The sequence below is a fragment of the Melospiza melodia genome, chromosome 10 (genome assembly GCF_035770615.1).
Source record: "Melospiza melodia melodia isolate bMelMel2 chromosome 10, bMelMel2.pri, whole genome shotgun sequence".
Classification (NCBI taxonomy): Eukaryota; Metazoa; Chordata; class Aves; order Passeriformes; family Passerellidae; genus Melospiza; species Melospiza melodia.
This window is the reverse complement of record NC_086203.1, coordinates 21102726-21163673: the sequence shown is the minus strand read 5'-3', so window position 1 is coordinate 21163673 and position 60948 is coordinate 21102726. Positions and strand designations below refer to the sequence as shown.

Genomic DNA, 60948 nt, shown 5'->3' with positions numbered 1-60948 from the left:
AGGAAGGAAGGAAGGAAGGAAGGAAGGAAGGAAGGAAGGAAGGAAGGAAGGAAGGAAGGAAGGAAGGAAGGAAGGAAGGAAGGAAGGAAGGAAGGAAGGAAGGAAGGAAGGAAGGAAGGAAGGAAGGAAGGAAGGAAGGAAGGAAGGAAGGAAGGAAGGAAGGAAGGAAGGAAGGAAGGAAGGAAGGAACAAAAAATCCCTCCAGGGATAAAAATGTGGCCAGAGTATCACACCTCTGTGTGTTATACCCTCCCTCAGTGGGGATGGCACAAAGGACAAGAAGAGAACAAGACAAAAAGAAAAGGTGGGAGCAATTTTAAATAAAAGGAAAAAGTTACATTAAATTATTGCTTTATTTCTGGTTCTATGCAAGTCTCTGATACACTCCCCTCTGACCCCTGAGACTCCATGTCTGCCCCCAAACAGCCCAGTAAGGAGGAGAAAGACCTGAAGGGATCCTGCCCAAAAAAGGAGCCTTCCCAAGATTTGGATCTACAGAGGAGTCTCTTAGTCACAAGAAAGTCCCCACCAAGGCAAGAAGTGTCCAGTCCCACCACCATTCCCTGTAGATACTGAAGGCTGGGAGGGAAAGGGAAGGAAAAGCTCCAGCCCCAGTGTATTGAGAAGTGTTCTTCCTCCAGAGCATGCACGAACAAGGCATCAGGAGGTGGAGCAGACCCTAACAAAAGGGCACAGGGAGGAAGTCAACCAAGAGACAAGCTCAAGGGAGGAGGAGAGGACTTGTGGCAAGGTGAGAGTTATCCAGCTCTCCCTCACTGTTCCCCCACAGCCCCCGCCTCATCGGAGGCGGAGGTACGAGGGGATGGAGTAATTGAACAGCAAGTAGTCCATTTTGTATAAATTAAAGAGTCTCCTTTGGTAGAAGGGGCTAATGTCCTGGAAGAACTGGGCCGTCATGTCGTCCGTAGTCCTGGTGGTCTTGGACGAAGCCGGGAACTTGACGCTGGCGTCGGCCCCCACCAGCTGCAGGATGTACTTGGCGTCTTCGGCCAAGGTCTCGTACTTGCCCACCACGTCGTAGTGGATGATGCAGGGGTGGCAGAGCGAGTGCACGCGCTCCCAGTGCTCGTTGAAGGGCTCCTCCTGCTGCGTGCGCGGGTCCAGCAGGTAGTAGACAAACTCCTCGAAGCGCACGTCGTCGCCGCGCTCCAGGGCGCGCTGGCTGGGCTGCGGCCGGTGCCGCCGCACGATCTTGGTGCCGTAGCGCTTGTGGAAGGCCGTGTTGTAGCTGAGCGTGAACTTGTTGCGGTAGGCCGAGACCAGGCGCTCCAAGGGCTCCCGCACGAAGACGAACTTGAGGTAGGTGCGCAGGCGGGCGTTGATCTCGGCGACGCTGTACTCGGACAGCGTGCGCAGGTTGGAGGGCACGTGGGCCTCGTGCGCGGGGATCTCCAGAGGGTCCCGGTACTTGCCTTGCCCCGTCAGGACCATCATCACCCGCTTCCAGTTGGTGCAGGCCACTTTGGGCACGTAGCAGTAGAGCAGGCCGTGGGTGTCGTCCACCACCAAGTGCCGCAAGTCGTCCGGCCGCAGGAGACGCCGCTTGCGGGTGTAACGGCTGCAGATGTTGCTCAACATCTCCCGTCTCTGCTGGTGAACTGCCTGCAGGGACGACTGCTCAAACTGGGGAGGAAAAACCCAACAGAAATGGTCACCGGCTTGCCCAAGCTGATTGTGGCCTACACGCAACACTCGGCCCACAATTGTCACCACTGCCTCCCCTGTGGCCTACACACAACACTCGGCCCAAAATTGTCCCCACTGCCTCCACTTTGCTGGGGTTACACATGTGGGATTTTGGAGACAGCACTCACTTTGAACACATCTTGGTTTGGTGCACTTAATCCTTGGACAGGTTGGCATCAAAAGAAAGGACAAAATATGATGAGGAGCAGGATGAGGACAAAAACACAAGGCAGTGAGGGAAGAAGGGGTGGTGCAGAGAGGCATTTTTTTAAAAGCAGACACACACTGGGCTAACGTGCTCTCCCTCACACCAGTCTGGGGGGATGCACAGCCCCAGGGGCAGAAAGCACAGCCTGTTTGCTGGCACAGGGCCCAGCACACCACCTGCTGCAATGGGGCATTGCTGCCTCACACTGACACCCATACACTTGTGCTTGCTGTGAACACTCAGCCAAGGGCAGAAACGTGGCAGAACATTTGGGCATGCTGGATGGAAATGGACTGGGTGCTCTGCCAAGGAAAGGCAAATGGAAATGGTCTCTAACGCTGATGATCAAAGCCTGGTGAGCAGGAGGGCAGCTGGAGATGAGGTATGATGGAGAGGAGCAAGGCACTGAGTAGGTGGTGCTGGGGCCCTCCCTGAGGGCTCTGGGTTCCTTCTCCCGAGGGACTTCTTCCACACAGGCCAGTCCAACGCCTCAGCCCTGGTCACAGTTTCCTTTGGCCGCAGGGACAAGGAACCAACATATGGTCCTTTAACCCCTCTGACCCTCACATCAAGAGCTGGCAGCTGCTGCACTGGCTTACCAGAAGCCCAGAGTCCCTTAACTCCTGACCCAGCTGAAACCCCCTTATAGATCTGGGGACGTGACCTCTCCTGTCATGGTTTTCGTCAAAAATCCCAAAATGTCATTAGAACATCTGGGGAAGGAAACCATTTCCAGAAAGTCAGAAGGGGAAGGTCCCCTCCTCCTCTTGCCCACTCTGTCCCTGCTTTGCTCACAAGGGTTGGGAAATTTCGTGTTCCTCATTGCTGGGAACATCCAACAGCCTCGTCTGGGAACAGCAGCACCAAGCACCCACTAACCTGGCGTGGCCCTGACCCTGCAGGGCTGTGGCTTTCATGCCATGCAGTGACCACCACCTCCCAACATCAGAGTGGCTCCCACTTTGGGGGTGTAAACAGCCCTGCCAGTGCCAGAGGGTGCCACAGCAAACAGCTCTGCAGTGACACAGGTGTGGTGACTCCAGATGAAGGGTGAGGGCAGGCATGCTGCCTGCATGGCTGCTGAGAGCTACCACTGCCAGGTATGCTAAAGAACACCACTGGCTGTCAGGACCCAGGACATCCCTCTGGCTGTCCTGAGCAGGCAAGACCCCTGCCAGGGGGCTCAGAGACCCTGGCACAGAGCCCAAAATGCCCCTGTGGTTTTGATTATGACCCACGGAGCAAGTTACCGACCTTAGATGAAAATCTGCAAGCCATGACAAATTAAGTAGAACGATAGTGAATTTATCACAAGGTGAAAAAGTAGATTTTGGGGTTTCTAGAATGGGGACTCAGGGGGGCAAGATGGAGGGATCTGGGTGTGTCCAGCCTTTATCCTTCTTCTTTTTCTTGGCCTCCATCTTCTGCTGTGATGTTGGCACTTTTGGATTGGTTTATAATAGAAGCTGACCGTCTAACATAGGTGATAGGTATTGGAAAGTAATTGTCAACATTGTACACGTAGCTTTTAGTATAAAGACATAACACCACACAGGGGGCAGGCAGAGTGCCTGGAACTGTCCTGCTGGATGGACCTCAGCAGGGCAGGAGAAAGAATTTTACAGATAAGATACAATAAACAACCTTGATACCGAGAAATGAGGAGCTCTGACTCCTTCTTCAAGCACTTGGGCTGGGAAAAGAGACTTTCTAACTCTTCTCGGGGTCACTCTGACAAGTTAAAGATCCTGACACTTGGCCAGGCTTCAGGTGCTCCCTCACTGCTCCTTGGGGGCTTACAAGGTGTTTGGAGGGACAGCTGCAAGGGCTTGTAAAGCTCCTGCCAGGAGCTGGGATTTGCTAAAGCAAACTGTGGGTGATCCAGCAGATCTGTCATCCTCAGAGAGATACTAACACCTGGGCAAACAGCTCCTTCTGCAAGGGATGAACCACACTCAGACTCTTTTGGATCTTATTTCCACAAAGGAAATAACCTCATCTAGGTCACCTTAGTGACCACTTTCTCCAGGAACCTGTATGGGCAGTAATGTGAAACAGAGACAGGAGAAAGCATCCCATCCTTACTCCTTCCAACAGGGACATGACGGGGGAAAATGCCAAAATGAAGGAAATTCAGGTGAACAGATGCTAAGTGCCAGCAAGGTATGACTCTGACATTGTTGGCTACGAGGTTACAAAAAAAATACAGCACCTAGGGAGATTATAGCCACAGCTGAAGAAGCATTCTCATGCTGCCTTGCAACACAGCCAAACCTTTCAGCAGAAATTCCTTTTGTTTGGAGCTTCCCCGTCAGCTTTTAGAACTGGAAAACCTTTTTTGCAAGGGCTTAGGAAAAGAGGCATTTTAATAATGTGATTTTTTCAGGCGTTTTTCCCTGCACTTGCATAATTCAAAATTATTGGACCAGAGAGACAGACAGACAGACACTGTCTGCAGGCATGGCAACAAATAAATGTGACTACTTTTCAGCAGCCGCCCACTGGAATAAATGCATGTCTTGCAGTTATTTCAGAGCAAAATTGCTCCCTTCATTTCCTTCTCTTTAAAAGCCAGGGAAATTAAGTAACACTTTTAAGGAAATAGCACCACGACATTCCAGCAGCGCCAGGCTTTGCTGGCACCACGGCCAAGGGAGTCCATATTTGTAATTTTTCAGAGAGCAAATGTACTTTGGCTGCTTACAGACAGAACAGCATCAACCTTAACACAGAGCAGCACCTATGAGAAGAGCTGACTCTGGCTGCATGGGGAGGCAGCAGGGATGGCAGCCCACTGAGGGGCCACCAGCACTGCCCTCTGCTCCTGGGGCTGCAGCAGAGGACAGACAGCCCCATGGACACAGGGGGATGCAGGGCACGTTTGGTGGCTGGGCACATGGCATGGCACCTGTTGGAGGGTGGTTTCCCACAGGGCTTCCTGCAGGGAAGTTGTGGTTGAAGATCCCTCTGCAAAGGGAAGTGGGGCTGAATTAGGGGAAAACTGCCTGCCCAAGGGGAAATGCAGCAGAAAGAAACACAGACTTTTAACAGCTCCAACCACAAGCCCCACTGTGAGGAACAAGCAGGACAAATTCCCTGATTCCTGCACAGGGAGGGACCCACTAAGCCCACCTGGAGGGGAGTGATCCTTTGCCCAGGCTGTGCCTTGCTGCTCATTTCTCAGCAGGTGTAGCTGGCACACCTCAGAGTGATGGAGACACCTGAGATGTTCCAGGATTATAAATCCCCCATGGCTGAGTCCAGCTATAACTATGTAAACATATATATGTGCAGATTCCTATGTGTGTGCATGTACATATAGCAGTTAACACAGAAACATCTGCCAATTATTAGCTCAGGAAGGGCAGCAATGAAGCTCTAGCCCAGCTATGATGACACAGAGTTGGCTTTGAAATGTTCAGCTGGCAAAGTCTCCCAGGTTTGCCCAGCTATGGCTCATCCCACTGGTAATTAAAACATTTACCCTAGCACCATCAAGGGCCATAAGCATTGTTTATCAAGCTACACCCCCAAGCAGTGTGGTCTTGTCTTTTAGACTCAGCCAGAGGTTCAGCTGCAAGGACACTGGGGGTGGCTGGAGCTGGCACAGTGCCCCACACACCAGAGGGTGGAAGAAAGGGTCAGCACTCAGTGCCCCACTCGATGTTCACCCCAGCACTTCTCTGTCCCTGTGCCCTTACCTGGTCACTCTCATACAGGGCCTGGAGTGGGCTGCGACCAGCCTTGCCTTGCCAGGTGGATCTCAGATCTTCAGAGGCTGAAAAAGGATAAGGAAGATAAGAGGGGTTGGAAGGGTCTGCTTCCTTTGCCTTCTCTTGAGATGCCCAAGTTGGGCAACCTCTCCCAAGAAGAGACAAACCCATTTTGCTCTGGAAGTGATGGTCAAGCAATGCTCCTCCCTCCCACTTTGTAACAAAATCTGCAGTTAGGATTCAAAAGGTCCAGAGCTATTTTTTATCAAATAAAACACTATAAACAAAGGTAACAATTACAATTTCAAGAACAACTAGGTAAAGTTTGATCCACATGCTTTTGGGAAATCCCACTTTGTCCAGGCTGTTTGTTTGAGGGAATGACCCAGAGGAGACAGGACCCTGCCAGCATTGCCACAGCCCTGTGAGGGGTGAGACAGCCTCTGTGCTTGGCAGAGATGAAGGGCAGATCCAACACTGGCAGCTCTGTGCTGAGCCCCCATAGGCTCAGGGCTTGCACTTCCAGGCTCAGAGACACAAATTGGTCAGGTGATTTGTCTGACCAGTAAATCTACTGAAGTTCTTATTTGCTATTTATATTTTTTCCTTCTCTTCTAAACCAGCAGCATCTCCTCTGGTGTTTGAAGCTGCAGACAGCCACCCAGGCAGTCCTTGCCCTCCCTGCCCTGCAGACCAGCTGTTTCATTTTGGAGGTCCATTTGCAGCAGCACCAAACCCAAGGCTGGATGTGGCCAGCCATAAATGAGGCATCAGAAACCCAAGCAGTGACAGCTGCTCAAGTTCTTGTGCTCATAAATTATTTAGGGTGCAACCACCTTCCAGGCTAGGAAGCATCTGCCTCAGCTCAGCCTCTGAGAGTGGGGGCAGAAGAACCATGAGGCCTGGATAGCCCAAACCCAACACATGGAGCCAGCCACGGCAGGGGCACAGGCTCTCCCTTGCAGCAACACTTCCAAGCAGCTCTCCCATCACTCACCCACCCTCTGCTGCTTGGCTCTGACTCTCTCCATTGGCAGAGGATGCCACGACAATTTCCACATGACAAGGTTTGTAACCATGGGGGTTGCGCAGCCCTGGAGTTGGCTTCAACAGAAGGAATCACACCATGAGTTTTAAAATGGAGAATTATGTTTTTTTCTGAAGGGGAAGATAGGACACATTGTTCAGAAGACTGTGGCCTGGGAGGATCTTCCAGTCCTCCAAGTTCCTGGAAAAAGCATCTGCCACAAGACACTTCTGGCAATGTGAAGGTTTCTAACAGAAGCTTTTTGCATGGCAGTTTGGGGCTCCGGATCTTTTCATTCACTGACCGTCACCAAACAACCCCACATTTGTTACACAAGTCCCAGATGGCATCTGTACAACCAAAATAACCAGAAGGAAAAATCCAGACCCTGTGTTCATTTCGACATGCTTGCATTTTGCTTAAATGAAAACTGCACCAAAGCACAGAGTCACCAGAGCCTCAGCTAAACATTATTCATTCCTGGAGCTGTAATTAGGGAGGAAATGACGGCCTGACCTCACAAAATTTCATCAGCAGTGCCTGTACGCTTGCGCGTCGGGGGAAATGACACTTCCTGCAGCGCTGCATTGATCAAGATGTGACTCAAGAGAAGAAGGTACAGTTTCTTCCTCAATGCTCTGTATCAGTTACACCACAGGAGGGTGAAACAGCATCTGTGCCAGTGGCAGATAAGCAGAAAGTCCAACGTACAGTGCTGGGCTGAGATGCCCATCCCAGAGGAGCCCCGGTTCACATTTCCAGGCTCAGCCCTCTGCAAATGACAGGGAATGAGATCGACCTTGAAAACTGCACTCACTGCAGCTCACATCTGCAAACAGAGAGCTCTGAACTTGAGCCCCTTTCCCCTTGGGCTGGGCTGATAAACTCCTGTTGGATGTGACCCTGCAGAGGGCTGCTGGCAGTGCCTTGCAGCAGACACTGCTCCTATATTTAGTACAAACAATGTGGAGGCGTTTGTTTTTGAGATTAACACGTGCATCAGCCAGAACCTTTCTCATGGGGACAGAAGCAAACCCTGGGTGGTTCAGGTTGACTTAAGGCTGTTAGAAATGCAAATAGCTTGTGCTGGTGCTGCACAGGGCAGCGTGGAAACATCCCAGGGAACGGCTTCAGTGCCTGTTGCAGGGTCAGGTCACAGCCCCGGAGGAGCGCTGGCTTGGCAGGAGGCTCTCTGGGCTCAACAAAAGGCAAATCTGCAGCAAAGAGGGGAGGGAGCAGAGGTCAGGCAGGTCACAGCCATGCTCTGACCTATTCAGCCCTCCTTTTTTCAGAGGGACCAGCCTGGCCAGTGTCTGCTGCACTTTGCAGGGCTCTTGCCAACAGCCCCAGCAGAAACGTTGCAGAATGGATTTCCTCCAGCCCTTCCCCAGAGCAAGATCTGGCAGAGAACAAGGCATCTTCTCTGGATAGCAGCAAACCCCCTGGGATCCCTGCTATGCTCTTGCTGTACAGAGTTCCAGGAAAACAGAGGAAGAGATTAAAAAAAAATGGAAAAAAAAATTCCCTGCCAGGCTGCTCCCGTGCAGCTGGAGGAGGCTGGGAGTGCTGAGCTGGCAGGGGAAGGCACCAGCACTCAGCACTGGCTGCATCCTGAGCTCTGGGCTCCAAAGTGGTGACACCATCCCTGCTCAGGCACTGCCAAACCCTCCAGAGCAAGGCCTGGCCTGGCAGCAGGTTTTGGGTTTCTACAGGGCTCCACTGCAGGAAGTCTCCCTGCTCAGAAACTGTCTGCTCACACTACACACAGCATCCAGAGGAGAAAAGCAGCTGGGATCCTGGCTGGGCCAGGATGGTGGCTTTGGAGCCAGAGTTAAGCCCTGGGACAGATGCAGCATGAGAAGGGCAGCATCTGCAGTGTCCCATGGGATGGAGTGTCCTTTCTCCATAAGGCTGGGTCAGAGCAGCTGCAGGTGTGTGAACAGAGACAAGTCCAGGTGCCCAAAGCACCCCCAAAACATCTGGGATCACAGTGGTAGGCAGGCCAGGGCTGCTGCAACCCACTTGAGCCAGGAGCAGGTTGAAGACAGTGATTTAACAGAGTCCACCCCACTAAGATCAGCCTTTGACACCCAACACAGCCCTGCACCATGTCCCCAAGCTGGGGGCACCCCCTGCTCACCAGCCCCAGCACCTGCAGCATCACTGCTCACACACTCCTGTCCCAGCCCTCCCTGTTGCCAGATGCTGGCTGGAATTTACACATCCCTCCTATTCCACTCATTCATGCTGAGAGCAAGCCAGGCATCCCATTCCCTGTCCCATTTTTGGTTTACCAATCTCTGGAATGCCCCTGGGACTCCCAAAAAGTTTGGGAAGGCCAAGGAATACTGAAATAAATGAGACTGTTGAGGAGGGAGTATCATGTGAGTGAGTCAATGGTTTGTGTTGCATTTTGGCACCATGGCCCTGAGTACAGCAGGATATTCCATCGTGGAGGAGCTGCCAAGCTCTTCGCATCTTGGATTTTCTCCTGACTTTATAGCTTGTTACTGAGGCTCCCAGATTCCACCACATGCAGTGGTAATCCTTGGAAATTTAGCATTGCCACAATTGCATCTGAAAGCAGGGACACCACTCAGCCAAGGCATATCAACTTTCTAAAGGGGGAAAAACACCAACCTTGGCAACTGCAGGATCTCTGTTTGAGTGAGAAGTATCAACACTGTGCATGCCTGTGATCCAAATCTGAAGTGCTTTTCACTGACACAGGCAGAAGGAAGTATCACATTTGTCCTTTAAATCTTCAAAGTATGAGGCAAGGGAATAGGAGTGATGTGGAGCAGGAGACCAAAACCTCTATGCTAAGGCAGAGACACTGAGCAGAAATCGCTGAGTAAGATGGGCCTGAAAGGAAGCTCAGGCATATTTTTGAGTCTCCTGTGCTACAAGGGCTTTCAGACTTTCTTTGGGAGCTTAAAAAGATATCATACTTTTTCCTTTCTTTCCTCCTGTACCCCAGATTTCAGTGCTATCCCACCACAGCTGAAGACACTCTCTTGCCATGTGACTTCAACACCACAGCAGGATCTGGGGCTTCAATGTCTTGCCAGCTGTCCTTGGAAAAGGGAATAGATTTTAAAGCTGTGAATATTTAGGTGTACTAGCTGATTGCAAAGACAGCCAGACATGTGTGAGGTGAGGGAAAGACTGGATCATGCCTGTTCCAGACTTCTGGAAGAAGAAGTGAAAGAATATGCTGCTTTGGCTGCACAGACTCTTAAAAAAGGAGGGAGGTTCTCTGCAACCACAACAGCAAATCCAGTGTGTGAACTGAAGAGTTTGGCTTGGAGACAAGATTCAGGCAGCAACAAGCCTGCTAGGCTGACATCAGCATTACCCAGGCTTTAGAAAACAGTCTGAAGAAAAGAAAGCAATTAAAACATGTGGGTTCAAAAAACTTAGAATGAAAATCAACATGACACTAACCAGACACAGCTCATACCCATGCAAACTTGTCTGTAAATAAAATAAGCTGTTTCTGTAGATCAAGCCTATGTGGTAGATCCTCACCCAGATACACTCAGTGCATGAGAGACAACACAGCACAGGAAACAAGGATTTCAATCTCTTCAGTCAGAGAGGATGAAATTCAGAAGGTGAACTGTAAAGGTTACAAGCAACAAGAAAGCAGGTGGCACTTAAATGAGAAATACTGGGCAGAAGGCAGATTTCTAGAAAAATATCTCCCAGATTATCTTTGGGATTAATACATTGAGAAGGAGTTGACATAAAAACAGAAAGATACAGATGATGGACAAAGAGAAAGGCTGCTGTGGCAGGGAAAGACAAACACCAACAGGGAAACTGAAGTTCATCCTGGATGAGGGGAGTGGAAACTTAATAGGATTTAATTTCACAATGTTGGAATTCAGCAGTTTCTGCTACTTTGTTGCTGGAAGTGGCAGGAGGTCCCAGATGCATTAGTTCTGGGCCATCAGCTGCTAGTGTGACAGTCATAAAAAAAGGCAAGTGAAGCCCTGAAACAAATCAGGTGAGATTTTTGCCATCTCAGCAAAAAAAAAGCATTATCCATATGCTGTTATCCATAGCATTGGTGACCCGCACCTGCAGCACTGACAGCTGTGCTCTCCTGGACCAAGGCAGGTCCAGAGGTGCTGAGAAGGGCTGCCAGGTGACCCCAGGACTCCTGAGCTGCATGGGCTGGATGTGTGCACGAGCAGAGCTGGGATCACCCCTGGGAACAGGCCAGCAGAGAGGATGGCAGGGGGTCCACATGCAGGACAGCATCACTCCCACCTGCACAGGTGCCAGACTGGAAGAGGTTTGGAAGCCCCAGATCAGTGGGAATGGGTGGCTGGGATGCAGCAGGAGAAATCCCAACTCATTTTGGGCTTGAGGATGAAGCTCTCAGATATTTTCCAGGCTGAACCCTGAGGCCACAAGAAGCCAAACACTCCACATGTGGTCTCCAATATGAAACACTGGAGAGGGTGAACACCTGGAGATGATCAGTGGTCTCCAGACCAGGAAAGTGAAGAGACACCACATGTACTTGCACATGAGCAGGCACCCCAGGGACCCTGAGGAACTAATCCTGACCCCACCACTGCCTCCCCACTGCTGTCTCACAGCCCCAGCCTTGCTTCCTGTTGTGTCTGTGCAAAACCTAAAAAAAGAGAAAAAAATACCTGCGGTGCCTGAAATGATCAGTGTAAATTACAGCCTGCAAATGCCAGCAGGGCAGTGGGAGAGGTGCTGCTTTGTTCTGTAGGAAGAGTAATTTCTCAGGGGAGAACTGAATTCCCCCTTGGAAGGGAATGCTCTCTCCCACACCAAAGAAAAAGTTCTGAAATTGAAGGTGATTTTCAATGGATTCTGACTTGAACAAAGGAAAAAGGACTGGTGACAGGAGCTGTCTGCTTGGCATGTGGCATGTGAGCAGCTGAACTGCATTCATGGGAGAAAGAAGAGTGTACAGAGGGAAACAAATAACTGTATTACCAGAGGGGTTAACAATGCCCAGAGCTCTGCAGTGTACAGAGATTAGCACTTGGTTTAAGTCATCACGGGAAGAGCCAGAAATTAGGACCTGGATCTCTTTGTGGGCACAGCAATGAGCTTCTCCAGACCTTGCTGACTCCTCTCCAGGACCTGCCAGGGGCAATGAGTGAGTGCTTCAGCCTCAGCAGTGATGGCTCACTCACCCTTGACCACAAAGACAGGCTCCTCACTGCTAAAATAATGCACCCAGAAGGATCCTGCCATAGAATTTCTGAGAGGATACTATGACTGTGTTAGTCAAAGCCAAACCCTAGCTAAATCTGTCCAATTTTCGATTTTAGCATCCAAGCAGGACAAAAAAAAAAAAGCAAAAAGTAAAAAGATAAAGAAAAAGAAAATAGAGCTTGGCAGCAGCAGTGATGGACCCAGACAGTTATTGCAGTCAGAGCTCAGTTTTCCCTCCTGGTTTGATAGCAAAGACTGAAAAATGCAGCAGGACACACAGACTGCATGAGGATGGTCCAGGACATGGAGGCCAAGAAATCCCACATGGAAGCACCAGCTGGACCCCTGGGCAGTGTTCAGTGGTCCATGTGAGAGCTCTGCCTGGAAGGATCAGAGCTATAGGGCCAGTGTGGTCTCCAGAAAGAAGTTTAATTCTAGGAAGCTCTGGTTTTTATGTTTGGGCTCCTATTGGTAGAGAATGCATTTCCTTAATTTCTGCCTAAACACAAAGGCTGATTGTTGTTTGTTGTTTTGGATTTTTTTAAAAAGACAGATATTTTTCAAAACTATGGTGATGTGAGAATCCAACACCAGAATCCCACAGAGAACTCCAGACTCAGTTACTGCCTTAATGTTGTGGAAGGCAGTGACCTCTCTCTGATGGACAAGATGACCAAATAAGTGACTGTTTGCTTTCTCACATCATACTCCTGGCTGTGAAGAACTGTGTGGCAATTCTGGTGTTCACACAGCTAAGGCAGGGCCTTTGGGAATTATCCCTATCTTAATTCTTTCTGAAAGGTTTTGATTTGGGAATGGGAATTTTTTGGCTCCAAAAGTGAATCAAATTTTTGGCTTCAAAGAGGCAATCAAACCTCCTTAGACTCTTGTGACTGCTCATTTTTACTGCATCTAGAAAGTCGAGGATGTAGACAACAGAGGCTTAATTAAAAAGCTTAGGCAAAGAAATCCAATAGAGCCACATGATTGATTTGCTTAAATGCACCCTTCATGTTTGTGAATTCAGACACAACCACCTCTCCTGGGGAGCTGCAAGTGTAAGGAGGTCTCAGTGGCTGAGCTCATTCTGCACCCAGAACACTCAGAGGGAGTGGGCAGCATCCATGCCCCATTCTGGCAGGTAACTGGCAGCAGAGCACATGCACAGGAAAGAATTTTGGGGAGAGAGAATATGTCACAGCAATATTCAGACAAGCACAAGCAATGGCAAAAAGCAACCAGCCCTTTGGAGAGCACCCAGAAGAGAGGATTTCTGCTCTTTTCCCTGGGTTTCTCCCAGGCACAGCACAGCTCCCCAAGAGAGGAGAGCTCAGATATCAACCCAGGAGAGCCCACACCTTGCACAGCTTCCAGGAGGCAGTGAACAGATCCCTGTGGAGCAAACGCTGTACTTGACCTCTTTTGTCCCTCCTGGAGCTGTGCCAGTGGGTGGTGAGCAGGAGTGATGGAGGGGAGCTGGCAGCAACTTGCAAACTCTGCAACTCTGATATTTACAATACAAACATCCATTTCTTCTTCCAGACCAACATCCTCTGTAGCTCAGGAAATGCCTCTGTGGCCTTTCCCACCATTGCTTCTCTTTCCATGGTGCTTTTCTCCCCAGTTATGTTTGTTCAGCCTGCTCTGCCTCATGACAGGGGCTCCGCACTGACACAGGTAAGACGCTGCCACCTAACACAGCCCACGCAGTGTGGGCACAGGCAGACCACCACGGGCCTCCTGCAGTGTTTTCCTTGCTGATGAACAAGCCAGCAATGTACAACCCAAGCTATTCCTGCCCTTGGCTGTGTGGCCAAGCCCTGGGAAGGGCTGGCTGCCCTGCATGTCTCTCTGCTGAGGTACAGGCACCAGGGAGTCTGCTGGGGATGTCTGTCTGAGCTCACTTGCTAGGGAACAGGAATAATTCTCCATCAGCCCTTCCCCTGCCAGCTCCCCTCCTGTTCCCTACAGACAACTCACAATCTGGAGCATCCTGGGGAGCAGCAGAGCCTTCCCCATGGCTTGCTCCAGAGCATTTTCACACATGAGAGCAGAGCCAAGGGCCAGGATGGTTGCACCCTGCAGGGCTCCTGGAGCAGATCCTTCCCAGATAAGCCAGCCAGGCTAATGTAGTGTATCAGAAGGGCAGGACCTCTGTGATTGTGCCTCCCTGAGCAGATCAGCAGAGAGGCACATCCCTGTGCCCTGCTAAGCCATCTCGTGATTCACTCCTCCATGTCACCAGCTGAGCCACAGCCCCCAGGCACTGGCATGGCAGTGGGAAGCTCAGGTGTCCCTCTGAAACTACTGGGTAAGTGTCCTTCACCAGCACTGCACCCTAACTCTCAGGCTCAGAAATTGCCTCATTAGCTTGGTTTTGGGCCACACAATTCTATTCTGAAGCACAATCAGTGCCTGGGTGTTGTTAGCCTGGTTATCCCCATGGCAAAGGGGCTCCATTTGGTGACTCCTGACTTAAGTGATATCTAATTTAGCAGAAATTAAACCAAGCGACTTGAACTTGGCTGGATCAGACAGAACGGAGTCCCAGCTACACAGGGGTGCCTGAAAGCTTAGCTCAGGCTTTTTTTCTCCCAGAGCTGCACATTTTCTCCCATCCCCTCTAGTCCTCTTGAAACAGCCAAACCAAGTAATTAAACCCCCCCACCTCCCCTCACACCCAGCACTTGGAAACAGAGATACACTGGGAGGAGGTTACCCACAACACTGAGGGAAAAACCACAAGGAAAGCAGCTCAGGGCCAACCTGAGCAAGGCAAGACAGGACCTGTGCATGAGAGGTTTGCACAGAGAACAGCCCACGTACACTGAACTGCAGCAGGGGATGACAAATCTGCTCTCCCATCAGCCCAGATGAGTGAACCCACTTGTGTTTGCATATGGAGAGGGTGGGTTTGCATCTCCACAGGCACTGGGGTCACACAGAAGTGATGTTTTAGCCACAGTTATAAAGTACCATTGCAGGGCAAGATCAGGGGTAGGGTGCACCATGATCCATCATCTTTCTCTTCTCCAGTACCTATAATACATCACATTCCTGTGGAGCCAGTGGAGGGATCCTACCAGTCTCTATCACACACACCTTCCTCCCCAGAAATCTCCCCTTTTTGCACAAATGACTCTCTTGTTATCCTGGGAAGCTATTTAAGGCAAACTCCAAGCAGTCACAGAGGCTCCTGAAGGGTGATGGGGAACTCCATCCCCAGGACTCATTTCCATCCCATGTCTCTGCTGCTGAAGCACCCCAGCACCCCCTTCCCAGCCACAGCCTCAGAGGAGGCTCCACAGGCACTGAACTGAGGTGACACAGGCACTTCTGAGGAGGCACAGCAGTATAAATCTCCTAGCCAAGAGAGGAGCATTTTCCAAACTCCTTCCACCAACTGCACATGCCCCACAGCCACCATCCTCTTCTGCAGCATTTTACACCCCAAACCACACAGTTCCTACACACACACACAGATGTGAAGGTATTGGGGATCCCTGGGCCTCACCATAACCAGGTGTACACAGGCAAGATGCCCAAGATTGCTTCCTTTGGACAGGAGGTGTCACCCCATGAAAAGAACACCCTTGTTTTCAGCAATCCCCTCCTTGCAGCCTCTCCAGAGTGCCAGAGCTGTGTGGCACAGCTGGGTGGTAATGGCAGCCAGGCTCCCTGGCACTGACAGCAGCCTTCCTCCAGCCAAGAAACACTCTCCAAAGAAAGAGGGGACAATGAGTCACTGTTTTACATGGATAACTCAATGGACTGCACTGCCTTCAGCAGGAAAAGTCATTCACTCCTCCAGGGATGTGGCTGCAGGCTGGAAGGCAGCAGCCCATGGGCAAGAGAGGGACAAGGGGTGTGCTGCCTTCAGAAGTGTTAATGAGGGCGTGGAAGAAGGTTCAGAGCTGTGATGGATGGGAAGAGCCATGCAGAGGGGTGAGCACATGTCCCGCTCTCATTCCAGCCAGACAGAGCAGCCAGGCCTGCCAGAAGCAGCAGTGCTTTGTGGTGAATGTCTGAGCATGGAAACACACAGCCTCAGGGAACTGAGGTGGGACCAAAAATCCAAGCACACCTGCCTGCACTTGTGCCCAAGATCCCTGATATCTGTGCACAGTCATCTATCTGCAGGCAGCATCCCTGTGAATGGGGCTCATGGGACTGGAATGCCTCTGGCACGCTGCAGTGGGGGATGGAGAGGCAGCAGAGCTGCATCACCTCTGTCTGGTATTGGGGCACTTGTCCCAGCCACACAGTGCAGATTACTCACAGCACACACTCTCACACAGAAATCTGAGGGCTGACAGGCATAGGGACAGCACAGAAGTCCCAGACACACTAAATTAAAAAACCCACATGGTTTCCAGCCTGCAAGAGGCAGATGGATGCTCCCTGCTTCCTCAGTCTGGGGCTGCAGTGACCCATGCTCATGACTGTCACTTACCCACAGCCATCTCCACACTCAGTGGCTATTGCCAGATGCAATAAATCCACAGACAGCAAACACGGGGCACGGGCCAGCGGCATGAGGTGCCACTGGCACCAAGTGCCACCAGACCTCAGGCTTCTCCATCTGGATCCAGTCCAAGACAGACACATCGACTTTCATCAGAAAATGCCTCAGCCCAGCCTCTCAAGTGCTGTGGCAACCTTTGTGGGGCAGGCAGTGCCCCTGTGCCAACAAGGGCACAGACACCTCCTAAGCGGGTGCTGCAGCTGACCTGATCCTCCCAGCCATGGGCTCCTCACGGCTGTCCCCCTGGCCACCAAAGGTCAGGATCTTCTCTTTTAGCTTGAACACATCCCAGCCATGCTCCTTGCCAGGAGTCACACCTGCAGAGAGCCTTCTGACAGGTCACACATGGGGCTGGCACTGCCATCACTGCAGAAACGTGATAACCAAACCTTATTGCACATCACCACTCCTTCCTCCACTGAGAGGATCCAGAAACTGCCTCTCCAAGGGGCAATTTCTCCATTGCCACTGCCCAGGATCTGCTGTGCCTTTGGCACAGTTCATGGCTGGAAACAGGACTCTGGGTTGCTGGGTGAGATCAGCCCCTGCCACACCACAGCCTGCGTGTCCCACTCAGCACCACGTGGGATGTGGGATGGGAAGGAGGAAGGCAGTGCTCCAATGTTCAGAGCTACTTGGGTTTTGCTCCAAACCACTAAAAAAATAGACATCTCTGCTGAAAGTGCTCCAAAGAAACACAGCAAGCACTGCTGACAGTATAATCTCCACTGTCCATTTCTATTAATGCTCTTGCAGGTTTAGCAGAAACTGGAAAGCTTGGAGCTCATGGCATCCAAGAACCCCCAGATGAGCAAAGCCAGTGTGACCCTGCGTGTAGCCCCCATCAGTGCCCTTTGGAGGGGCATTTGCCTGGCAAAGAGACAATGGATTTGTGTGTGTTTTGTTCCTCGTGCCTGGCTGACAAACCCAGCCCAGAGAGCTCCACATTTGCCATGCACACTCAGCACTGTGCAGCTCAGCAGGCTGAGGGACAATCCAGCACTGAGGGTTTGCAGCCAGCTCTGTGTCTCTGCCTCCCATCTGCTGCTCACAGAGCCCAAGCAGCAGCCACAGAGGTGGCTCTGGGGTTTGAGGGGGTGTCATCTGATGGATGTTTTTTTAAGCTGCCACAAAAAGAACATTAAACTCCTGACGTGAGACGGGGTCAGAACATCCTGCACCAGTTTAGATTTCGACTGCGTGTCACACACATCGGGCAGGAAAATAATTATCTTTCTAACTTTACTTTTTTGCCTTTCCTTTTTTATTTTTTTTTCCTTAACAGGATGCTTCTCAGCTTTTAACTGTCTGGAAGAGACCTCTTAAATCTGAAATCCCTGGTGTGTCCAGGCTTCAGCCAGATGCCTACTGTTAAGGGAGTGCTGGCTGTACCCAAGCCAGTGCAGGGACTGGCTGCCATTCATTCCAGAAGTGACTGTGATTCAGAGATCTGGCTTCTGGACATGCTTTAAAACCACTTGTGCATTACTCTTGATGCTCAAGATCCTGGAAAGTTTACTTAGGAAGAAGTTATTGCCATTGCCATTAGGAAGATATTAAAATTACATGAAGAGCCTCCTTGTTTTCTATAAAGCTTCATGAAAGCTCTTTCCTCTTTTGGCTCCCACTTTCTTGCACAGCTTACTTTGCCTTTATGTTTCTAAAGGTAATTTTTCTTCATTTCTCACTCACAGCTCTTGGACTATCACAGTGCCACCAGCCATACCCAGGCTCAGGGGCTGGCACAGCTGGGCCTTGGTTTTGTGGCTCCCTCCTCCCCAGAGGTGGGGATGGCTCAGGCTCTGTTTTACAAGAAAGGCTCTCTTATTCCCATTTAGTCAAGTTGAGTCAAGGATCAGCCAGGGAAACTCTAATCAAGTGATGGAAAATGGTGACAGTTATAGGGTTAGCTCACAATAAATCATGCAGAAAGGGAAAGAAGGAATCCAGCTGCTTCAAGGAGCTTGCCAAATGCCCCAGCAAGGTCTGTGGGGATCATATTAGGAACAGAGCCAATGGCAGCTGGTCTGGACACTCTGCCCCATTCTGTGCAGGGGCTCTTCCTAAACCTTCATGTCTCCTCAGCAGCAGGAGGCTCTGCTCACCTGGTACCAGCCTGAGGCAGATGCCAGGAAGGCTTTATAGAAAGTTCACAAGCATTGTAGCTGCAGGGATGTGTTTTGCTGGGGCAGGGTCCCCAGGTCTCTACTGTCACAAGAACTGCAATTAAGATCTTTATAGGAAACAGAAAATTAACCATATCCAGCAGGAACACAGCCTCTGTGAGCAAATAAAGTATTTGTGTGTAAGTACCATGCAATCTTCTGTTTCCAAATGGTTAATTCCTCCCATAAGCCAAGCTAGAAGCTTTCCAAGAGCAATTTCTCTTCCCCATTATGCCTGTCATTCTCCTGGCCCCAGTTGGCTGCCTGCATTTATAATTCAAGCCTGAACTGCCAGCATTTCCATTCCTTGTCAATAAACTCCTCCTCTGCAGCCTGCTGCCCGAAGGAACTGCACAAGAAGGGCTTGCACCAGCAAACAGCCCTTTGTCAGGATGGGCAGGGGCTGATTTTCCCTGGGCAAGGTGGAGAGATGCACCTCTCCCTAAAACCCTGCTGGTGTGGTGTCCCTAGCCCTGCAGGCCCTTCTCAGGGCAGGCTGGGGCAGCCACAGCTGCTCACACAGCACCACGAGCTGCCAGCCAAGCCAAGGGAACATCTGCAGCAGCCTCTGCCTCCTGCTCAGCTGCTGGGGCCACGGCAGGCCAGCGTGCAGCGGACCGGGCTGGGTTTGCTCAGAACCTGCCCACACTCAGCTCTGCTCTGGGCAGATGCTGTCTGTGCCCTCTGCACACAGGCCACCTGCACAGGTACAGCACTGTCAGACAGCTCAGCCTGCCAGATGAACGTGTCTCAAGCCATCTCCTCAGCTCTGTGCATCTGGAACTGATGAAAGCCTCAACCAGCTGATCTGAGGAAAAATGCACACTCAGCAAACTCTTCCCAGGGCAGCACCTGCACGCAGCCATCCCTCCCTGGCCTGGCTTCATGGCTCTCATCCCTCTGCTCCCTGCAGAGCCAGCTGGGGGGCTGTGTCCTGCCTTTCCCAATGACACAGCTCATTAACTGGTGAGATTCTCTGTCACAAGATACACAAGAGGCTTTACAAAGAGTTAAAGAGGTGCATGAGCTCACAGAGGAGGAGAGGAGTGGATTATAGCCTGCTGGAGACTTGGGAGAACCATCTCTGAGAACCACCTTCAGCACATACAGTCCCACCACACGGCCCCTTGTGCCTGCTTCTGCTGCATTTAGTAATGACCAAAGAGCCCTGTCTGTTCAGCAGAGGACACAAACACCACTGCCATTGCAGTTCTGGGGGACAACAGATCACTGCTAGCTGCTTGTCTGAGTGGCTGTTGGATTTAAGCCTTCCTGAGGGTGGCTGCTGGCTCCGGGGACATCCCTTTCCTTTTAACAGGGAGTGAGCAAGCTCTGATGGGGACCTCAGGAAGAAGGGAACTTGGAGGCTTGTGTCTACACCACCCAGCAGCAGCTGTGGGCTACTGATGCAGAACTCCACCAGCATCAGTTCAACCTCGTTTGGGTCTCACAGTGCCTGTGACTGCTGATCCTATTAAGCTAAAGGGAAATCAATCTCCCTGATACCGCCAGGAGAAAACTTGGAAGAGACCCAGCTATGAATATGCTACCCCTGCACCCTTGCCAAAAGGAAGGGCCTGGCTCTGTAGATATGTGCAGGACTGAACTCGCTGCCTTCCCCTGCCTGTGCAGAGGCTCCCGTGGCAGGCAGAGCCCCAGTCTGCAGGGAAACACACAACAAACGGGGTGGGGAGCTGCTGAGGAGCTGCTGACCTCCAGCTAGTTTGTGCTGGTTTCTTAAGTCCCTGCTTTGAAGAAAGCCCTCTAGAACAGGCAAGGCAGCCCCAGGGACACCCACACCCGGCAGCTCTGAGCAAACATCACCTTTGAACCTCACGTCGATATTACCCATCTTCCTGCCAGGTCAGTGAGGCAACATCTGGCCAGAGAGCAGGCTTGTGTTGGGTTCCACATGAGCAGTGAGGCTGCAAGCTCAAAGGGAGAGAGAGCTCTGCAAGGGATGGCTCCAACCTGCTGCTGCTCCCTCCCTGGAGGAGCTGGGGAAGCAGCCAGGAGATGGAGGGCTATAAACCAAGTGGCATTTACATGGTGAAGGAAAAGCTGTGAGCACGTCGTGACTGGAGGCCAGGACTCATGGCCTCAGCATCGCCCTGGACCACAGGTGACAGGCTGATGGGAAGGGACCTACAGGGCCTGTGTACTGCCATGAAGATCCAAAATTTTGATGGCACTTCTCCTTGCACGAGTACTGTCACAGACATCTTTTATGAAAAATCCTTTCCTTAGGATTTTTCCTCCTGAGAAGCTGAGAGGCCTCAGGAACAAAATGCAAACATTGATTATCTGCTGCTGTGGAATGCAACAGGTGGATCTGTGATTAGTCTCATAGAGTTGTTTCTAATTAATGGCCAATCACAGTGACCTGGCTCGGACAGAAAGCCGAGCCACAAGCCTTTGTTATCGTTCTTTCCTATTCTATTCTTAGCTAGCCTTCTGATGAAATCCTTTCTTCTATTCTTTTAGCATATTTTTAATATAATATATATCATAAAATAATAAATCAAGCCTTCTGAAACATGGAGTCAGATCCTCGTCTCTTCCCTCATCCTGAAACCCCTGTGAGCACGGATACAGAGTACCATGGGTAGAGCCAGCTGCACCTGCCCATCTGCCATGGCCAGGCCAGAGAATTCCTCATCTGTCACTCGAGCCACTGCAGAGGCAGCAACACCTTCAGAGACATTCTCTGGGGAGAAAACAGCTTCAAGTCCAGTTGGATGCTGCTCTGAGGGAGTCTATGAATATTAAGTCCAATGGTAAAAAAGCTGGGTCTCACCAGAATCAGGCGCTTCCTCAGCACAGCAGGTCTCACTCCTGTGCTCAGCACAGTCTGTGTACACAGCCCTGTAACAGACTCACAGCACCACACACAAGCCTGGGGCATTGTGGCTACAGCATCTCACAGCTGCCAAAAGAGCCCCACAGTGTGACACCAGCCCAGGGTCAGTGACCAGGGCTGCAGCACAGCCAGCAGCACTGAACACCATTCTCTGCCACTCCTTGCTCCAATGGATCACTGGGAAAGGTGAAGGGGAGGTGGGACACGCCAACAGACAGGGAGGCAAGCAGGACCCCAGCGAGCCAGGCCAGGGCTGCTGACAGGGCTGGTGCTTGGGGAGCCCTGCTGCAGGTCAGGGAAGGACCTGAGGAGGCACGGGACAGCACGTTCAACTGGGACAGAAAAATCAGCAGGCACGGAATCTACACACACTCACACCCTCAAAACCAGGTTCTCAACCATTTTCAACACCCAAGGTGATTCTCATCTCAGCAGAGCTGCCAGAGGATGTGGCTTGTGTGGCCAGGCTTTCCTGCACTGGCTGACAGTGAGCAGCCGCCCCAGCTGAGGATGTAGCTGCAGAACCCAGGGGTGGTGGAGCTGCTACAGCCTTATCCAGAGAGGAGAAACCCTGCTTCCTTCTCCCAGGAAAGGCCAACTCCAAGCCCTTCCCAGCCAGATTCCCATCAGCCTGCCTGCCCATAAATTTACAACTATTTATTTAGTCAAAGCTCATCCAAATATTGAGAGCTCAGGGGCATTGTGGGAAAACAGGAGCAGGCAGAGCAGGCAGGCTGCTCCTCCAGCAGGCTGCAGGAATTCCCCACTGCCTGGTTCAAGGCTGGACAACTCCATGCCCTGAAGCTAAATGTGCTCGGTGCCAGCAAGCTGAAGGGAGTGGACTTGTGCAAGGATCTATGAGGCAAGGATCACCAAGCCTAGAAACAAACCTGAGGCAGATCTTCGCCTCTGAGACTTGAAAAGGTGGGAGGTGGAAAAGGTTACAAGGCAGGGACCTTCAAAAAGCCTACAGATTCCAGACATCCCAGTAAAAGCTGCTGTAAAGGGTCTGGGAAAAATGAAACTGGCTCAATAGCATTCAGAAGAAATGCTGTAGGAGAGCTCAGTTTCCCTCCCAGCTGCCTTCTCCCTGTCCACCAGAAGCCAGCATAGAGGTGTCCCCACATCAACAAGTGGCAGGTCAGAAGGACAGCACCAAGATGGAGCTCAGTGTCATGGCTGTGGCCCTGATCCCATGAGGTGCCCTCACACAGCCTTTCATCAGCTTTTCAGACTGAAAACCCTTACTTTAGGCTGCCCAGGGTGAGTCACAGCAAGTGTGGGGATGATTCAGAGACCAATTTGCCAATGGCAGGGAGTGTGTGTGCACAGAGCAGTGTGTGTGTGTTTGCTTTTTGCAATCACTGTCCTGTCTGAGGGGTTCACACTGAAAACTCCCCCAGGGCACTGCTGAGCTCTGGCAGATTCAGCCCACCAAGAGGGGAGCAGAGATTTGTGGCTGTGAACTGGTGGGGTGACAGCTCAGGCTGTCAGCCACTGCAGGTTCCTCTGGCTCCTGGGTGTCCTGGGCTGGCTCAGCTCCCTGCAGAGGGAACTGGCACTGCTGGCTGATGCCTTTGTAGCTCCTTGGCTTCTGATAGAGAGTCCTGGGAGAGACAGCTGTGTTTGCACTGCAATTAAGATGGAGGGTTTGTCACGCTCTCCATTCAGATGCTTGCAGGAACCAAGGACCAAGAAATAAACCCAGCACATAAAAAAATCCCAACACCCTCAGGAGAGCCCTGACCACTGCACCAGCACACATCTCCCATCCTTGGACCTCACAGCCCTGCTCCAACACAGGCAAAGCCCTCCCGGTGCTGTTTTTGTGCAGCTCTTACAGCAGGGCATTGGAGTTTTGTGTGTGGGGACAAAATGCAGGTGCATGGTGCTGCCAGACAGACACAGCCAGAGATGCCAGAGGAATGTGGGGCCAGGAGAGGCTGGATGCAGCCAGCAGAGCCACCAGGACACGAATCTCTCCTGCAGGGACAGAGTTAACTCCGGGTGTCCTGAGCCCACTCCTTTCCCCTCCAAAACCTCTTGCACGGATCAGAGATTCTCAGGAAACTGTATAAAGCCAAGAAGGACTAGAGAAAGCATTCCTCGTGGAAAGCCTGGCCCTCAGGAGCAGATGGGCTTCATTACTGCCCTGCTCTCAGCACTGGACTGCGCGGATTCTGCTACCCCGACAGGTCACGGGTGGAGTGCTTCATGTCTTCTCCAAAAACAGCAGATCTGAGGGCATCCAGCCTGTGCTTGCCAAAATCTTGGCTGACAAATGTCACTGCACTTCGAGTACTGGCTCCTCAAAAGGAAGGGGCTGCATCCTGGGCATCACAATACTACAACTGGGAAAATGACCTGGGAAAAACTGCCCCATGAAGAAATGAAATGAAATGAAATGAAATGAAATGAAATGAAATGAAATGAAATTAAAAAGAGAAAGAAGAGAAGAGAAGAGAAGAGAAGAGAAGAGAAGAGAAGAGAAGAGAAGAGAAGAGAAGAGAAGAGAAGAGAAGAGAAGAGAAGAGAAGAGAAGAGAAGAGAAGAGAAGAGAAAAAAGAAGAAAAGAACAATCAACACTATCTGAGGGTGGCTAGATTTGTCAGCCTTAGCCAGGGTAAAAGCAGCGTGTCCCTGGTTATCTGGAAGGCTGAGGACATGTGTCAGCCAGCTACAGGCACGACCCAGGCCCGGAGCATTCGCTGGCCAAACCCCGTGCACGTCCCAAGGCAGCGGCTGAATTTCAGCCTCCAAATACCTTCAAACAATGGGGAGGAACTGAGGATTAAAATAGGCTCTTTCCTGTTCTGAAAAAGAAAAAAAATCCCTAGTTTTCAAAGGTCTGCTAATATTTAGGTGTGTATTTATCTCCATTCACGCCAGGTCTAGGTGCAGTTGTAGGTTCAGGGATCAGAGCTCTGCGGGTCAAATCACTTATCAACTCTACAATCTCTGTAATAATTTGTATCCCTCTGAAGGGGCCAATCTTTAGGCACAGAGATGGAGCTGACTGAGATCAATAAATTTGGAACAATGAGAAGCAAGAGTTTCTCCAAGATCTGCTGGTCCTGAGGGGTGTTGGGCGGGGCAATTGAAACCACCTGAGAACTTGGCAGAGAGTGGTGGCAGTGGTGTCTTCCCTACCCACCTTGGCACATCAGAGAGCTAACAAACACAGAGATGTTTTTGTGAGGTGAGGCAGATTCCTACCTGTGGTATCTGCTACAGGTGTTGAGGTGGCTTCTGGCATTGCTGCTCATCCTCCTGCAGCACCCCAACCCTTCTGTCTCAGGCTGGTGAAGGGGTTGGAAGAGGCTTTGCTCTATCAGAGCTCAGAGGAGATCCAGCTGATTGATACAGGAGCAGATAAGGATGGAGAGAGGGCTCTCACTGCTTGCTCACTTGGAAAGCCTTCTGGAATAGGATCACAGCCCTGGCACTTCTGGTATCTCTCATTGTGAAAGAGTCAGACCAAAGGCTGAGTACATCTCACCTGCAAGGCCCCCTGAGGTCCAACAGCTCGTGCTGACAGCAGGCTGTGAAACAACAGAAGCCAGCATAGAGCAAGTGCTGCTAAAAAGACCTAAGAAACAACAGCTGGATGCTGGAAATGGGCAGAACCAGAGCAGAAATAAAGGAGCACTTTGAGATTGAGAGCTTTTCCTTCTTTCCTATTGCAGAAAATCTGCCAGCTCTCCAGATGTCAGTACAGTTTGCCTACTCACAGTTGCCCCAAAGACATACCATTGGGGTGGCCCCAGAGTACTGCCCTGCAGAAACCAGACCAGATGAACACAAGGCCTTAGGACCTCCCTCCACCTCCCTCACATGTTCCCCCTTCCCTCTATCCCTCATCTGTACAACCAGAGTAATCCCACCTCCCCCACTGTTGCTAAAATCAGTGTGGTCCCCCTGAGAACAGCAGTGACCAAAGCTCTGATGCAGACAAGGAATGGCAGGCTCCAGTATCTCCTGCTGTGCCAGCCTAGATGTGCTGCCAGCAGAGTGAGATGAAACACCAGCCTGGGAGCCCTGCTGTGTATCCTCACCTCTGTGCAGAAATTGTACAGCGTGCACAAGTCAGCACAGCTCACAGTGGGAACAGCAGAGGAACATCAGCTCAGATGGTGGATGATAATCATGACGAGGCCAGACAGGATCTCCTGGATGGCTGTGGGGTGACACCAGTACAGCCAAGGACTCCTCGTGGCTCTCATCACCCCCTGAGCTCAGCTGAGATGGCCCGAGGCTTGCCTGGGAGCTGAGCACACCTGCCCACGCCACCAGCCCAGGTGCAGCAGGTGCTGAGAGGTGACTGCTCCAGGTACACCCCAGAACTACCCACTGTGGCATGGTGTGGAAGGTCCAGGGCCAGTGTGCTCAGCACGACCTCAACACCTTCCTGCAATGCAGATGTCCTCCCCTTGGCCATGCACCTGTGAGCCTGGAGCCACAGCTGATGGCCAGCAGGACAGCCAGCTCACAGGGGACAGCCCATGGCACAGCTCCACCCCAGGGCCAGGGCAGTGAGGGGCTGCAGACCCCGTGTCTGCCCACCAGCACAGCCAGCAGGAGGGAAAGGCAGCAAAACCCACCTGGGCCACGAGGTCAGGGCACACTCAGGCACACAAGGCCACCTCCCTGGGGAGCACCAGGACCTGTCCCACCCCTCTGGCAAACACACTGAGCCCATTCCTGCCTCCAGGAGGGACAACAGGGAATTCTGCACTGCCTGCAGTACAGACTGACTCAGCCCACCACCAAAATCACCAACTCAGCGGCATTCAGGAGCAGAGTTATTTCAGCACGGGCTGGTGTGTGGGTGTTCCTGAGGCAGAACAAGAAAGCCTTATTCCATCCAGCCACGGAGCTCAGCACAAACCACTGCATGCACAACTGTCCGGGTGGAGCTGTGAGTGGGCAAGGCAACCAGAGTGGATAATTCCTGCTCCCTGAGCTGAGGGAGCCCTGAGCACTCTCAAGTTTTAAAGGTTTGTATCATCATTGTCCCCATTCCTTGTCCTGCTCACAGGAAGGTTTGGTCTCTATGTGCCATTAGCAAGGATTAATTCAGCATGTTCCGTGTAATGGACTGTGGGTGGCCCAGGGAAGGCAACCTGCTCAATCCTGCTAATGACGGAGAAAGGATCTGACTGCTCCTGGGGGAAACTCATAGCACTGTTCCTTTTTGTCTAGTATTTTTCTTCATTATTATATAAAAACCAAATGACACCAGACGACCAGAACTCCAAATAACCCCCAGGCAGACATCACTTTAAAGATGACATTTTCATTTGCAAATTGTTTACCTATTATTGTAACTTATAACTTCTAAAATTCTAGCAACTGGTCTCAGTTTGTTTTCATTTGGGATAAAAAATGAAGTAATCTGTAGCTTGCTTCTTTTCTGTATATGGTAATGACCTTTCCTCTGCTAGTGTTTCTCACTGATCTAAAGAGGAAAGGAAAAACTGTAAACTGAAAAATAATAAGGGAAAGAAATGGCACAAAAATGAAGGCTGGACCCAGGGAGACAACAATGTGGCTAGAAAATAAGCTGGTGCTAGAGAACATGAATATTGCTTTAACTCACTTCTTTATTGAACCTAAAGGGGCAAATCTGCAGAGGGCATCCACATCCTCACAAACGAGTTCCCACAGAGTGACAAACATTACTTGCTTCCAGCAGCTGGAGATCCCTACCTCAGACCTATCAGCATCTATGGGAACTTTCAAAAACCACACTTGTCCCACGTGAAAGAACAGATTTGCAGGGCATTGCATTAGCATTCCAGACCCAAATTCCCTCCAGTGCCTCGTGAGATACCACCACCATCACCATCACCTGGTTTGCTCTGACCTGACGGGAACTCTGCGGGAAACTGGGTTGAGATCAGGTGAGGAATTAAAGTCAACTAATCGCAGAAAGTTCTGCTGACTCAGACCAGCAGAATCTCTTTTTTGAAAACCAGAGTCCTGAAAAGAGATTTGTTTTCCAGACAGATGCTAGAAAGCATATCCAGTGTAAAACACAATCATCTCTTCATTAGCACCCCTGGAGATTAAAGCTGATTCAGTGCTGCACTTTTTACTGAGCAGCCCCAATACTAAAATATGATGCATAAATAATTTCCTTAAGAAAAGAAAAAGTTACTAAGGAATACAATACTGATTATGGCCTTCTGGGATTTCTGAATTCATCTGACAAGCTTCACATGCTCGTCTAGAAATAACAAATGCTTGCTCGAAACCCAACTCCTTTTCAATCTTACTCAGCCAACAAGTTATGCCTTTTTTATTTTTAGGGAAAAAACACATTAAAGTGATGGAGCAGCCCCTCTAAAAAGAAAATCACATTTCATTTAGTCTACACTGATAAAATTCCATTAACGTTTCAGTCAAGTCAGTCTTCTGAATTTTAAGATGTAACTCTAAAGGCCCCATTGATGGATTGCTGCTGTACTCAGAAAACATTACTACATTGTTAAAACGGCAGCAATTACCCAAAAAACATCTCGTAGGAAAGAGGAACTAATTTCCCCAAAGGAGCAGAAAAGGCAGGGAAATAAATTATCCCCCCAGTACAAAACGGTTCAGATTTTAGTTCAGAATTCTTTCCCAACTTGCGAGAAATTTCTAAGAGCACACACACGAGAAGTCCCTTGAGCCATTCAAAGTCTCCCGGGAACTTTGGTGACCGCGGCTGTGAACGGGCACAGGCGGGACGGGGCAGCTCCGCTCTCCCGCACCGACCCCGCTCAGCCTCGGCGGGGCTGCGAACTGCGCTCAGCTCCGCGACGGCACCGAGCTCACCAGGGCTCCGTGCCCCGCAGGGACAGCGAGCGGGACAGCGACCCGAGGGCCGGTGCCTTGGGCAGGAGGCACGGCTGTCTGTCACTGCTCGCACCGCGCCGAACTTGGACGGGCTCAGCCGAGCGATGGGCAACGCCGGCCACTTCCCCGGCGGACGCAACTTCAGACCGGCCGGCACCCGAGGGGCTCCGGGAGCAGGGAAGGGCTGCCCGCCGTGCCCCGCCGCGTCCCGCTCCCCTCTCCGCCCGCCACCGCCGGGGGACCCTCCCGGAGCGCGGCGCCCGCGGACCCACCTGGGCTGAGGCTGCTCTGGAAGTAGAAGAGGACGAGCAGGAGCGAGCCGAGGCCGGCGGCCAGCGCCAGGCGCGGAGCCCGGCTCCGCCGCATCCTCGGCCGCGGCTGGCGGCGCAGCGCAGCGCCCGCGGCCCCGGCCCCGGCCCCGGCCCGCCGAGCCCCGCCGGGCGCCGCCGCCGCCCCGCCCCGCGCCCGCGGCCCCGCGCCCGCCCGCAGGAAGTGACACGGGGCGGCTCAGCCGCCGCCACGGGAACTTGGCCCCCCGAGAGCCCCGCGGCGCCGGCAGCGGCTCGGCCCGGCCGCGGGGGCGGGGGCGGCCGGCGGGGTTTCCGCGGCCGGGGCCGTGTCCGTGCCCTGCCGGCGCTCCGCGGTGCGCGCTGCCCTGCCCGGCTCTGTCACGGCTCCGGGGCTCCCCGAGGGGAAACGGGAGTCGCTGCTGTGCTGGCAGGGTCGGGAGTTTCCTGGTGACTTTCCTGTGCACGGTCAGTGCTTCGGAAGCATCACAAAGTTTCGTGGCCTTAAAATACACGTGGCCTTAAAATACACGTGGCCTTAAAATACACCTCTTTTTTTTTTTTTTTTTTTTTTAATATTCTTTCGGCTACCCCCGCCCCTGCAGTCTTTTACTGAAAGCAATAATGCTTCTGACTAATTCCACCTCAAGCAATAAATTTCTGTAGAAGGAGGACACAATTTTCTATGATTCTCGGCGTGCTTTTGGAAAGTGAGAGCACAAAGTTCTCTTACTGCATCCTCTATCCCCCAGGCTCCGCAGTCACAGGCAGAACCAGCCCAGAGCTTTCGTTGCCCCAGTTTTGAAATAGCAGCAATGCTTTTCACGCAGCTCTGTAAAACACTCGAGATCTACTCAAAGGCCACCTGCCAAATTAGCCAGATCGAGAGCTGGATTCTACTGACAGCACCCATTCACCGCTTCTCCTCAGCCCCAGCACACTTAGTTTTAAGAAAAAGAGGACAGCTCAAGGAGGAGCCACAGGGAATGACAAAGAAAGCCTGGGTATGTGCACATGCAGCGCTTCATTCTACCCTCATTTAGGGCAGAGGAAACCAGGAGGAGAAGCTCATTGTAGTGAAGGAAACTGGAATTAAATAAGAACACTCACAGCACCTTGCAGGCTGTGGAATTATGCCCATAGAATTAAACAGCTCTTTAATGTCCCTGTTGGATGGTTAGAGAAGGGCAAGAGAAATGAGACCACAACTGGGACCCTAACACCTCTCTTGCAAGGGCACCCCAGTGTGGAAGGAACCTCGGCAGCAGAGCCCTGGGGCTGTTTGATCCCTGCAGGGAGGGATCTGTGATCTGTTTCTGTGACCTGCAGGGAGGGATCTGTGATCTATTTCTGTGATCTACAAGGAGGGATCTGTGATCTGTTTCTGTGACCTGCAGGGAGGGATCTGTGATCTATTTCTGTGATCTACAGGGAGGGATCTATGATCTATTTCTGTGACCTGCAGGGAGGGATCCGTGATCTATTTCTGTGACCCCAAGCGCCAGGGAGCAAGAGACAGAGCTCGGGGAGCGCTGCTGTGCCAATGGCTGTGCACATGCAGCCTGCTCTCTGTTGCAAATGGTGCAATAATTCTGGCCCCTTGATGAGTGTGGAAACACTTGAGGTTTGCCTCACATGTAAAGATGGGCTGGTAGACCTCAGGGGCAGCAAAAGGGAAGTCTGGTACTGCTGTCCTTGGGGCCAGAGAGAGTTCAATGACTGAAGACATATCCAGCCTGTGCAGTGGGAACCCTATTGGAGTAGCTTTTCAGGAGTTGGAATGTGTACTCAAGACTGTTGGTGAATTTTTCATTATTTGCATCTTCCAGTACTGAAACACCAGAAAATCTAGCCCAAGGCTCCCAGAGGAGCTAGGAAAAATAATCATTCCTTTAGCCCAGCTTCCCTGGGTTCAGCAGGAGGAATCAAACCGGTAGAAATAAGCAAACTTCACCCATAGTTGGAAATTCCCATTAAAGAAAATACAGTAAATCATCCCAGTAGAAACTCAAGCACTGAGCAGGACCTGTTGAGTCCTGCTGTCTGTATTTCATCCCCGGGGGCAGGGCCAGGGCCATCTGTGAGCACATCACATATGCGAGGCTGGTCCTCAGCAGCCCGAGGTGAACGTGCTGTTCAGATCCACGGGGCTAAACATGGAAGCACACTGTGAGCATTTCATAGGATTTCTATGAGGACTCAGCAGCAAATGCTTCATTTTTTAAAGGACAAACCCCTTTCAGAAGGAGAAAATCCCCTTTAGAAGGACAAACCCATTTTCCAGGGGGAAGATATATATTTTGATTAGAGCTGGCTGCTGCCAGTGGCACCAGCTGCTGGGAGGTCAGGCCTTTGCTGTTGCCTGTTCCTGAGTGAGTGACAGACCTCCCTGGTCACACAAACTGCTCTCTTGTACCATCCCCCTTCCCCTGCAGCCCCACCATTCTGAAAAGAGCAACCCCAGCCCATTAAGGCAAACAGTGACCAGTGCTTGCTTGAGAAGATCACTGCAGATATATAGAAGGGCACAAGATGAAGCCGTCAGTGTCTCAGATTGCCTATTTCTAATGGAATCATCAGATTCAGTCTGCTTTGGAGAAGCCCTTCTCTCCCTCCCCAGGCCCCACTGGTGGCTGGAGAACAGCAGGTGCACAAAGCACACATGAAAATACAACTGCTCAGCAGCACACATAAAATAAATGTGGCAAGCACTGATGCCTGGTGTCTTAATCTGTTGCTTTGCCAGGTCAGTTGGAAGAACTGAGAAATGAGTATTTGCTGTAGAATGGCAATGGCTCCTTCCCTGACAGGCTGTGAACTCCTTGTGGAAGGGCCCCCCTGTTCCCTGTCCTCACAATTCCTCCCACTGTGGGGTTCAGAGCATGGCTGGAGATATTTATGACTATTAAACAATACTGGTAACCAAAAATAATGATCAAAAGGTGCTAAAAACATGCTGTGGAGGGAAATTATTTATTGCTGCCAAGGTCTGAGCTGCATCTGGCTTGTAGGTGAAGAGGAAGTGCTGTTTGCCTGCAGAATGATGCTGTGCCTTTGATGCAGTGCATGCTTGATTCCCTCCCTGCTCATTAGCAGTGCTCGTTACTGTCTTCTCAGCAGGTTTCTGTCTCATGCTTTGCTTTTTCCCAGGACCTTGGTGCCATGAGTGAGATTAACCCTGAGCTTTGGTCTGATGACCATGCTGAATAGAAATTAAACAGCGTCTAGTTGCTGCTGGAAACTGAGGAATCTGTTGTACTCCTCCCTAAGGCCCGGCTGTCCAGCCACTGTGAAAAAGCCTTTCTGGAGGATATTCTGACTTTGCACCCAGTTGTTTCATTCTGGAGCTGCAGAAGCAGTTTTCCCTGGCCTCCTGCCGGTGAGAGTCCCATCTGCTGGTGGCCCTGGAGCACTGATATTGCTGCTGGTGGCCCTGGTGCATTGACAGTGCTGCTGGTGGCCCTGGTGCATTGACAGTGCTGCTGGTGGCCCTGGTGCAGTGGCAGTGCTGCTGGTGGCCCTGGTGCAGTGGCAGTGCTGCTGGTGGCCCTAGAGCACTGTGATATTGCTGCTGGTGGTCCTGGAGCACTGGCAGTGCTGCCACTGTCAGTGTCACCAAGTGAAGGCTTGGGCAGAGATGTGGGAATGACACTGATGCAACACAGGCTTTCCTCAGCAGCTGGGAGATGCTCCAGGGGTGACCATGGGTCATCTCCTCTCTGTCTCCTAAGAACTGCATTAGACATCTCCCTGCCTCTGGGGTGTCCATGTGTATCCTGATATTCAGTGCTGTGGTTTGAGTTTTATGGCATCACTGTAACATGCTGGCTGAGAGGGACTTTGCACAGCCTCCCTGCTTGAGCTTGTTCTGCAAGTTTCCCCAGGATGGACACCAAAGATCTTGCCAAGCAATCCTTTCCAGATTTACAAACCCTCTAAAATTTTTCCTAGGACCTTATCTGAACCATCCTTATCAGGGACTCTGGACATTTTACCCTGAAAGATAAGCAGAGAGCCTTGTTCTGTCACTTTTATGTATTAAAAGGAAAAATCCCTGCTGATGAGAGCATCGAGCTGGAATACTTGCTTTCTCAAGCAGTGCATTGATTTTCCATAATTTTCTGTAGCCCTTTGTGCCTGCAGAATGTGACTTTTCAAACATTATTTCATAAATGCACTAGTGTTTATGCTCACTTTGCACTGATATACAAGAGCCTTACTTCACAGGAGCAGAGAACCATGCTGGGGTGGACTATTCACCACTGAGTGCTGGACTAAATATTGGCAAGGTCAGTATACAAAAGACACAGGTTGGATAAAAGGTTCTTAAGCCTCATCAGAAAAACATTTCTGAGTTTTAGAATAGTGCTTATAGCACCTGATTCTGAGTAGCCAATATTGTAGCCTGGCTAAATTCCACAGCTTCTCAACCTTTCTGTTACCCCCTCACCACATAAAAAAGAAAAAGCTGATGACTTCTCCTGATCTCCTCAGAAATCTTCCTAAGGACCAAGGAACTAAAAACGGGGCTGTCTCTTCTCATTTTGGCATGCTGGCCTCTGTCAAAATATATTTCAAGGAAACATTCCTTTAACTTTATTTCTGCCACAATTTAAAAATAAAGGAAAAAAAGCAGCTTTGTTCATTTAAAAGCACCAGTGGTGATGGAAGCAAACCAAATTACAGGCTCTAAGGACAACCCTCTGCCTGCATCTACTGGAAATGCTGTTGGTAGGATGGAAACTTTGCACAGAGCAGGAACTCTCACATTCAGTGCTTGTTCTTACAGCCTGATGATTATGGTGGCTGGGAATGAGGAATTGGAGCCTTTCAAGCACAAACAAAAATCCATGCATTTCAAGTGTCCTCTGAGGTGGGAATTTTTCCCTCTTTTTCCTTAAGCTGTTGCTCCCTCCAAGGAAGAGCTGTATCTGCCTGATCACAAGGGCTCTGAAGTGAAGGGTAAAAACTGCTGAAACAAGACCGATAGAGTTTTGCCTGGCTCACAAACGCCCAGTTCAGACCAGGTACATTGTCAGACTTTTTATAGGACTCAAATTACCTTCTCTTGAAGGTTTCTCAGTATTTGTGGTCACTGATTATTCACTATTTCATAAAAATGTCTTCTGTCTCATTCGTACCTTGTACTGCAAATCTCAACAAATAACAACAAATCCTGTCTTGGGGAAAAAAAAATACAAATATCCCTATAGTTTATATACCCAAATTCCTCAGGGCAGGATGGTCTCTCAAGGGCCCAAGCCCATAATTTTTGGATTAATGGAAAATCCTGACTGTATCCTATGCCTTGCTGTTTCACCTCACAGTGTGACACTGCAGTATTTAAATCCCTGGGGGGATTATGAGAGCTACACTACTGCCCAGTTTTGGGGTTAAAACCGGGTCATGGCCAATCTTCTGCAAAGAAATGTTTTATTTGACTGCTCTCTACTTTTGGGGGGAACACACTGCAGGGTCTGCATTACTAGGTAGCCCTAAACCTCACAGAAATTCACCATGACCTGGTATGGGTCTTTGGGAATCCAGTGTTGGCAGCTCTGTTAAGCCTCTGTCTGCATTCAGGCACTGTTGGACCTTCCCAGCAGAGCCAGGTGAGATGGGCACAGCACCTGCACCACCACATGCTGACCCTGCTACCACAGTTCCAGCATGTCAGAACAAGAAATTCTTTCCTTGGAGGCACAGTTTTCATTCAAAGTATTCCCAAAATGGGGAAAGAGAGGCTTGGAGATGCCATCAAGAAACCTCTCCATATTTCAGGGCAATTTGAGCACTGTGCTTTCTGCCATTTGGCTGAAGCTGGTGATGGGGAAGCAAAAGGCAGAGCTTGCCCACGCAGACACAGTGCCTTGTGATGGATTTGGAGCCCAGGATTGTTAGATTGAAGCCTGTAATGGAGAGGCCAGATCTTTGGCTGCTTTAAGCATTTGCCAGAGACTGCATTTTTATCCCAGCTGAGGGACCATGTCCAGGACACATGCATTTGATAGAAAGAAATTGATTAACAGCATGCTTTTATACTTTCACAAAAGGTATAAACCAGATATTCTAAACTGGACTTTATTTGCTTGAAAGCACATAACTCAGCAGCACAGACAAGCCTGGTATCTCAGGAGCAGAGCAGGTAGCAAAGACTGCTCAGAAATCTCTCTGGAAAGTTCTGTTTCCTGGATTTCTGTTGATTTACATTGACTGTTCATGACAGAATCCTGGGACCAAAGAATTTGGGATCTGCTGCATCCAACCAACCACAGCCAAGAAACAGCATGAGAGAGACTTTAGTTTTAGTACCTCATTTGGAGAGCCCCTTTCTGACCACAGCAGCATTGAGTACAAGACTGTGGCCTGGAGTGTTGCATTCTGTAGCTCCCCAGGTGTGAGCAAAGGCAGAGTGAGAGTGGAGTGAGGGGTGTTTTGTGGGGATAAATGCTTGTGGCCAAGGGAAGCATCTTCCCAGCCTGGTGGGCGCTGCTAGCACTCACATTGCTGCTACAATGCACACATCCATCTGAACTGGCTCCAAAGGGAAGGGGAAAACACCCACACTGTAAATAGCAAGTGTAAATTGCCATCAGTGCTCAGAACAGCACTATAGAAATCTCCCCAACCACAGAATGAACATGCTGAGAAACTTCTCTTTCTCCTTAAAACCCTGTGTTGTAGGCAGGGACAGAGGTCCCATTTATTTTTGTCCCTCTCGCATCAGGGAAGCTTGAGCAGGTCTGTCCTTTCTCCCCTCAGCACACCATGTCCTGACAGCATAACCACACCATCCTGAAATACTGACATTGCTGACTCTTTCTACAATGAAGCAGGCTGGCCCTGGGGAAAGATTAAAATGAACAAAGAAAACAGTATGGAATGACATTTTCAAAGAAACCCGTGTGACTTAGGTAGTGTCCTCACTGACCATATCTGGCTGAGGTTTCAAGTTCCTAAATCCCTTTAGTACAGCTGATACATCTCCTCATGACTAAAAACAGATCTTCTTGTTTACTGAAGGAGGTGTAGTTAAAATAATCATCATCATCAACTAAATACATTACTGAGTACATACTGCCACAAAGTCCAACTCAGGTTTGTTACTGCGATTTTAAGCATAGAGAAGTAATTGCATATGTCTGAACATGACAGGGCTGAGCAAATCCAATTCAAACAGCTTCTATTTCATGGAAACCCTGGCTGAAAAGGCATATAAATATTCTTAGTCCAGCTCTTGTTCATGATACTCTGTGTTTTCACTATTCTAGGAAGCCTGAGATGCTATTTTTATTTAGACTAAAAATAATAAGGGCTTTTCTCCAATGCTCTGGGTGCTCTATTTGAATTACGTCTGCATTAGAAAATTCCAGCACAGCTAAAATCAGACAGCCACTGACCCATAATGTCTAGGAGGTCTATCAAGGAACCATGGTGTCTGCCTCCACCAGAAACTATATCCAGAGGTGTCTTTTGCAAGAAGTTTAGTCCTGGAGAGCTACCAAATCAGCTCCGTGTGGTGTGGAGAAAGCCCATTCCAAGCCTCTGAGCCACTGCAGAGAAAGCCAAGCCAGCTGGCTTCTCTCTTTGCTAAAGAAATCTTCCAAACAAGCTCCTCATCCCAGTGTCCACAGACAGAAGGGAACAGGGATTTGCAGCTGGAGCTTTTATTACTACCACAATCAATTCAGGAGGAGCAGCCCATGGAGCCCTGCAGATTGCAGGCCAAACCCCTCAGATCAAAGGTTTTCAGGGAGTGCCTTGGGCTCGTCTTGCAGAGATTGGCCATGAGAGGATGATTCATGAGCTTGTGTGTTACGGGCATCCAGAAACTCAAGCTGTGATTCCCAGCTCCCAGGTGCAGCCTGTCCCCAGCTTTGAGGCACCCTGGAGGAGGCTCCAGCACCCTTGGAAGCAGAGAGAGTGGCTGCCTGAGTTCCCGCTGCTCTGCACTGCCCAGGGCATGGCCAGACCTCCTCTCAGAGCACCTGGCAGTGTTGGACAGTCTGGCTGCCACCAGATCTATACATTGATGGCAGCTAAATCATGTACTTTTACAAGAGGTTGCTGTATTTCCAGCTGGTTGCAGTGAGACAGGCTCTACCCTTTTCAGTGTCATGAAAATAATCCACACAGACACCCATGAGCCTGACCTGCTCTGAAGTTTGCCATCAGTGAGAGGAGAAGAGAAAAAGCTACTTCATTTCTACAGATGTTCCCAGCAACAGAGTGATTTCAGCAAAGGCAGAGAGAATTCCAATTCCTCTCTCAGCTGAGGAAGACAGCACAGTCATATGCCTTGACCAAACCCTCTTTTCAAAGAACAGTACAGCCAGTGTCATCAGGGAAAAAAAAATTAAAAAAGAAGGAAAAAAGTGAGTAGAGTGTTGGTGTTTTTTGGTTTTTTTTTTTTTTTTTGGCTGCTATTTTGTGGTTACAGCTACAGCCAGAAGCAGGTTACAGTAGAAACTGAATATGCTACTGTGCAGAGGTTCAGTTCAGTGAACTGTGCAGATATAAATGGGCTTTTAAACTTCAGAAATTAATTTAAACAAAACACAATTGTCTCTTTCAATGAGGGCATGTCCAGAAAGCACCAGCTGGACACAGTACAAGGTAGCTCAGGCATATGTTGTAGTCTTTAAACCGTGAAGCAATGAGAACTGCACTGAAGCTCGCTCTATTTGCATTTGGCATCCTGGAGCTAATGGAGTGAAGGAGCTCGAACAAAGTGCCTCAGTCAGCCTCTCTGTGGCTCATGCCCTGAGATGCCCCTGGCCAACAATTCTGTGCTGCAGTCCTCTCGTTCATGAGGGCTCTCCCAAACGCAGGATGGGGGACTACAGCCACCCCCAACCTCCTGGTTTGATCAAAGCAAGACAAAGAATACCTAATAATTAGTGAGGGATTAAAAACTCTCTGCTCAAAGTGCAGGGGTGGCAGAGAGGGACATGCTCTGAATGAGCTATGAATCCATACTGTGCTGCACCATGGATCTCATCCAAGCTTGCATGGAGTGTGCAGGCTGAGGCTCCTGTGCAGAGCTCCTCAGTGCACCATGGGGCTGGGGAGAGCCAGGGGCTGCTGCTGTGCTCAGCCTGCTGCCGGAGGGGGGTCAAATCCCTCTGGGCTGAAAGCACCAGGCTCGTGTCACGTTTTAATGATGTCCACAGACCATGTGGAAAAGTTTACTGCTGCCCAGCAAAGCAGCTGAAACTGAGCTGTAAGATAATCAGTGACAGGGAATCATGGTTAAACATTATCTAGCAATAGGGCTGGCCCAGACTATAAACTCTGGCTGCATGCTAGGAAAAGATTAGGAATTACGGGAAAAAATGTAGTAAAGGTCTGCTATTCAGACAGTTACCATCCCCACTGCAGGGCAGTATATATGACTTTACTGCTGTCCTGTAGTTTTTGTCCCCAGTTCTCTCCCAGTCATGGGTGTGTGTGTCTGAGAGTCTGTCAGGCAGCTGTGTGGTGTTTCACTGCCTGCTGGGTTAAACCACGACTGCTGTCTTCTGTTCTGCTCCTGTAGCTGTACTTTCTCTGGTCTTTGGTTTGTAGCCAGCCAAACTATTCCTGCAGAGCCCAGCAGAGACTCTGGTGTTAAACCAGCCAAGCATGCAGTCATGGCAAATGCTAACTTTCCAGAGTCTCCTCTCAGGATGTCCAGAGCTTGACAAAGTGGGCATGACTCCATGGATCTCGTGAGCCCCTGTCTAGGTACACGGGAATTTATAGCTATGGGGTTGCTGCAGCTTCAGCTGAAGAAGAGATGTACTTAACTAATTGTTTTCCAATGAAATCTTCATTGAACAATGCAAAAGACGAGGAAAGAAAACCATTCTCAGCTGAAGTCTCTCAAATGTATTCTTCAATCAGTCAGGACTGCAGAGGGAAACTTAATCCTAGATCCCACTCTTTGTGACCACTGTTAGGAGCAGCAGTGAATGACACAAAGCAAAATCTCCTCTTTTTGATTGCAGTGCCTCCAACACCTTCCCTGGGTTTGAAGAAGTCTGATCTGTGACTGCATGTTGCTGTCTGTAAATGTGGCAATGAAACTTTAAAAATTGCTATGAGAGGATTATAAAGGAAAAGGTATCAATCAACAGCAGCATGGAACCTCTTCATGTCCTTCTTAATATGTTAAATAATGATTGAATAAAGTAAAGAATCTGTAACAGCTGAATGAAATATTAGAAAGACTGCACAGAAACACATGGCACTGCTCAAAATATCAGCTTTTCCTGCATGGAGAATTAGTGCTAGCTCTATATGGACTTAGCCATCACAACTTTCCATCCACTCCAGCTTTTGAAACAATTAATCTCATGGAAGCCAGAGCAGGAAATCCTGCTGGGGAACCAAATGCTTTTGGTGAGAGATCCAACAGCAATGAAAACAAATGCACCTGACTTTCTGGGCTGTGCTCAGAGAAAGTCCCTGTTAGTTACAGTGACAGATGTGAATATTTCTGTTTTCCTGCAGCAAGTCTTTCTTGCCAATTGTAAATAATATTAAGTGATATTAAGTAAATATCATATTAACTAAGTGGGGACAGAACAGGGAGGAATCTTTTCTTAACTGGCTTCAGGTATCTGGTTTTCTCCTGGTCCAAAATTCCTCTTCCCCCACCTGCCCATAAGAATATTGGCTGTAAAATCAACCAGCTATCAAAAAACCAGAATAAACTCACCTAACACAAGGATTTCCCAGATGTTCAGTGTCCATACCCTCTCCAGACACAGAAAGTGCTGAGAAGTTCTATCAAGTGGGAAATGTTCACATTGTCCAGACTCATACAACCAACTAAAATCAGCCTATTTGCTGACTTCAGGGAGGCCAAAAATGTACATCTGAGCACTGGGACAGATTTGTAAGGAGTGAGGGGAAGGAGGCCTGAAACCCCAAGTGTATCTGATTGAAAGAGGGGACAGCAGAAAGCTACTCAGCGTGGATGGTGGGATTGAGGACAGGAGCAGGGAGAGCAAGGTTTCCAGGAGACAGAGTGTAACAGGAGGCAGTGAAATGGGCTGTGATTTTACCATTTGTTTCATAGAGGCTCCCAGGACAACCCTGCCTGACACCAGAAATCCCATCCAAGAAATGACAAGCTTAGAGTACAACAAATGTAGGTGGTAGAATTTCTTTGATGGAAAGGAGAAAAACCTCCACCATAACCAAAGTAGTAAGAGCAACATCCAATATTTAATCCCTTTAACCTTGGCCAAAGAACACCTGAAACATTTTTGCTGATATTTAAGGCAAATTAATCAGTATGAAGCAGACATTCTCTGCTTAGGAAGTTTCAGCCCAAATAGTTGCAATTTGGCAAAACAATGACAGCTGAAATGAATTAGTGTTGCTGGAAGTGCTGCTCCATTAGCAATAGGTGGTGTACCTGCATCACTTGCCACATGCACAAAATTCAGTATTGCAAAGACAGAAATGAAGGCTTACACTGTTAATCACTAACATCTAAAGCATTGTAAGGAAATCAGGGAAAGCAGCTTTTTCCTTGGAGTTAAGAGGTGGTAATTTCACCCCCTCCTGCAGAGAAAATATTGGTTGCTGAATTTAAATTTTCACAGGTCAAAAAAAATGTTTAAAAAGCCCTCCAGGTGATTTCTAGTCCATGCAGTTAACCGAGCCTGTGAATTTTGAGACCCCTTCAGACAGAGATCTTATTTTCCAAAGCCTTTTGGAAAGGCTAATACAGATGAATTGAGAAGCATTTCATTATCCATTCCAACACAGAGGCCAGGAACAACAGGGGACACTGCTGGACCCAGGGCCAGAGGTGCTGTGTCTTCTCTGCAATAGAAAATGGAGGCATAGTTTGTCTAAGATATGGACTGAGCTGGGTAGGACAGTGAGGATGAAGAGGAAGGTGATGGTAAGAGGTGCAGAAGGAGCACACAGTGGGTGCACCAGTCTGTGAGCTGCATTGAGAGTGGCATAAGAAGAGATCAGTACAATGACAGCATCCTGGGCCTTGAATATAAATCCTTCAACCAGATTCTAGGGGAATATTTTTGCTATTACCTAAGCAAGACAGGTGAATTGTCAAAGTTCGAACACAAAGAACCCCAAAGACTCACTAGGATGAATGTTTGCTGGGCAATACCCTTTGGGATCAGAATTGTACTAAAGCACATCAAAAAGATGTGCAAAAGACCACAAGTGTCTCATTAAGTAGTCCTCAAAAGCCCCACCCAAAGACAAGCCCTGTTCCCAGTTTTCCACCCTGCATGTGTCCTGTATAAAAGCAATGGGAAGCAGCTGGGGAATGCAGAGCTCTGCTCACAAGCCCTGCAGAACTCCCCACAGCTGGCACAGGCAGAAGGAAAGCCCACAGGCCCGGGGGTGTCAGCAGTTTCCCCCCCACATTTCTGCTCTGGAGAGGGGATACTCAGTGATTCACATCAGGCTGCAGCGCTGTTTGTGTGGTGCCACTATAGAAATGCTTGGCTCAGGAGAGGCTGTGCTGCCAAACAAGTTAATGCCATGGGGAACATGACACATTTATAGCTCTTTGTGGCAAAAAGTGGGCAGCCAAGAGTACAATGGATCTTGAAATCATTGTAGGAGCCCCATAATCGTTTTTGTGGGCTAATAGGGTGAGAACATGGAGCTCTATTGCCCTACCAGACACAGGTTCCTTTCCATTTTACTTGCTCTTTAACCAATTACACCTTCACTACAATTTTAAACTATCTATTGTATGTTTGGGTCTTTAACAAGGACTTCTAATCCATGCTACACTCTTCTAAACTTTAAAGGCATATCTCCAGATCAAATGAACATGGACAAAGCAGAAAGTGAACACAGCCATTACCAGAAAAGCATGAAGCAGACCTCCCCTGGATACATGTCCCTACAGTCCTTGTATCAGGATAAAGTGACTTTCCTGTGATGGAAGAACCAGTCAATGGCAGAGCAAAACAGAACTGAGGTAACTCGATTCATTTTAGTTTACTCCAAAATAGTTAATCCCTCCTAATGCACATCTAAAGGAGTTTCTGTGAGGGACATCCAGGTTTGTTATACACCACCCTCCCTCTCCTGCTTCTGTGAAGGCTGATGGTGCAGCAAGCCATGTGCTCAGTGCTGAAGGTGTCTGAGCAAGAGCAGGTATCACTTATGAGTTAAGTGTTGTGAGGTGGTATTTGCCTGTCCTGCACTGCTGGGGCACCAGTGGCCAGCTTCTGCAGGAAGACAAAAGGTTTCAAACACATGGAACAAAAGCAGCCCATGTTGTAACAGAGAGGATCCCTCCAACATGGAACCCATAGTGAAATCCTCATGCCACAAGCTGGAATGCTGCCATCAAAAGAAAAGGGCTCCTGGCTTGTACTGAACACCCACATTATGTGAGTATCAGGGACCTGGAGGTTTTTTTTGTCTGTTTTTCTGACCTTTCAGTATTAATCCAATGTTTTCTTTTGTTCATTTACATTCACATTCAGTGTATAAGTTCACTTTCAGTTCATTTCCACAGTAAAGGGTAAACCTGTCACTTTGCTCCAGCTTGCCCCAGGAATTGTTATATTATCAGTGCAGCCAAACACCAGCACAGAGACATAGTGTGGGTTTTTCTCATTTCAGCAGGTTCTCCCTTGTGCACATGCACAGTTCAGCCCAAACAAGCTCTCCTCTTCCTCTCCCCAGCAGTGCTGCTCTGCCAGGAGCCTCTCCCAACCTCATGAGCAACCATCAGTGTCCTGTGCCTTGGGCTGGGCTTAATCCCAGCCAGCTCAGAGGAACCACGTCCCAGGATGTGCAGCTGAAACCAGCCAGCAGTATCAATCATCCATGGGGAATGTTCCCTGGAGCTCATCAGTCCTTGTGTCACAGGGCTTGGGATTGTCAGCCACGTTGGGCAGCCTGGCCTGGCTCTTGCAGGGCACTTCCCCCTGGATCTTGACCTGGCTGAGCATTCACACAACATAAACAGTTTTGTTATTTATTTCCCAATGCTCTCTTGTGCATTTGAAAGTGTCCACTGTGCCTGTTTGGGTAATGTCCTTGCTGCTGCCACTGCAGAGGAAAGGCTGGCTCTCCTGGCAGAGGCCACCATGGTATCCAGATACTCTCCCAGCTTGGGCAATCCTCAGGGGCAGCCCATGGATTTCTCAGGTGTATCTGTTATTCACCAGGCCTTACACAGAAACTGGTGGCTCTTGGCTCATTCTGATTCCCATCCCCTGTGCATATCATGGACATAGAGGGGTTTTCTCGCTCTTCTGCTGACCTGCAAAAGAGTCTGGAGAGGGTGAGGAGTCCTCCTGCAGCACAATGCAAGGATGGGAAGGGCTACAAGACTGCCTGGAGGAGCCAAGCAGGCTGCTCTTCTTGTCCCTGGTTGTTTTCAGAAGACAGCAGGTGCTGCTCTGAAGCAAAAGAAGAAAAAGAGGCACACAGAAATCAGGTGTCTGATTGAACTTACACAGGCACATAAGGGTAACACTGATCTCCACGTCTCTGAGGGGAATGGAAAACATTCAGCCTTCTACTAAATTCTCTTTATTTGCAGATTTGTTTTATTTATTGAGGGTCTCTCACAGTTCAGGAGTATAAAGAAGAGTTTATTTAATTTACTGTCAAGTGCCACACTATGGTATGAAGTGTTTCATGCACAGGCAGGATTAAAAGGTTTTGCTGAACTGAAAAGCAGAGTTGCATTTGATCACCTTCAAAGGGGCCAAAAAATAAGAGAATGGGAGGAAAATAATTTTCCATAGGTTGAAAGGAGATGGAAGTTAATGATCCCTCAAGGTTAACTTACAGCCTCCTATTCGTTCTGGGTGTTAATGTTAAGTCAGCTTCACTCCTGCCAATTTATCTCCTGCAAGACACCTTTAACAACTAATCCAATGTTTTCTTTGTTCCTTTCAAGTTCTTTTACTTTCACAGTCAGAGTCTAAGTTCACTTTCAGTTCACTTCCCTAGTAGAGGGTAAACCTGTCACTTTGCTCCAGCTTGCTCCAGGAATTGTTATGTTATCAGTGCAGCCAAACCCCAGCACAGAGACATAGCATGGGTTTTTATCATTTCAGCAGGTTCTCCCTTGTGCACATGCACAATTCGGTCCAAACAAGCTCTCACAGGGATTTAGTTCCCCACTGCAGCACACAGGCCAGGCTCTGTGGATAGGATTTGGGCACCCCAAATGCAATGTGACTGAGAAACTGACTGGATTTCAGCAGATGAGGCATTTCTCCCTGGGGGCCACACTTCACCAGGAGAGCTGGAGCATTTTGAAGGGGTGCACTGGGCTTTCTCCCCGTCCTGGGAAACTTAAAGCCCAAAAAGCAGCCTTTCTCCAGGGTGCCCACTGCAGCAGGGGGCCAAGCTGGGTGCAGATCAAGGCCAGGCTGTTCAGCCTGGGTGTTTATATCCAAACCTGCTCAGGATGCTGCAGAAGGACAGAGGGAATAATGTCACTCCCAGTGCAAAGGCAACCTCTCTCTGTAGAGAGGTTTTGCTGCTCTTCCAAGAGCAGCCAAGAGCAGAGTGTGCTGTGCAGTGCCCGGCCCCAGGAGCAGCAGCAGCCTGTCCCAGGGAGTGCCTTGTGCCTGCAGAGGGGCTGAGCCCCAGCAGCTGTGCCTGTGGCACTGCCAAGGCTGCTCACATCCACAAAGGCCCCACTGCTCCGGGAGCAGCCCCTGCACGTGCCTCTGATTCTGTCTGCATTCCCCCTTGAACCCTGGGGCTCTGCAGGCTCCCCCCGTCACCCCTGCACGGGGCTGTGCAGACAAACCCCTCTTCATTGCATTCAGGGCAGGGAGTACAGACATAAAAGCTGCAACACAGAGGAGCACACAGCCCTGGCTGTGCATGGGGAGCATCTGCTGGAGAGGAGCCAAGTGGCTACTGAGCCCTTGAAGTAAAAACAACAGTCGGTTTTCAGGAAGAATTACAAATCAAGACTGAAAGAGATTTGAATGAAATGAAATTCCAAAGAGAAGCAGCACAGCTCCAGCACAGCCCCCATCCTTAAGAGGAAGAGGGCTTCTCCCCAGCAGTGCTGCTCTGCCAGGAGCCTCTTTCGTCTTCCTCTTGGCTTTTTGACCTGTCTGAGCATTCACACAACCTAAATATTTATAGTATTTATTTCTCAGTGCTCTCTTGGATCTTTGGAAATGTGCAGAGTCTCTTGCTTGGGTCATCTTCTCAGTGCTGCTGCCACTGCAAAGGAAGGGCTGGCTCTCCCTGGCAGAGATTAATATGGTATCCAGATCCTCCCTTCCAGCCTGAGCATTCCTGGGGGGCAGCCTATGGATTTCTCAAGTCTATCCCTTACACTTTCTGATAGAATTTTTGTTTTTGGCTTTTCCCCCTTCTCTGGACGTGTTAGAAGAAGCCACTGGCAGAGCAGGCTGTTGCACAGCCTTTGGGCTGTCACTGTCTCTGTAAGACCCGCAGACCCTTTTGTTCTGAGCCCTGTAAGTGGGGGAATAGTGGCACAGCTTTGATGTAAAGGTGCTTTTCTTTTGTTTTTTTGGTTTGTTTTTTTTTTTTTTTTTTTTAGTTTTATTCCTCTTGCAAACAGCAAATCTTCTGGACCAGACAGGCCTTGCTCAGGGCAGTGTTCCTAGAAACAAGACTGGTTTATCTTTAACCTCCAACTGCACCCTGAGCAGGAACAGGCTGTGGGTGCAGATGGACAGAAATTCCTCTGGCTCAGTTTTTGCTGGCCAGATGCAGGTGGCTCCTGGCCAGGAGCCGTGGGGCTGCATGAGCAATGCCCTGAGCCTGGCACGGGGGGCAGAGCCCCCTACACTCAAACCCAGGGGTGGGAATTGTCTCCCCACCGTCCATCTGAGACTCCCTGGGCAGGGCAGGGTGCCAACATCTGGCTGGGGTTTGTCTGCTTGGCACAGCTGCTTCTGACCCAGGCAGGAGCGTCACGCCCGCCTGCGGACGCAGAGCTAGGCATTTTTAAACTTCTTTTTTTTTTCCTTTTAATTTGAATCTCTTGCAGTTTTACTTGCAAACCCTTGGCGACCCAGTGAATTGTGATTTACAGTGAGTTACTTGCAACACCATCCAATCAGGGGAAACCCCACCAAAAAAAGAAATCAGCAAAATTTGTGGGGTCTCTTGTAGCATCTGCCACATGACCCCAGCTGGGGAGGAGGTGGCTCAGTCCTTTATCACCCTGCCTGGGTGCCAGGGAAGAACAGGGCAGCTGAGAAACTCCAAACACTCTGTGAAGCAGGGTTTCATTAAAACAAAACACACCCAGCACATTGCATTGTATTGATTTGTAATTCTCACCAGTGGTTGCTTTCACAAAGTAATTGCAGATGCTCACTCTTGTTGCTTGCAAAGAGAGCAGTCAAATTTTTTGTCTTGCTTAACAGCCTCTGCATCAAAGACCTCATGAGAGGCTTGGACACTTTAGAAGGATCAGCAATTATTTGTGGTGCTGGCTTTGCATTCAGTTTCCTTGCATATTCATGCCAGTGATATTTTAACATGCACATAACAGGAGGAAGCAAAGACTGACAGTAGGGGATCCAGCTGAAGTGAAGCAGATGTCTTTTAAATTCAGAACACATACAGCACAGAAACACTGAGTGATCGAACACAAACTAGAAGCGAAACCAGAAAAAACAGATTTTATACTTAAAACTGAGCACTGCAGAAAGAACAAAGAGCCTGAGTGATGCAAAACAAACTTATATTAAAAAACTCTTCACTCTGAACACTTTACTGCATTGCCAAGGAGCACAGGTTAGGAATTTCAATAAACTTAGTTTTATGTTGACTGTGTCCCTTTAATTATTACTTTTTGGCACAGCATGTAGGACACCTCCAGGCCAAAACACAAGCAATGTTGAAAGTGCAACTGTTCCTTCCCTTTGGGAATGAAAGTTTTCTGATTATTATATAAAAATATTTGGATGTATTTTTTAGAGATTCACCCTATTAGCAGCTATATTATTAACAGTGAGTCAGAGAACGTTTTGCTGATGTTTTAAAACACCTAACTCAGGGTCAGAACTTAACTACACCAAGCAAGCTGGCCTGGTGTGAAACAGCCTTCTTCTCTCCAGTGGGATTGCTCTAATGAGCAAGGGTTGGCAGCATGTGATCTTAGATTGTGAACTCTACAGAGCAGCTTCGTTTTAATTGCAAGGCACTGGGCACATCCAGGCAGGAGCAAAGCGAAAGGATAAAAGAGCAAGTGTAGAGAGAGAGCAGATAATTATAAAATGAAAAAAGAACCAAGGGTGGAGGGCTTCTCTTTTTGCTGGTTAATCTGGGAAACTTATTCAACTGTGGCAACAACCAGTGGTCATTAGAGGAGCACTGTGACACCAGGCAGTAAAAAAAGCTCAAATCTAGGCTTTTACAACAATCATAGGCCTGGAGACCAACATTCAGCTTCCCTCTTCTAAAAGCAGACCTGAAATGGAACCCACATGCCTGAGGCTATCTTTGGTGCAAAAACCCTTCTGGATAAACTTGGCAGTGGAGCAGAGTTACTTATAGCTCTGCTTTGGTTTTTTTACAGCACAATGAGGCCATGGGGAGACACTGGCAGGCTGGGGAGGCTCAGCTGCTTTGTTTTGCTGATACTCACTGAAGATTTTATGAAATTTTGATCCATACAGATTTGACAACTGCCTCCACTCCCACACTTTAATTTCACTTGGGTTTCAGGGAAAGTTAAAAAAATCCCCAAAAAACTCAGCTTAAAACACAGCTTCTGTTTTGGGCGTGTGCCCACTGGCTTAAGTCACACTAGAGGGTTGGCTTCCCCCAGTAGGGAGAGCATTCATTCCAAAAGACTTTTCCCAAAAACCTTGTGTTTCCCTGGGCCCTTGCACAGCCATGGGCTGGCTGTGAGGCAGAACCACACAGCATTCACACTGTTTTGCTTTTTGCCTGGGTATGTTTCTGTTAAATCTTCCCTGCCAGAACCACAAAGGATGAGGTGAAGAGGGAAAAAACACCAAGGCTGTCAGTGAAACCCTTCCTGAATAAGGCGACATAAACCTCACATACAGGAGATTAAGCTTAATTTCTGAAAGGGGGCAGCAGAAAGGCTGGTGGACTTCAAAATGAGCTACAACAGCTGTGTTTTGGTTGGCCAACAACAGCTCCTGCATTGGCTGGGGCTGGCTCGGCTCTGTGAACAAGTCAGATTATTAAAATACAGCGTTCAGCAATCCCATCCTTGGAGCACTTGACAGCGCTGCCTTCTCCTTTGTGTGTCGCTGCTTTGACTGAATGTGGTAACAAAGCAAAGTGGAGTAATAATGTGAGGTGCCCATGACAACAGAGTCAGTGATAATCCTATGGTGCTGTCCTTAGTTCAAAGCTAAAGATACCATTTACTGGCTAAAAGCGCTGTCTTTTTGTTTCAAAAGTACCTTTTGGGTAGGGAAATGCACGTCTTTGTCTGGCTTAACTGCTGGGCTTAATTGGCCTTATTTTAGAGCATAATAGATAAATCAGCAAGACATGGCAGAATTCAGAATAAATCAAGCTAAAAAGCTTTTCATAACTCACCACAGAAGGAGAGAAACTGCCCATTTTCTACAGTAATAAGCTATGCTACCAACCTGAACAGCAGTTTAAAATAATTAACAATACGAAAAAAGAAAGGGTGTGTGTATGAGTGGTTCTGCAGAGCCACTCCACCCAGTACAATGGAAAAAAATTAGCTGGGTGGACCTGCATTCCCGTGCCAGTTCAGAATGACTGCACTTTATATTTCTGTGCCTGGAGATATACATTTCTCCATGTGATCCACGTGATCACAAGCATTGAGGCAAAAGAAGAGCTTGAAAAGCAAAGCAGAACAAAAAAGCACACTCAAGAAAAGAAATGGAAACAATTTCTACGAGATAAAAAACAACTCACAGTGAATTTTCAGGAGTGCTTGTTTCCTTCTTCACAGTAATTATATAATTTATTAGGCAATGTTTCCTGTATGATATTTAGAATTATTGTGGGTGGATGACATAACATCTATGTTTATTAGATAACTTTGGGGACCTTGCTGTGGGAGACTATAGGAGAAAAGAATGAGAGGGATAAATTGTCTAGGAAAGATTGAGTGCTCTGTTTGAATGGGAAGGGCACCACAGACTTAAGGGAGATGGGAAATAACTGTGCAGTGCCCTTTCTCCTGCAGATGTAAAATGTCATCTGGTATTCAGCTTTAACCCCATATTTAGGACATGTCTCATGTTGACAATAATCAGGAAAAAAAGGATGCAAGTCCTGCCAGTTCTGGCTGGGAAGGAAGGAGACTAAAGGAGAAGTGTATGTGCAGAAAGCCTGGGAGATCTGGAACAGGAGAAGACTGAAGGAGGGCAGGGTGACAAAAAAAGCCTGTGCCACACACCAAAAAAGCCCACAGAGCAGCTAAGTGTATTTTTTACAGAGGGATTGCTCAAAAGGGCTTTCATTGCCAATGAAGGGCTTCAGGATGATTCTATTCTGAGGCTTGGACACTTGAGGTTGTTGAACAACTGTGCTGCTGATGGCAGCCTGGGGACCTCAGAGCTCTGTGCCACCACTTTGGGACAGGGCTGGACAGAAGGTCAGACAGAAAAGTGGGCTGGACTCTGACACAGATTCAAACAATGTTTGTTATAAGTTTTGAGAGCTGGTCTGGTCTGGATCTGGTCACTATTACCTCTTTGTTGATAAGTTTGTTTCCTCGGGAGAGTCCAAGAATGAAAGCCAGCACCATTCACTCCACATTCATGACAAATATATTAGACTAGTATACTTACTTTAAAAAAAGAAAAAAGATGGAAGTGTAGTTTTTGTTTGGAAAAACAAAAGTCATTGTATCAGTTGTAGACAGAAATATTCAAAGTATTCAGGTTTTGTCTTTGGAGTCAAATCAACTTGATTTCCTCTCCTTCAATAGGATGTCCTTTGGTATTTGACATCTCTTGTTTTTTGAAATTCCAATTTTATTGTTGTTAGTGAAATGGATTTTAAGGATCCTCCCAGAGTCCACTCATGAATAAATATTGATTTAATAATATCCTAAAATCCATCATCTTGGCTGTATAATCTTACGAGGGGCGACACAACTGCAGGTTTGTGTGGGGGTCCCTGCTCTCAACCAGCACCTCTGTGGAGAGCTCAAGATATTGCTGCTGTCAGCTCTGCCAGCAGATCTCAAACATCAGCATCACTGATCACTTGGCAGAAGCAGAATCTCCTTGGCAAACCTCAAGGAGGAGGAGGAGGAGGGGAGTTAAACCTAAGCACCACAAGGAATGGAGGTACCAATCTCATCTGATGCCAGGAGCTTAGGCATTTCCATCTCTTGCTCCACTCTGCTCTTTCTTGTCCCTGTTGTGTCAGACTCAAGCAGAGGGAGCTTGGTGAGAAGAGCACAGACTCCAGGCACTCCTGTCCTCTGGAAGCTGAGCGTGCAGGTCAGACAGTGGAGCAGGGGGCAGGATGCATCAGAGCACTTGGGGTGCCTGGGAGCATAAAAGCTGCACACAACTGGGTCTTTTACGTGCAATTACTCTTCACAGCCATGTCCAGTTTATGGAGCTGGGAAGCTTTTTCCTTGCTTTAAAAGTAAGCTTTATGGATCAGCAACAAAATGGTAAGGTGAGTCTTCATTGTAAAGTTTTTATTTACAGCAGTGATGGAGCACAGAAAGAAAAACTTGGGGTTTAGCTCTTCAGAGTTTGGAGTGACTGCAGTTAGAAATATCACCCTTTGACTTGTAGAAAGAGCACATTTGATCTGGCAATTGCTCAGACAAGGAAAATCAATATGGACTGGTATAATTTGTTTTTGACAAAAAGTTGTTCTACTCTTGACTGCTAAAGGCTTTACAGCATTTAGTAACAGACATTTTTCAAATAGATGGCACTGAAGACTCTAAAACCCACACACAGCTCTTCTCTTGGCTGCTGGTTGGAGTTTTAGGTTCAAGTAGGATGTAAAACAGCCCGGAGGATGAGGCAGAACTCTGCAAAGGAAAGGCTGAATATGACATTAGCTCCTAGTTGGAAAAAAACTTTGAGCTTTTTTTTTTTTTCACAGACATGAAGGTCTGTGAATATCTGCCAGACTCTTCTGTCCAGGTGGGTTTCTCCATGGCAGCATCGTGTCCTGTCCCAGAGAGCACCACAGAGCAAAAGAGAATAGTGCCAGGCTCTGCTCTGCAGCAGCATTTTAAACCTGAAGGGAACCAGCAAAACCATCCAGCTTTGTTCTTTCAGGGATAAGAAATTGCTCTTTTATTTTCAAATTCTGAGTTTGTTCTGCACTGCTGCTAAGCTGGGAGTTCTGCCTTTTTTAAAATTTTGTCATCTGATGAAATCTATATCTAGAGGAAAATAGCAAATTCATCTCACAAGATGAGTGCAAATGTAAACAGACATCTAAGCAAGCTCTGTCTTAATGCACAATTTGATTATTTCCTTTTCTTCCATCTCCATCTGCTGTCTGCATATAGCTATTCTGGCATTTCCATTGTCCCAAATTAACACTTTCTGCTGGACTAATGCCTTCTGTCTTATCACCATGCTGTCCCCATCATCTGAGCTGCAGAGCAAGGGTGGCATCCCACTAGTGCAGCCATTTAACCACTGGTTCCTTCATGGGGCTCTCTGCAACTGCAGGAGTAATTTGGTCTGTGATGGTTTGATTTTCAGATGGAGAATTGCACATGTGGGTCTGGAGTCTTTGGGAACAACAATTCTGTAATAAAGACAGGTGGTGGCAGTTTTCATTATGGGAAAGCAGATGAGTTCTTAAAAATTCTTTTGTTAAAATTAAACTCTTCCCCTTGGCCTAAAAAAATATCATTTGTCTGTTTGAAGTGTACATTTGATGCTTTTGATTAAATATCTCTGCTTTCTTAGGGAGATTGCTATTGTTACTCAATTTCATAAATGTGGCACACTGAGGTAGGGAGGGACTTGTTCACTGCTCTTTTCCCTGAGGCTCTATTTAGGACCTGCAAAAATTAACCTTTAAGTGAGTCCTACAGTGCAGCTGCTTTATATGTGCTGTGCCACCTCATCTGTAAATAATTTTCTTTCATTTAAACAATTATAATAATGTCCATCAGTTCAGTCACTTTCATGGCCTTGGCAAGTCAATGTCCTCCTTGATAACAACTTCCCTGTTTGTTTTCAGCTGCTTTCTCATGTACTCCTCTAAGTGACCCCAAACAGTACAACATGGGAACACATATGATCATCACTCAAGCACGCAAAGTCTCCTTTTGGGTAAAAAAGCTGAACAGCCTCCTTTTTAGAAGAATTACCTTGGTGGATGGGTAGGAGTCAGTGTACTTGCACCATAAGTGTCTTTCTGAGTCACTTCCTTCACCACCCACCCCAGGGCACATTTCCCTGGAGATTCCCCACAGGCAGGAGGTGATTCCATGTGCAGCAGCCCACACTGCACCTTCTGACCTTTCCCTGAACAACATTCAAGCAGTGTTGAGCAACCAACTGTGTCAGGGATGCCAGAGCTGGGAGCTGTGCAGAGTTACAGGGGAGACATCTCAAACTGGAGATGCAGCAGGGATGAGGGATTAGTTACAAAATTAAGATGGAAAGGAGTGATTTGGAAACTTTACCCCTTCCCATAAGTACTGATTCAGTGAAGCGTTTTTATTCTGCACTGCAGTCATAGCCAGCAGCATATACAGAATAAGGATTGAAATATTTTGAAGTGCTGTCACAGTGTGAATGATTTTCTTTAGAGCATAAAATCAGACTGCAAAGTTATTTTCTCTCCGCAGCGACACAAGAAGAATATGAATGTCATCATCTCTGGCCCTGGGCATACAGGAAGGCAGAACTGGCCTTAAACAGATGCTTTTTTTCATTCTGAGTCCTTCTAAGAAATGTAAAATCCAAAACAAATTCTGAATCTGGCTAGATGTCTCATAAGAGGAACAGGATTTCTGCATAGCTGAAGCAGCATGACTTTGATTATTTGAAAACGCATGATTTAATCATTTCATTATGCATTCCTTTTCTCAGCAGGCACCACAGCCTAAAACAGACAGGGACAAGCACTAGATAAAACAACATGCTTTGTAGCTGAAGAGATTGGAATCAAAGAGCTTAATCTTGCAAGGTGCTGGTATCCTCAATGCCTTTGGACTTGGCTGCAGACAGCAGGAGTGCTGCACACAGCTGAATTGAGCCCTGGTAGAGTTCCCTGCTCAGAGGAAACATCCTGCAGCATGACTTTGATGTCTCCTTTCCCCAGTGCACATCTATCTGCCCATGTCCCACACTCCCTCCCTCACCAGCTCACCCCTGGATTGAGGAGGTGCTGTCAGCATCCCAACACCCCCACCAGCTCAGGCTGCTCTGACTGCCCCCACCTCCCTGCCCTGTACCCCCGCAGATCTGTCCTGCCTGGGAAATCATCATGGGAGAGACCTGGATCCCAGATCTGTCTCTGAAGGACCCTTTTTGCACCATATAATCACTGTGCTTGATGTCCTTGTCACAAGCCACAGGGAGCTGCTCACTCAGAGTGCACACACCACAGTCCAGTTAGCTGGTAAGTCCATCCTGTAGGGGTAGAGTGCAGACACACTATTTTCCCCACTCAGAACACCTGGAGTGCCCCTCTCTACAGTGCCAGGTCCTTTTTCTCTAGGACAGTGGAAAACACAGGGCCAATGCTCTGCCTGATCCCATAGGAAAGGCAATTCCCACTGCCCTTGTCTGCCTCCCCAAACACCAAAGAGGAAGAACATGGGCTCTACAAAATAAAGTTTCTGCACAAAATAAAGTTTCTGCACAAAAGCAGGTTTTCACTCTTTAAAGCATCCCAGACAGAGAGCCACAACTGCTGACACAGCCAAGCCCAAGTCCCTGGGACCTTCTAAATGGCATGGGATGGGACCAGAGGCCATTCCCCACAGTTGGGGCTGGCTGAGGGTCCCTGAGGGGCAGAACAAGTTTATTATGACTGGGGAAACAGCCACGCATCCATTATCACTGTCTGGGTCACGGGGGGCTGCTGGCTTCAACAGCGGCTGTGGGTCTGGGCCAAGGCCTCATGGTGGGCAGAGAGGGCAGTGCTGGCCTCCCCCAAGCACACACCAGGGTCCTGGGGCTCTGACAGCTGGGTTTGGGGTCCCCATCAGGAGATGGGACCATGCATGAGCAGGGTGAGCAGCAGGAGCCATCCATCACCAAGTGCTGCCTCCCTGCCACAGACTCATGGTTCGACCTTGGGCGTGCTGCACCTGCTCCTCTCTGTGAGCTCCTCTCTGCTCCGAGGGGTTTGGCACAAGCCTTGTAAGCCCAGGAAAGGCAGCCAAACCTGCCTGAAATCTCTGCAGAGGGCACCAGGGGTGTCCCCACCCTGCAGTCCGTGCTGATGTGTCCCAGCCAAAGTGCAGAGCCCCATAAGGGAGAGCAGGGCCTGCAGAATTGGCGGTGAGGGAGCCATTGCACAGGGCCCTCTCCCTGCCAGAATCACTCTCCTGCAGACCTAAACTGGCAAACACAGAGGCAAAGTCAGTCCCAGGTTCTAAAATGTGCTCTCATGGCCAATTAAATGCTGTTCAAAGGGCAGCAGAGCATCAGGGAGCGCTTTGATCTCGGAGATGCCAGCCAGATGTGTAATATCTGCTCAGGTGTTGGCCAGGTATCAGTTTACAGTCCATGCACATCAGACAGACAGGTTTCTTCCTGGCTTTGCTAACAGAAGCAGCAGTTCTCAGAAATCACAGAGAACAGAAATAATCCCTACCTTTTTAAACATCAAAAACTGTAAAGCTTCACAGCTGCACAGCTCTGAAATTGAATTGAATGACTTGACTTGCCAAAACCAGAGATCAGAGTTCTAGGTCTTTCATGCCCCAGCTGAAAGCATCAATAGCACTCAAAGGAGGGTACAGAGCTGCCTTTCAAATACCAATTGTGACTTTAGAAGCATAATTTGGTCTCACCCTTCAAACACAGTAACCTCAGTTCAAAATGGATGTGGGAATAAAAAAACTGATTTTCAACATGAGCATTTTATTATTTGAAGAACTAGTTTTCTTTTTTTTTTCTGAATTTATATCTAAAATTAGCCAAGGAATCTAAATTTTGAATAGGTTTTGAATTTAAAGTAAAAACATTTGAATCCATCTTTACATTGGAGGGCAGCAGTGTGTTTTCTCTGCAAGCAGTGCAACAATTCAAAAGCAATAATGATGGAAGCACAGACTTGATCCCACAGGGATCCAGAGAAAAAGACTTTTGGGATGAAGCATTCAATTCCCAGAAATTACTTTTCCCACTGATCCATAAGAATTCCAGGTCTGTTGACTTCTCCACATGCTGTAGGACCTCATTGCTCAGCCTGAATATCTTTCGGCTTAGCTACAAATCCCTTGCCTTCTTATATTGTCCCAGCACCTGAAATACCTGCCCAGCTCAATGTAAATAATATATTTATCCTCCTGATGCCCCTTTGAGTTCTGGCACTGCTGCTACCTACATTTTACAGCTGGGAAAACCGAGGCAGAGGGAATCTAAATGCCTGGTCATCAGCAGGGGTTTTTACTCATTGGTCACTGCATTATTCACTTAGATTATTATAGAGAAATAAAATATTATTAACAACTGAACAACTGATTCCAGCATTAAAACCAGAGCTATTTTCTTTGCAAACACACAGAAAGGTATCACCCATTGTTTTACTCACTACAATATCTCTCTTGATACTCTAAGGGAGGCATGAGGAGAAAACACTGTCATCATCTGGGGAAAACACTTGTGGGGGCTCTGACAGACAAACACTAAATTCATACATATACACATGTACATATTTATATAAACCATACCTATATTTTATAGTTTTATATTTACAAACATTCTACGTTTATATAAACATATATTTAGGTGTGTAATTGGCAGAAAGATGTAAAAATGTAACATCCATAACTGCTGTAAAATTACCTATCTTCAAAGCAAAACATCCTGAAACCCCTGAAAACCTATTCTCTCTGACAAATACTTTCTCTTTTTTCCCTGTTTAGTACATCCCTGAGCTGCAAAGCCCAGAACCACTTTCTGTCATGGCAGAGAAAAGAAAATAAGTCAGTAAAAGATTTAAAGTCAATGAGAAGTTTCAAAGCTGCCTTTGCTAATGCTACCAGCACTTGGTGAACACTGGTGTGTGTGTTCCACCTAAAGCTCACCTAAAAAGCAGTGCTGATAGTGCAAAACTCAGGGCCTGCTTAAAATGCTGAGTGGGGCATCTACAGAAGGGCACGAGCTGGTTATGCTGACACTGAACAAGAAGCATCCCAAAGCCCTGAGCTGTGAGCTTCTTGAACCAAAACCTTGTGTCAATTCTGCTGATGCCTAGTCCTTGTGCTCATAATGCCCCAAGTGTGAAGCTGCATCCCAGCTTCCCTGCACCTTTGCAGTGTTTGAAGAGCATGATTGAAATTTTGCATCTTGGGATCCCATCGTCAGTGAATGGTTTAAAAATAAACAAAAAGAAGCCCCCTAAACCTGCTGCATATTTTACATTCTCAAGCTTCTTTGAATCCAAATGTTAGGAACCAGTCAGACAACAGATGCATCAGGAAATTAGCTCATCTCTTCCAAGAACACACATTAAAATGAGGAAAGAGATGAAGATCAGGGGATCTGATGCCCTCCAGGAGCTACTGCTGGAAGCTTTGCCTCTAGGTGACAAAGGGGGAGATGGTTAATCCAAGGCAGATTGAGGAAGATAACATTTCTGTACTTGTACATTTCTGTACAACATTAGTCCAGACAGGAGTCTATTAACAGTGTCTGATGGAAGCAATTGTATTATTTATTAAACTGACAAGATCAATTGGCTGCTTTGTACCCATATAAAGAGAACTATTGTACTTTCATGTCCTTTTAAACACAGAGAATAAAGCACTCCCCAGGGTGCTTTCATGGGCTGCCTTCGATTAAGAGTTCTGAGAACATCTGATATTGTCAGAGATGGCTCTCCAGATCCCAACTGGATTCACAGTCCTCACAAAGAAGGAAGATGGTAGCAATTATAATTATCAGTGCACTGAGAAGGAAGGACCTTACATGACTTAGAGGAGTGCTTTTACTCAGTCTTCCCAAAGATTAGGCTCTCAAAGCTGAGGGAGACTGACCTGCTTTGATAGCACCAGCAGCAAAGTCAGGACTAGTGCCATGGCACAGATAACTGCACATAGGATGATCATTCTCTTCTTCACCAGGAAAATGGGAGGAGTGAAGGAAGATAGAGTTTCTATGGCATAAGTAATTTTTAATAGGACCTACTTATGACAAGCAAAAGTGTTGTATAAATTATCAGCAGGTTATGAGTTGTAACCAGCAATATATTTATATACTAACCCCATGCAGCCCTACAGGCTTGGGAAAGAGGGGCTGGAAAGCTGCCTGGTGGCAAAGGACCTGGGGATGTTGGTTGACAGAGGCTGAACACGAGCCCAGGTGAGCCCAGGTGGCCAAGAAGGCCAGTGGCATCCTGGCTGTATCAGGGACAGTGTGGGCAGCAGGACCAGGGCAGTGATTGTTGTCTCCCTGTTCTGGGCACTGCTGAGGCCACAGCTCAAATCCTGGGATCAGTTTTGGGCCCCTCACTACACAAAGACATTGAGGGGCTGGAGTGTGTCCAGAGAAGGGCAAGGGGCTGGAGCACAAACCTCCTTGGGACTGGTTGGGGTGTTCAGCCTGGAGAAAAGGAGGCTCAGAGGGAATGTTATGGCTCCTACAAGTCCCTGGAAAGAGGTTGTAGCCAGGTGAGGGACAAGTTCTTCCTCTGAGGAAGAGCCCAAGTTCATTGTTATTTAGGACATGGTACTAGCAACATGTGTTAACACACACCTTTACTCTATAAACTACAGGATAAGCACTTTCAGTCCATTCAGAGTGAATAAATATGCTTGATAAATTAATAGCCAATCTGTCTCAGAGCAGCTGTTTCTGGGCAGCTATGGAATTTTCCAAACATCTGAATGCACCTTTTACAATGTGCTCCTAAACAGGGATGTGCACTGACTGCTCCAAAGCTAGAAGCAGCTTAGGGAAGGAAAAATCTCTTTGTGGATATTAATGCAGTGTTTTTCGTTGTTCTGAGTTTTAATTGAATCACAATTATGTGCTTATCAACCTAGAACTAAAGGCTCCTGCAAGCTGCCAAGTACTGCTGTGACTCCTGGATGTGATGGAGCTCAGGCTGAGCTCCTCACAGCTTGTCCAGAGACTGGAGATGTCTCTGCTCACAATTACAGCAGAATAAAATCCTAACAACCCTGCTAGAGGACTTCTGTGGGTTTGATCTAAATTAACCTCAATGTAAATGAACAAGTTTTGCCTTATATTCAAACTCAGCTTTTATATTGGATTTTGCCTGGTCCTTGCTGTGAACATAGAAAATACATCTATTTTAAGCTGAAATCTGTACAGTCAGTGTTCTCAGTTAATTACTGCCCCAAAGAGTTTCACAAACAGTGGCAAATAGAGCTACATTATATTCCCCTTAGTTTAATTCCCTACTCTTCTATTTTTCCCTGTTCCCTACCTCTGCCACCTGGATCTGACAACATTTTCAGCAGTGCCAAGAGACCTCATGGCCAACCAGCCTCGGTTTTGAGAGCGGTATTAAAAATTCTCACTTTCTACGGTTTCACTTATGCAATTTTAATCAGCAATCTGTTGCTAGATTATCTTTTCTCAACCCTACAAGCCTCAAGATCGGTGCTCAGCCCCGGTCCTGCCGCCATCGCCAGCAGGAAGCAGCAAAGCCCGTGCCCCACCTCCCGGCTGCCGGGCAGCACTGCGGGGACCCGGCTGCCGGAGCCCCTGCGAGAATCGGCACCTCAGCCGCCGAGTCCCAGCTGCTCTGACTTCGCAAAGTACTGACCTTTCTTCCGTGGGGAAGTACCAAGTGGCTAAAGAGAATATATATTTATGCATATAAATATAAAAAAATACGTTATGTATTTATTTTTATACATTTATAACATAGAAATAAAGTAGTACGTATATAAAAGATATAAAATTAATATAAATAATGACAATAATAAGTACTAATGGTATTGAAATAACTATATCAATATAATAATTACATTATTATAATAATTTCATTATACTTATGATATATTTATATGGATATTTATTCAAATTATATTAAAATATATTCAATAATACTTAGTATAGTAATATTAATATAAAATTATATATATGTATATTTATTTTTATACGTTTATAACATAGAAATAAAATAGTATGTATATAAAATATATAAAATTTATATAAATAATAATAAGTATTAATAGTATTGCAATAACTACATCAATAGAATAATTACATTATATTTATGATATATTTATGTGAATATTTATTCAAATTATATTATATTAAACTATATTTAATAATAATTCGTATAGTAATATTAATATAAAATTATATATATGCACACATATATATACGTATATATAGACATATATATACGTGCACACACACACATATATATAGACACACAGCAGCATCCTCTACAAAGATCAGTATTGCAGGAAATTGTTTCTTGTTCCAAAATTTAACAAATCTGCAGCACTATTTATTTCTTCATTTTATTTATAAGCTGGTTTTCAAGGTACCTCAGCGTGATGCTGTCATCAGAAAGTGTCACAAGTGGAGAGGAAGCTCAGATTCTCCTGATGTGGGATACCTGCTCCTCTCAGCATGAGGTGACATTGGGGAAGAGCTCTGTAGAGAAACTGGCAGTGGAAGGAGATGGCAAAGAATTACCCATGGAAATGAAGGAAGGAAGAGTAAGGTAAATATTCATGGCAGGGAAGAGGACAAGGAACACAAGTGATGTAAGACACAAGCAAATATTCAGGCTTGCCCATCACACAGCACCAGCCAGTGCCCATCTTCTCAGGTCTACAGCTTTCCTGGATTTTAGGACCTCTGGTGTAGATAGGCTTGTAGTGAGTTAATTACAAAATGTTTCTTGTTCACATTTAAAACACCTACCAAGAGATGATTCATTAATTTTCTCACAAATTGCAATGAGAAAATGAATCCTTAGCTCTACTAATTTGTGTGTAGATTTGACAAAGACAGCTGACCTTGCCTGCAGGAATAGCTGAATGTGCTCATAAGACAGTCTTGGTGCCTCAAACCATCCTGTGATCCCAGCCTGTATTCACAGAAAAATAAACATATTTCAGGGAAACAATTGTGTGAGCACACAGCATAATTTATCCTGCTATGGGTCATTAGAGTCCCAGCACAGTGACTAATGTGTCATTCCCTGTAAATTATACTGAGTAACAATTGTGGAAAGTACCTATTCTAGGATAGAATAGTCCATCTGGGTCACAGGAACTTTCCTCTTATCCGAGCATTTCTCAGGAGTTTCCTATTTTCTGTAATCTTTCAGTATGGAAAATTTCAGGAAGTCTTTAGGACTTGCTTTTAATGTTAAAATACCAAACCTACAACACACAAAAAACTCCCAAAACATACACAAACTCCATTTTTTTTCAAGAGCTATAAAATCAAAGCTCTCAAAGTCCTTTGCAGTGTGACTTCATTCCAAAAGACACATCCTAGGAAAGGAGCAGCTCAAGGTGAGTTTCTCTGTTTCATCATCATTCAGGAGTTTTCTTCAGCAATAACATTCTTTCATTGTCCTGATGTGATCTGAGGGAATCAGGGGCTTTTTCACATCCTACACAAGAGCAAACAGAGAACACTGCTGTGGAAAACACCTTCAGTAACAGCAGTGAGTGCCTGGTGTCTGCCATTTGTGTCTTTCTGGGACCTGGTTTAGTAAACTTCCCTGAAATAATCTTCTAAGCCATAATTAAAAGACAAGTTTAAGCATTTATATAATGAAATTACATTGTGAGCACAGCAACATCCAGCTTAACAGCCAGGAATACAGCTCTAGAGTAAACATTCACAGAATCATATCTAACTTATTCATTGTTATAGAAGAAACCAAGCAGAATCTAAGAGGCCTCTACATGCTGTGGGGTCTCAAAAATCCAAATCTGTGCTGATTTTTATGTCTGCGCATTGGAAAGTCTTCAATCAAGTCAATTTTGATGTCAGCAGTAAAATGCTTTCCCTTCCTCAAGGATCTCTAAACCACTGACTGAGGCTTACTGTAACCTGAGGAGGTTTACATGGAAAAGATGAGAAATGGACAAGCAGAGCAATTAACCCTGGTAAAGCCAAATCAGTTGCAGGAAAGTGAAGGGGATTCAACCCCTCAAAGAGAAACCATTGCAGTTACAGTTCATTTTGCTTCTGAATTCATAGACCAAAGTAAATATATTTACACTAATTTTGTGGACAGGGGTATTATCTTTAAAGCCCGGTTTCTGTTTTTTATGAACTCTGTGCCTTTTACAAATATAATTT

At 47.9% G+C, this 60948-nt stretch overlaps 1 protein-coding gene and 1 long non-coding RNA gene across 5 annotated transcripts in view; both read right to left on the bottom strand.

Annotated features, from left to right (window-relative positions):
* Positions 1–334: 334 nt before the first annotated feature.
* CHST13 (carbohydrate sulfotransferase 13) lies at positions 335–28619 on the bottom strand. The gene is made up of 3 exons (XM_063164331.1): positions 28526–28619; positions 5617–5693; positions 335–1644 (listed from the first exon to the last, which is right to left on the bottom strand). The coding sequence occupies exons 1-3, from the start codon at positions 28617–28619 to the stop codon at positions 799–801; spliced, it is 1017 nt and encodes a 338-aa protein (XP_063020401.1). The 3' UTR covers positions 335–798.
* Positions 28620–59051: 30432 nt separating this feature from the next.
* LOC134422323 (uncharacterized) overlaps positions 59052–60948 on the bottom strand; it is a 17028-nt gene continuing 15131 nt past the window's right edge. Inside the window, exons 4-5 of one of the 4 annotated variants that reach the window (XR_010028784.1) lie at positions 59646–59716; positions 59052–59288 (exon numbers count right to left, since the gene is read on the bottom strand). This is a non-coding gene — a long non-coding RNA (uncharacterized LOC134422323). Of the gene's footprint in view, positions 60251–60948 lie in introns of all 4 variants that reach the window. The other 3 variants (XR_010028781.1, XR_010028782.1, XR_010028783.1) reach the window with 3 other exon arrangements.

Coding starts and splice junctions, on each gene's coding strand:
- CHST13 (XM_063164331.1), bottom strand. CDS start 28,619: ATGCGGCGGAGCCGGGCTCCGCGCCTGGCGCTGGCCGCCGGCCTCGGC. Junction 5,694..28,525: donor CCAGAGCAGCCTCAGCCCAG/GTGGGTCCGCGG, acceptor ATCCTTTTTCAG/CCTCTGAAGATCTGAGATCC. Junction 1,645..5,616: donor CCCTGTATGAGAGTGACCAG/GTAAGGGCACAG, acceptor TTTCCTCCCCAG/TTTGAGCAGTCGTCCCTGCA.